Source organism: Manis pentadactyla, chromosome 16 (assembly GCF_030020395.1).
Source record: "Manis pentadactyla isolate mManPen7 chromosome 16, mManPen7.hap1, whole genome shotgun sequence".
NCBI classification, from domain to species: Eukaryota; Metazoa; Chordata; class Mammalia; order Pholidota; family Manidae; genus Manis; species Manis pentadactyla.
The window spans coordinates 43381183-43453271 of NC_080034.1; the positions used below are offsets into that span (position 1 = coordinate 43381183).

Here is a 72089-nt window from a genome sequence, read left to right on the forward strand (position 1 = left end):
ATAAATAAATCTTGGAAGCATTTATACCTTTAGAAAACATGTTTGTTCAGATATTATTACCAGAGCAATTACTATCAAGCAAGAAAGTCATTTAACAAAGCAGACATTTTAGAGATTAAAAGTTGCAGCAGATTCTACAGGACGCAGTCATATGTGGAGGTCAGGAATCTTGAAAGAATCTTCAGAACAGGGTGATCATACTTAGGAGTTGCCACACAGCTCTACACCCAGGACTGTGGTGTTCTTGTTGATAATCCTGGCGAGATGCCACATCAGAACAAGCAGGGAGAGCCTTGCTCCGTGTCTTCTGGATGTTTCTTACACCAGCCACTGCCATGTAGGAAAGCCAGCAGTCCCAGGATGAAACATTAGGATTCCATTGGTTAAGAATAGGAGAAAAGAACAAGCTGAGAAGCTTTAAAACTTACACAGGAAGAAAATTTGAAACAAGTAGAATATGAAGCGTGTGATGTTTTGCTTTGACAATGATACTGATGTTCTGCTCTTGTGCCAAGGTCTCAGTCATTTTTTTTCTCATGTCCCATGAGTGCTCAAAAAGATTATATTTCCACCGTTAAGCTCAGGCTTCTAGATGAACTTAATTTTGTTATTCAAATATGCTATGTCTTATTTAGAAGAACCTTATTTGGTGGTTCAGATATTCTATATCCTTTCAGATTTTTTGTCTTTAAGTATCAGTGATTGAGAGAAATATGTTTAAAAAATCTGCTGCTACGATTGCTGATTTATCAAGTTATTTTTGTAACTCTGACAATGAACTGTTAGGTGTGTTAGAGGTTAGAATTGTTATATTCCAGATAAATTGTTCTTTTTACCAGAATGTAGTGTCCCTCTTTGATAGAATCCAGACCTGAATACCGCCTTCGAATAAGCCCACCCACCATCTCAGAGAGACCCAAGTGTCATCTTAGGCTACAAGTATTCTTGAAAGGCCCACCGTTCCCCTGACTCCTGCCCTCAAAAAGCCCGCCAAAAATCCTGGCCATAAAAAGCCTCTTGACCTGTTAAAGACCTTCTTTTCCTTTGTTCTGCTGGCGGGCCAGAAGGGTCCCTTGTCAGGTTCAGCAGTAAACCTGCCTGGACTGTTGAGTTTGCATCCCCTCTCTTCTTTCATCTCTCCCCTCTATCCCTTTCACTCTTTATCTAACCCAGTAATACCTGTTTTATTAAAGTGTATTTCTCTCATATTGATATAGTTACATAAAATTTCCTTTCGTTATCACTGCCCAGTATATTACTGTTAATCTTTCTGTATCATTGTCTTATTAGTTCTTCTGTAAGCAGCCATTGCTGTTTGTTTTTTCCAGTTTAGGAGCCTGTCTTTGGCAAATATGAGTTACTGTGTTTATATTTATTGTGATGATTGATCGATCAGCACATTTCTTTCACATTATTTTGTGATTTCTATTTATCATCCTTTTTCTATGCTTTTTCTTCTTTTTTCTTATCTTTGTTGGGTTGATTAAGCTTGCTTTATCCCATCATTTCTCCTCTTCTGCTTTGGAATTTACATATTCTCTTTCTGTTTACCCATAAAACTTTACATGCATACTTGAACTAACAAAAACTAAAGTTTATCAGTGTCCCTCCCAAACAAGACCTCAGGATGCTTTAACTTGGAACACTGCTTCATCTGTGTGATATTATTTTTATAGCTTTGTATCACATTTGTGTTGTTTCCAGTTTTTCATTGTTACAATGATGGTGTTAAGAATATTTCTTCATTCCTCCTCCTATTCATTTGCAAGTGTTTCTTCGGGATATACACAGGAGTGAAGCTGTATATTTTCAGCTTTCCCAGGTAATGCCAAACTGGTTTTGAAAGTCGTTGTAGCAGTTCACACTGTGATGTATGAGCTTTTTCACTGCTCTTCAGTTTTGATAACATAGGTCTCGCAAACTTCTGCCAGGTGGTTGATGGTGACAGTCACGCTGTGGTCATCATCTGCACTGGCCTGCCTGCTAAGGGCTCGGCCAGCTTTATACGGGGCGGCTTCAGGCTTCCTCACCTGCTCAGCTCTTCTGCTCATTTCCTCTCAGGTTTTCATCTGTAGTTCTTGATATTATCCGGATGCTGGTCCTTTGTTGATTACACATATTGCCTGTATCTTTCCCCAGTTTGTGACTTATCTTTTTACTCTCTCTGGTGTCTTCATAATCAGACATTCCTAACTACAAGGCTGGAGAATTTGTCAATCCATCCCTTTGTGGGGAGTGCTTTTTTTGTCTTACCAAGGTCATGAGCTATCCTATACTGTCTTCTGAAAGTTTTACAGTTTTTCCTTCAAATTTTTATGTTTAACTTATCTGAAAACAATCTCGTGTACATGATATTTTAGTTGGCGTCCCATTAGTCACTATTTCTGCCGTTCTGTAGATTCATATGCTGCTTTATATTTTCTCACATGTTTACCAGTTACTCATTGCCATTCAGCATCTTGATCAGAAGCAGCAGCACTATTTGGGCTTACACTGGGCCAGGCAGTGTACCCGGGACTTGTACATGTGAGAGAAAAAATACACTGGTCTCCACTGCCATTTGTGGTGCAGAGCTCCCCAAGCCCTTGTGATTTCCTCAGTGGCAAAAACAGTAGAAGCATCTCTTGTTCTAATATTTGTCTTTGACCCTGTGCCTCACACAGGGCTCCTCAACCCTTGTCAATTCCTAAATAATTAGAGCACTAGAGCATTTTTTGTTCTAATGAGGTGTTTCTGGGTGGGTTCCTGGATGGGGGCTGGTCACTGGAAAGACCATAATTAGAAACTTGGAATTTTCAGCCCCTCCTCACCATCACTTCACAACTCCTCTAGATAGGCAGAGCAGCTAGAAATGGAGTTAATAATTGTGCCTACATGAGGAAGCTTCCATATAGATCCTGCCATTGGGGGTTCAGAGAACTTCCAGGTGGACAAACACGTCCACACTGGGAGGGTGATGCACCCCAACTCCACAGGGACAGACGCTCCTGTGCTCAGGATCCCCCCAGACTGGCCCTATGTAGCTCTTCATCTGGTTGTTCATTTGTATCCTTTATCACATCCTTAAATAAATATAAATGTAAATAAGTGTTCTCCTGAATTCTGTGAGCCACTCTAGAAAGTTAATTGAGCCCAAGAAGGGGGTCATAGGAATGTCTGATCCATAGCTGGTGACAACCTAGCACAGGCAATAACATGTGCTTGCAACTGGCATCTGAAGTGGGGGTGGGACACAAGTCTTGTGGGACTGAGCAGTTACCTGTGGGATCTGATGCGAACTCCAGGTAATGTTAGAATTGAGCTAAATTGTAGGACATGGAGCTGATGTTGCAAAGAATTGCTTACTGTGGGGAAAAACTTCCACACATTTAAGTGACCAAAAGTGAAGTATTTTGTATTGTAAAGGAGACAGGAAATGCACAGTAGGGGAGAAATGGGTTTTTCTCTGCATAGGAAGGAAAGATCTGAGTTTTCCCAATACACACGTTTTTGTCTCATTTACTCCTTATAACAACCCTAAGGTAGGTACTTGTTCCCAGTTTTCAGACCATGAGTCTAGAAGCTTAGTGAAATTAGGCAAACCTCCCTGAGGTCACACAGCTAAAATGTGAGCTGGGATTTAAACCAGGGTCTTCCTGTTTCTAGAATTCATGGTTTTCACGGAGCACAAAGGTGTGAGGCCATTGCTTTCCCAGGACACCTGGAAGAAAAGTATATGAAATTGAACAAGGTGATACTTAGCAGGTAGAGGCAGCATTCTTCATGCCCTTAGATAGGCCCTCCAGGGTGGCATTAGGACTTAAGGTCTCACAGTTGGAAGGGATCCTGTACGTTCTTAAAGCCCTGGGCAAGCGGGATGGGATGATTTTCCCAAAGTCAGAGTCATTGCCTGAGTCAAGCCCAGAGCAGAGAGCTTTCATATCCCCAGGGCCTGGTGCCTTAACTTGTTTGCATTCACTATTGCTTCTGAACAGTTCTTAGGGCCACTTGCCCAGTCACAGAATCCCTACACAAAGAGATTTCTGTGAGGAGATGATACTTGTGGCAATGGCTTTATTGTCATAATGAGGATAAATCAGCTCTTGTGTCTTCTTCCTAGAGGGGGTGGAAGGGAGAAAACATACAAAGATAATATTCGCTGGTGGTAGCCCCATAGTCCTTAATTAAAGGTACTCTAACGCAGCAGTTCTGATTAATTTTTTTGTTGTTTTTCTGTGGGTTTGAATACATTTCTTTTTTTAATTCCCTACTCTGATCTCCAGGCAATGAAGCTGCACTTCTGAATGGAAAGTTGGCCATGACTGGAGGCCACCCCTGGCTCCACGTTTTCCTCCATCCATGGTCCTGGGTATGAGCTCTGCTACTTTGGCTGTCTTTGTCCTAGAGTACTGGACTGGACTTACCCCAAATTTTTTGCTTTGACCATAGACTTCTCAATCACACATGAGAAAAAGAATGGATCAGTGAGGATTTCCCTGCTACTAAATAGATCCTGTTTGATGCACATTTAAGTGATTCGAACCAGTTTAATTCTGACTGCAGACCAGTCATCTGAGATGTCAATCACTGAGCCTCCTGCCAGGGTCTCATTCTAAGGGAATTTATCCAACTCCTTTACCCTGGCCAAACACCAACATGCTTACTAAATGCAAAGCCCTTTACCAAGTCCAATACCTGTAGTTGATCTTTGTTCACACTTCCTGGCTCACAGCTCCCCAAATCCTTAGGATTTCCTGAATGGTAAGAGCATCTTTTGTTATAATATTTGGTCTCTTCTCCTCAGTTCCTTCAGAGCCATAAAGGTGAAATGGGTGGCCTGTTTTTTATAACAAGCCCCTTTCCACCACAACTGGATTTATGTTAATGAAGTGACTTTTGGGACGTACCTAAGAATGGGGGCTGTTTGCCAGGGGTTCCAACCTTGAATAGAGAGTTGGAACTTTCAGTCCCACCCTCTGATTTCCAGGGATGGGAGAGGGACTGGAGGTTGAGTCAATCAGCAATGGCCAATGAGATAACCAGTCATTCCTATGTAATGAAGCCTCCATAAAAACCCAAAAGGAGAGGGTTTGAAATGCTTCCAGGTGGGGGAAACAAAGCTTCCACGTGCCACTCTGCCAGTTCCAAACTCCATGAAGACAGAAGCTACTTTGCTTGAGACCTTGCTCTTAACATCTCTTCATCTGGCTGTTGATTCATGTCCTTTAATATCCTTTATGATAAATAGGTGATCTAGTGAGTAAATGGGTTTCCTGAGTTCAGTGAGCTGCTCTAAAAAATTAACTGAACCCAAGGAAGGGGTTATAGTAACTTCTGATTTATAGCCAGTCAGTCAGAATTATCAGAGACAACTTGGACTTGCAACTGGCTTGCAGGATTGAGCCCTTAACCTGTGGAATCTGATGCTACCTCAGGGTAAAGAGTGTCAGAATTAAGTTGAATTGCAGGACACCCAGCTGGTGTCCAGAGAATTGTCTATAGTTTGTAGAAAACCCCCATTCCCACCCCACATGGGAACTGGGTTTCAGAACCAGATTACATGGATTAATTAATTTAAGCTTCATAATAATCCTATAGGATAGGTATTTTGATCTCTTTTTCACATGAGGAGACTAAGCTTCAGAAGCTAATACTAAGTAACTTGCCTCTGGCAGAGCCAGGGTTTGAACTCTCTTAATAACCAAGCCAAAGGGCTATGAACTGTGCCAGGTACTGTTGGCCACAGTCATTGGCCCTGAGGTAGATATTATATGAATATACTACAATTTGTTATCTATTCTGTATTTTAAACTATACGCCACTGAGCTATTTTGAATATGTTTCATTGTACAAATGTGTTAATATTTCTCTAGAGGGAGAATTACTGGGTCAAAGGTCAGGCATGTTACTACTTACTGCCAAATTGTTCTATGGAGAAAATTTCAAAATCCAACTAAAGGACATAAACTAGATCTAAACAGCCATAGTGAATTAAAATGTTTATGAATAGGATGACAGCATCCATTTTCTCCAAACTAATTTCCACCAATCAATGTCAGTGTAATTTCAGTTAAAAGAGCATAGCATCAGCATTAATTTAAAAGAACCAGACAAATTGATTCTGTTTATATGGAAGCATAAATGTCTACCTAAGATAAATTTGAAAAAGAAGCAAAATGGGGAGAGATGCCCTATTAGGCATTAAAGTGTACTACAAAGTCACAGCAATAAAAAACAAGAATGTACTGGTTCAGGAAATGATAAATAGCTCAAGACAACAGAATAGAAATCTCAGAAACAATGCCTGTATTCATGGGATGTTGGTATATTAGAAGAAGTGGCACCACCAATCAAGGGAATAAAGTGTATTATTTAAGTAGATAGAGTTGGAAAAACTGGCTTACTATATAGAAAAATAAAATTAGTTGTCTTCTTTATACCATATACACCAAAGATATCAATATGTGCAGTAAATTTATAAAACTAGTAGAAAATATATAAAAGGATATACCTATATATATGATTTTGTGGTTGTGAAAAATATCTTAAAAATATAAACCACAAAGTGAAGAATTTATTAAATGTATTATCAAGATTCAAGATCTCTATTTAAGGAATAACACATTATCAAAGTTAATAAATGAGTGATATTTTTAAGTCTGAAATGATCAAGAGGCTAATATCTAGACTATGCAACAAATTCCTGGAAGCCTATGAAAGAAAGGAAACTGAAAAGTGGACAAAAAACAGACAAAGGAGATGCACAACCTTATAAGTAGTCAGAAAAAGGCAAAAATAAAACAAAAGTGAGATACCACTTTACAGTCATCAGATTTTCAAAAATAAGCAAGTTTGATAGTATATTATGGGGGGTGAGGGAGCTGGAATCTCTGGGCCCTTCTGGGGAAGTGTAAATGGATATAGCCATTCTAGGGAGTAGTTTGGTCATCCTTAAGGAAATTAAGTGTGCAAATACCAGCCATCCACTCATGGGATATATCTTACACAGACTCATAGGGGAAAAGTATGAGGCTGTTCATCACTATGTTGCTTGTCACAGGCCAATGGAGGTAACCTAGATGTTCTTTCCCAAAAGAAGGTACAATAAAATACGGTAGATGTGTACTATAGAATACTGGATAATACTATGAAATACTATATTACTATTACTGTAAACACTACAGTATACTCTTTAGAAGTGCTAACCTTAAAAATAAAACTGTCAGTTATTTTACAGGAAAAAATATGTTTATTCAGAAATAGAGTAGAAAAATGCAGTTCAGGATATACAAGCTACAGCAAATACATAGGCAAGTCCAGAGAACAAAAGAAAGAACCCTCTTTTATAGGGGAAAAGGGCCTAGTTAAGAGGGCTGTTTTAAACAAAAACTCCATTGGAGTAATCTGGGCATTCTGTGTATGGTGGCCTCTCATTGACTGAGTTGTGGCTGGGCTGTTCACAGGGAAGAGAGAAGCCTTGCTTCCTCCTGCTTGGTAGGAAAGTAGCTAAAACAGTAGTAGGACTTGCAAGGTGTCAGTGTGTTCTTGGCGCAGGGGGAGGTTTGGACGGGAAGTCCGCAATTGATGAAAGTAGTGGGCATGAAAACTCCCCCTGCTGGCTTCCCTTGCCATGTCAGAGAGGTTTCCCTTTATTAAAGAAGCCATAAACTAAATGTATATACAACACATGACTAGAACTAGTCTTGTGCTGTATATATTCAAGGCTCCCTCTGTATCCAAGGACATATGGAAAACTTTAGTAAGTGGCTGGCTGTCTATGGGGCAAGGAGAATGGGAATAAGAATTGGAGATAAAGGAGAAAATATAAATAAAACAAGAAGGCCTAGCATGGGCTGCCAATGATTATATACTAAGAACTGAGGAGTGTGATTGAGTTAACTCTCTGCACTGAAGTTAAAAAAAGGAAGATTTGAAATGAGCAGGAAAATAGAAGACATGAGTAGAGCCAGCAAGCCTACCCACAGACAGAAAAATGGGTCCTACACATGGAGCCAAGCTACCACTGCCATGGTTCCAGTTCCCATCACATCCAGCCTCGTGTACTCACCATTCTTGGGCTTTGGAAAGAGTCCCCTTACAGACACTACCTGGGTCCTTAAAGTGCCCCCTCTGGTTCTTTGTGGCACCTTGTTTATGACTGCTCTTCACATAATCCAGCAGCCTGGCCTCCGTGTGTAGGACCCATTTTTCTGTCTGTGGGTAGGCTTGCTGGCTCTACTCATGTTCTGTGGGATCTCTTTTGCCTCCCCCTCATTGGTGGACAGAAGTCAACATTCATATTACCAGAAATCAACAGCTTACAAAAGCAGTGAGGCCAAGGTAGGTTGTGCTGAGGATCCTGTAGAGGAAATACAGGATGGTTTTACCTAACACTGCAACGTGAATATCCTCATACTCTCCAAAGGAGAGTTTCTAAGGAATTTCCCTCCAGGCAGCAGCTAGAACTCATCCTTGGTTGTTGTCTACTCCTGAGCCTTCCCTTAAAGCTTCTAAAATCTTCCCTTCTTTCTTATGCAGGGCAATTTAATTTTTGTCTCAGAGTCTCCAAATGGGCATATCCACACCTCTAAATTACCTGGACTACTCATTCTAATATTAAAAGAACTAGCAGCTTAGAAATACAGTGTAAGCTGTTCATTCATTTCTTTATATTTCACACGCAGCCAAAAAAGCCTTGCCTGTCTAAACCACTAATTCAGTGCTTAGGAAGTGAAACAAAGGCCCATTGTGATCTGTCTGTTCAGTAAGTCTGAGTGTGGTGGAAACATCACTGGACTGAGGGACCAGGGACCAGACCTGTAGGTTCTACTTCAGCAGATTACAAAGACCTGCTGTGAAGCTTGTTAGACAAGTTCATTTCACTGTGTGCCAATTTCCCCAACCACAGAGTGAGAAAAACAAGTCTTATGTATTTCACAAGTTTGGCATAAGCTTCAAAGGAAGATGAGTACTTTTGACTTCTATAATGCTTGACAAGTGTTACAATGAGCATGTGTTGCATATCATTTTTCTTTATGATATAATCTCTTTTTAACAAAGTCAAATACACTTGTATACAAAACATGGTAGGATATACAAACATTTGATACCAGTGGTTATGTCTGGGATGTGTTAAGAGGAAGTGTTAAGAGGTGGGGTGGAGGGAGGGACTTTTCACCTATACTCTTTGATTAACCATGAGCATAAACTACTTTTATAATAATCATTAGGCAGTACTACTACCCCCGCTAGGATGGACTACCAAACAACTTGAATTTTTCTTAGGTTAGACCAGGGCAGTTCTCCCTGATAGGAGGACAGAAGAAACCCCAAGTCATCTACTTGGCAGCTTCTTTTGTGAAGGACCTCTATTTGCCCAGTTAAATTCAGGGTAATTATTCACATCACAGTGATTCCTATTACAATTTTGTAATGAAATTCACATATGATAAAAGCTCTTTTAAAGTGTCTTTAAAACACCTGATTCCACACTTCAAGAGTAGGGGTCATATGATAAAGAAGGTACTCTTGCATAGCGACTTATGCCAGAGGGGACCTGATAGGGGTTTATGGTGGATGCTTTCAGGGATTGGGGAAGGAGTGGAGGACTCTTGAGTGCTAAATCTGAGAGGAGAGAGCCAGAATCAGGACCTGTGGTGGTGGTGCAGCTATCAGCTTTCTTACAGATTCAGCTCTTGCTTTGTAAAGTTATTTTAATGTGTGGTCTGTTTCTGCATCCGATAATTAATATTCCAGAGGTTAGACTTGACACAAGCCTCATTTTACTGAACAATGGGGTTTGGTTCCAACTTCCATCAAACAAGAGCCAAATAAAAGGGATGGGGCTGTGTCTTGGTCACAGAGATTCCGCTGGCTTTAAGGCTCTCCTTCAGCTGCGTCAAAACGGGTGAGACACAGGACATGTAGAAGTCTGGCCGGCTGGCATACTTTATTAGGACATTCTTTGCAAGAGAAGAAATGACTGAAGGTTGTTTGAAAAGAAGAGGACCTGGATCCACACAGAGCTGGAGTAAAGACCTTAAGCCCTGTAAAGGTGAAAGTAACCCCATTGTATGTCAAAATAAAAACAGTCAACTGTATAAATTAGTGCAAGCCCAACAAAGTCCTGGTTTTCCAAGGTTGATTATTATGAAGCTTAAAATTTTTTTATTTTAGCCTTTTTTCCCCCTCAGAAACCCGCAGGGTCCCAGTTTTGCTGGTGTTCCTGGAACTGCAAAGAAGGCCAAGGCCGGGGCGTCTGTGGGAAGACCAGGACGTCCCGGATAAATAAAGGAAAAATAATCACAAAGCTGTTGGGACTCGAGACCCCGTGTCGTGCGGCCACGGCGGCGCGCGGCTGAACAGGGCGGGGCTGGATCGCGGGACTCTGCTTTCCTGCTGGCGCCCTGCGGAAGCTCCACCTCAGCCTAGCAAAGTAAGGCGGGAATCTATTTTCCAGACAGCGAAGAAAGGAAAGACTTTGCCGGAAAAAGAGGCGGTGAAGGTGAAGATGGGCGCCTGGGTCTCGAAGTTGCGCAGGGTCACCCGCCCCGCCTCGTAGTCCAGGGCAACGCCCACGCGGCGCGGGATGTCGCTCAGCCGCACGTCGGTGCCGGGGGACGTGCTGGCCCAGCACTGCTGGTGCGAGATGATCACGGCCCAGACGCCCTTGTCCGCGCCCAGGCCCTGCTCCTCTTTCCTCCTCACCTCCTCCGCCGCCACCCCCACGGTGCAGCCGCCGCCGGCGCCCAACTGCACCTCCACCTGCCAGCAGTGGCGCCCCGAGGAGAAGCCGGGGGAGCCCAGCACCACCGGGAGGCCCTCGAAGCGCAGCGGGCTGTCGAGCAGGTCCTGCTTTTGCCGAGTGTACGTCACGGACTTCCTGTCCTTGGAGAGGACCAGGCTCCGGCTGGCGGTCTGAGGGTCCAGAACCAACACCCCTGGAGGGAGGAGAGCGCGGACGTCAACAGAACCGGCGGCACCAAAGGGCTCCTATAGCACCGGCGATGCACGGCGGCAGGAAGAGCAGCGGCCTTGTGCGCTGCCTTTGGCCGGGCTTCTCTGAACCTCAGTTTCCCTTCTGCTCCCTGGGGACAGAGGATTACAGCTCTTCAAGTGGTGCTGTGCTGTGAGGTTTTGCTTTTAAAAGTGCAGTCCAGCGGCTTCATGGAGCTTGTTAGAAATGCAGTTTTGGTTCCCATCCCCGACCTACTGAATCAGAATCTCATTTTAACCAGATCCCCCACGTGCTTTTTCTTCTGTATTAAGTTTGAGAAGCAGAATGAGGTGGTACTTGTGGAAATAGTTTCCAAATTAAGCACCAATTTCAAAGAAAATGCTATTAAAAAATAAATTTTGCAATATTTGTTCAAGTCAGTAGAGCCCAGCACAAAGCAGGGCAAAAAACAAGGACTTGGTAAATTGAACACTTACTATGTACTGGGTACTACACTAATATTATAGTATTAATATTAAAATTATATTACTATATTTCCATTATAAATATTAATACTATTAATATAAGTCTTAGTAGTATTAATAATATTAATGCATTTACCTCACAGCTACTTATGGGGTAATTACTATTATATTTTCTATTTTATAGATAAAGAAACTGTGAGACAAAGAGACTTAATGACTTGTCCTGTGCTGTAATAACTAGCAAAAGCTAGAACAGAGTCTACAGAGCTCATTTATTTAATCGCTGTTTGCTGCCTGGGATTGAATGGATGAATGAAAGAATGGTTCCCGAAACCTCAGCTCTTTACCTGAATCTGGTTCCAGATGATGTGCCAAGTTGTCTGAAGGAAGCACAAACAGAAAAACCTTATTTTGTGACTTATTGTGATGTCCAGGTACCCCCAAGGGCAGCGTGTCCTGGGAACAATGTGAGGACAGGGATGGGAGAAGGCTCGGCTTCTGTTGTGGTCTAATGAAAGGGAAGCTGTCCTCACCTCCCTGTACACACCAATGCCTGTGCACAGGGGCGAGGAGGAGATGCTCTAGGCAACGGTGGCTCCAAGCAGAAAGGGGCACTAAGGGAAGGCTTAAGGGAGGGAAGATGTCTTGAGCCAGCTTTGGAAGATGAGGAAAGGTGGAGATGAATGGAAGGCAGAAGGGTAACTAATGGGAATGGGGAAAGCTGCTGCCCCTTCTGCTTTACCTGAGAATGTCCTCAGCATTTTTGGGAGGGGGAGAGTTTTCCTGTGGATATCGCGGATCTTCTTGACAAGGTCAGGAGAAATGGCTTCTGGACTCACAAATGTCTTCATCTCACACCTTCAGACAAGTTGGTAGCCAGTTAGATTCTAATTCTAAAAATAATATTTGAGTCATACAGACTGAGGCTAAAATCAGACTTAAGAATCTTGGTGTCTGGAGATTGGATTAAAGATGGCGACATGAGAGGTGAGAAAGAAACCTCCTAAAACCACATATAATATGAAAATATAATTTAATACAACTAATCCTGACAGAGCAACAGGAAAGAAGGCTGCACCAGACTGCATACACCTGGAGAAAAGAGCAACCTCATGGAACAGGGTAATGTACCAAAGCTGTGACTCAGTGGGGCCCAAGCCCTTCTTCCCCAACCCCAGCTCACTGAAGGGAGGAAGAGAAACAGAGCAGGGAGGGAGTGGAGACCTAGGACTGCTGAACACCTAACTCTGGAGATCTGTTCTGGGAGCATGAACCTACATTGCATGGTACTCTGGTGATTTAGTGTGGTTGGAAAACTAAATAATACCTGGAAAGACAGATTCCATCTGCTTGTGGAAAACAGGGATTCATATCTGGCTGATCTGGGTGGGCAGTCTGAGAGACTCCCTAAAAGCGAGAGCGCTGCTGAAGGGGCAAGAATTGCAGAACTTACTGCTTAGGAGAAAGGACAGGTAGACAAAATTGTCTGGATGCACTCTGCCCAGCAGGTCGGGAGCTTAAATGATCTTCAGGCGCTCCATCCCCCTGGCTTAGCTATGCAGCTCCAAGGCCCCCCACTGTGATACACAGCCTGCTGTGTCTTCCTCCTGGCTAGCCTGTACCTGGCTCAGGCTCGCAAATCAGCAACTCATGCCCTGGCATCAGGCCAGCCAGAGGGAAGGCCCACCTACAGCAGCTACAAACACAAAGCATAGAGGCTTATACCTGTGTGTTCGGCTCACTGGTTCTTGCAGTGGAGACAGGCATAGTAGCCAGGAAGCAGGAAACAGCTCTTTCCTCCTCACCAAGCACCAACACCATTCTCCTGCAACCCCCGACATTACTCCAGGGGCTGAGCAGCTCCAGAGAGTAGAGCATCTGGGCACTAGAGGGCACCACAGACAAATTATGAAACATCAAAGGAACCTAGTTCAAAGCAAAATTATGAATACACCTGAGAAAGACTCAAGTGAAATCGACCTCATGAATCTTCCTGAAAGAAATTTCAAAATAAAAATCATTAACATGCTCTTGGAGGTACAGAAAAACATTCAAGAAGTCAGGGACGAATTTAGGACAGAGATCCAATCATTGAAGAACACGATGGAGGGTATTAAAAGCAGATTAGATATGGTGGAGGAGATGATAAATGAAATTGAAATTAGGGAAGGGGAACACAAGCTGAGGCACAGAGAGAAAAAAGGATCTCTAAGAATGAAAGAATACTGAGAGAACTGTGTGACCAACCCAAATGGAACAACATTCGTATTATAGGGTTACCAGAAGAAGAAGAAGAGAGAAAAAGAGATAGAAAGTGTCTTGGAGGAAGTAATGCTGAAACTTCCTCAGTCTGGGGAAGGAGATACTCTCTCAGGCCATGGAGGTACAAAGATCTCCCAACACAAGGGACCCAAGGAAGACAACACCAAGACATATAATAATTAAAATGGCAAAGATCAATGATAAGGACAGATGATTTAAAGCAGCCAGAGAGAGAAATACAATCACATACAAAGGAAAACCCATCAGGATATCATCAGGCTTCTCAGCAGAAACCTTACAGGTCAGAAGGGAGTGGCATGATATATTTAATGCAATGAAGCAGAAGGGCCTCAAGCCAAGAATACATTATATGACAAGATTATCTTTTAAATTTGAAGGAGGGATTAAACAGTTTCCAGAGATGCAAAAGCTGAGAGAATTTAGACCCCAAAACCATCTCTACAGTGTATTTTGGAGGGACTGCTATACAGAAAAAATCAAAAGGGATAGACAAAGAGTACAGAATATGATACTAAGTTAGTTAAGTTAGACTCTTAGATAGTAACAAAGTTAACCTTGAACCTTTGGTAACCACGAATCTAAAGCCTGCACTGGCAATAAGTACACACCTATCAATAATCACCTTAAATGTAAATGGTCTGAATACACCAATCAAAAGACATAGAGTCAGTGAATGGATAAAAAAACAAGACCCATCTATGTGTTGCTTACAAGAGACTCACTTCAAAGACTAAAAGTGAAGGGATGGAAAAAGATATTTCATTCAACTAATAGGGAGAAAAAAGCAGGTGTTGCACTACTAGTATCAGATAAAATAGACTTCAAAACAAAGAAAGTAACAAGAGATAAAGAAGGACATTACATAATGATAAAGGGGTCAGTCCAACAAGAGGATATAACCATTACAAATATATATGCACCCAATACAGGAACACCGACATATATGAAACAAATACTAACAGAATAAAAAGGGGAAATAGAATGTAATGCATTCATTCTAGGAGACTTCAACACTCCACACACTCCAAAGGATAGGTCAACCAGACAGAAAATAAGTAAGGACACAGGGGCATTGAACAACACATTAGAACAGATGTACCTAACAGACATCTACAGGATACAGGATACACCTTCTTTTCATGTGCACATGGAACATTCTCCAGAATAGACCACATACTAGGCCACAAAAAGAGCCTCAGTAAATTCAAAAAGATTGAAATTCTACCAACCAACTTCTCAGATTACAAGGTATAAAACTAGAAATAAATTGTACAAAGAAAAAAAAAGGCTCACAAACACATAGAGGCTTAACAACATGCTCCTAAATAATAAATGGATCAATGACCAAATTAAAACAAAGATCAAGCAATATATGGAGACAAATGAAAACAACAGCACAATGCCCTAACTTCTGTGAGACGCAGTGAATGCAGTTCTAAGAAGGAAGTATATTGCAATCCAGGCATATTTAAAGAAGGAAGAACAATCCCAAATGAATAGTCTAAAGTCACAATTATTGAAACTGGAAAAAGAACAAATGAGGCCCAAAGTCAGCATTAGGAGAAACATAATAAAGATCAGAGAAGAAATAAATAAAATTGAGAAGAATAAAATAATAGAAAAAATCAACGAAACCAAGAGGTGGTTCTTTGAGAAAATAAACAAAGTAGATTAAACCCCTAGCCAGACTTATTAAGAGAAAAAGAGAATCTACACACACAAACAGAATCAGAAATGAGAAAGGAAAATCATGACAGACTCCCAGAAATACAAAGAATTATTGGAGAATACTATGAAAATCTATATGCTAACAAGCTGGATAACCTAGAAGAAATGGACAACTTTCTAGAAAAATACAACCTTCCAAGACTGACTCAGGAAGAAACAGAAAATCTAAACAGACCAATTACCAGCAATGAAATTGAATCAGTGATTTAAAAAACTACCCAAGAACAAAACTATCCAAGAACAAAACTCCAGACCAAATGGATTCACTGCTGAATTTTATCGGACATTTAGAGAAGACATAATTCCCATTCTTCTTAAAGTTTTCCAAAAAATGGAAGAGGAGGGAATACTTCCCAACTCATTCTATGAAGCCAGCATCACTCTAATACCAAAACCAGGCAAAGACACCACAAAAAAAGAAAACTATGGACCAATATCCCTGATGAACATAGATGCAAAAATACTCAACAAAATATCAGCAAACCAAATGCAAAAATACATCAAGAGGATCATACACCATGATCAAGTGGATTCATTCAAGGGATGCAAGGATGGTACAACATTCAAAAATCTATCAACATCATCCACCACATAAAAAAAGGAAAAAAACACATGATCATTTCCATAGATGCTGAAAAAGCATGCAAAAAAATTCAACATCCATTCGTGATAAAGACTCAACAAATTGGGTATAGAGGGCAAGTACCTCAACATAATAAAGGCCATATATGACAATCCCACTTGCATACTTAACAGTGAGAAGGTGAAAGCTTTTCCTTTAAGATCGGGAACAAGGATGCCCACTCTCCCCGCTTTTATTCAACATAATACTGGAGGTCCTAACCACAGCAATCAGATAGCACAAAGAAATAAAAGACATCCAGATTGGTAAGGAAGAAGCCAAACTGTCACTGTTTGCAGATGACATGATGTTGTACATAAAAAAACCCTAAAGACTCCACTCCAAAACTACTAGAACTAATATCTGAAATCAGCAAAGTTGCAGGATACAAAATTAATACACAGAAATCTGTTGCATTCCTATACACTAACAATGAACTAGCAGAAAGAGAAATCAGGAAAACAATTCCATTCACAACTGCATCAAAAAGAATAAAATACCTAGGAATAAACTTAAACAAGGAAGTGAAAGACCTATACCCTGAAAACTACAAGACACTCCTCAGAGAAATTAAAGAGGATACTAAAAAATGGGAATTCATCCCATGCTCTTGAGTAGAAAGAATTAATATTGTTAAAATGGCCATCGTGCCTTTAGCAATCTACAGATTCAATGCAATCCCTAACAAAGTACCAACAGCATTCTTCAACGAACTGGAACAAATAGTTCTAAAATTCATATGGAACCACAAAAGACCCTGAGTAGCAAAAGCAATCCTGGGAAGGAAGAATAAAGCAGGGAGGATCTCACTTCCCAACTTCAAGCTCTACTACAAAGCCACAGTAATCAAGACAATTTGGTACTGGCACAGGAACAGACCCACAGACCAGTGGAACAGAACAGAGATCCCAAATATTAACCCAAGCATATATGGTCAATTAATATATGATAAAGGAGCCATGCATATACAATGGAGAAATGACAGCCTCTTCAACAGCTGGTGTTGGCAAAACAGGACAGCTACATGTAAGAGAATGAAACTGGATTACCGTCTAACTCCATACACAAAAGTAAAGTCAAAATGGATCAATGCCCTGAATGTAAGTTATGAAACCATAAAACTCTTAGAAGAAAATATAGGCAAACTCTCTTGAATATAAATATGAGCAACTTCTTCATGAACATATCTCCCCAGGCAAGGGAAACAGAAGCAAAAATAAACAAGTGGGACTATATCAAACTAAAAAGCTTCTGTACAGCAAAGGACACCATCAGTAGAACAAAAGGCGTCCTACAGTATGGGAGAATATATTCATAAATGACATAAGGAGTTGACATCCAAAATATACAAGGAGCTCATGCACCTCAACAAAAACAAATAACCCAATTAAAAAATGGGCAGAGGATCTGAACACTTCTCCAAAGATGAAATGTAGATGGCCAGCAGAAAAGATGCTCTACATCACTAATTATCAGAGAAATGCAAATTAAAACCACAATGAGATATCACCTCACACCAGTAAGGATCGCCACCATCCAAAAGACAAACAACAACAAACGTTGGCAAGGATGTGGAGAAAGGGGGGGAACCCTCCTACACTGCTGGTGGAAATGTAAATTAGTTCGACCTTTGTGGAAAGCAGTATGGAGGTTCCTCAAAAACTCAAAATAGAAATACCATTTGACCATTTGACCCAGGAATTCCACTCCTAGGAATTTACCCTAAGAATGAAGCAGCCCAGATTGTAAAAGACATATGCACCTCTATGTTTATCTCAGCACTATTTACAATAGCCAAGAAATGGAAGTAACCTAAGTGTCCATCAGTAGATGAATGGATAAAGAAGATGTGGTACATATACACAATGGAATATTATTCAGCCATAAGAAGAAAACACATCCTACCATTTGCAACAACATGGATGGAGCTAGAGGGTATTAGGCTCAGTGAAATAAGCCAGGTGGAGAAAGACAAGTACCAAATGATTTCACTCACATGTGGAGTATAAGAACAAAGAAAAAACTGAAGGAACAAAACAGCAGCAGACTCACAGAACCCAAGAATGGACTAACAGTTACCAAAGGGAAAGGGACTGGGGAGGATAGGAGGGAAGGGAAGGATAAGGGGAAAAAGGGACATTATGATTAGCATACATAATGTATTGGGGGGTCACGGGGAAGGAAGTATAGCACAGAGAAGACAAGTAGTGATTCTATAGCATCTAACTACACTGATGGACAGTGACTGTAATGGGGTATGTGGTGGGGACTTAATGATGTGGAGAATCTAGTAACCACAATGTTGTTCATGTAAGTGTATATTAATGATACCAATAAAAAATTAAAATTAAAAAAAAAAGAATCTTGGTGTCTGTGGTGAATAATTAGATAGAGTATCATCTCTTTACTTTTGCTAGAAATGTATAGCAAGAGACATTTCAATTAGTCCTAAGAGAAATGGTAACCAGTCCTCAAGAATTAAAGATAAGTCCTTGAAGAAAATGGGCCTATGGAGGCTAAAAGGTCATTACTCCTATAAGCCTCTAGAGGACAGTACAGCACCATTTGAACAATAGCCTTAAACCATTCTTTCCAATGTGTGTGCTGTTCATTACAGGGGAAAAGGTGTGGGGGGTGGGGGGAGGGAGATGAAAAGAAACATAAACTGTGGTGAAAAAGCCCTTGGTTCTGGTTCCAGCTCTGTCCTTGCTTGTCACTCACTGTGTGACCTTGAGCAAGCACTGCACCCTCTAGGTCTCAGCTTCTTCATCAGACTAAAGGCCTCCAAAGCCCTTCTAGATCTAAATCTCGAACGCTCTTTGAAAATTATGTGTAGAGACACTTCCACTTCCTGATTCATGGACATCTGAGTCAGGCCCCCCTACAAATGCATAGCACATGGCATACGACAAGTGTTCCCTAGTTGTTGTGTCTCTTCATCTCAGGGCTGACTGCTAACACTTATAGCAGAAAGCATAGGAAAGGAGCATATATTTTCAATGCCTCCCAGCTCCCAGTTGCTGGCCTTTTAGAGTAGCATTTGAAAATTCTGAAGGACACTGATGAGTTAATTGGGAAAAATGATTGTAATAACAGGGTTCCATGCTTATCATAGTCTATAGAAAATATTTCCCCTTTGAATTACATTTTAAATGGTGTTAAATACTGACTCAAGTATTAATAATCTCAGGGATTAAATAAATGTTCCTGGATCAGCCTAAAAACACAATTATTTATAACTTCACTTCTAGTGGGAAAAAATATGTGCCTGATACCAATGAAGCTTTAGAATACAGACTTCGGTGTGAGTGAATGAGACAGTGTGTCTGCTGGAGTGCTTTTGCTTTTCCGTGTAGGAGAGAGGGGAGAGAGTGCCCCATCCCTATCAGTCTCCAGGTGCAGAATAAAGGAGTGAGAAATAGGAAGCAGTATTAAGTGTCTACTCCCAGTATACAGGAGGAGGGACTGAGGAGAGGGCCCTACCTGCTCTAGTTGACTCTGATGTCCTAGAAAAGAAAAAGAATTTGCAGTTAGTTTCCACAGGTCTTCTCCATCAGAGATTCTATACATTCTTTCTTCCATAATATATTTGCTCAAACTCTCCTCCTCCAGAGAGTTGTATCTGATTAATTACCTATTCATCATACTATTCTTCTACACCATGCTTCCTTACTAATTTGGAACTCTGTAGTCAGTTTATTTGAGCCGATTTCTCTGCCTCAGCCTTATCTTCTTGGGGGTTGGGGGCATGTTCTGCCTCCAAGGACTAAGAAATGGTAGTGAGCAGGGACCAGGCCTTGAGTTATTAGGTAGATTTGAAGTCTAACAGAATAATATAATGATAATCACAAAATGCACCATTTATTGAGCCAGGGACCATGCTAAGGATTTTGCACAGATTGTTTCTTATAATCTTTGCAACAACCCAGTGAGGGAGATGCCATTATTACCCCATATTTAGGGAACTTATGAGACTTGCCAAGGTCACACAGCGGGAAGAGCTAGTACTCAAACCCAAGGCTGTCTGACTCCAAAGCCCTTGACATGAGCACAGCGTGTGGGCACATCAGCCAGCCTTTCTAGGTCTGCACCTTGGTAACCTCCCTGGGCCAAAGGCATCTGATAACCATCAGTCCCTCCCTTTAGAAATAATCCCCACTTTCCTTTCTGCCTCTCTCCAGCATCTTCCAGCCCACAGCACGGGTCCCCTTCCTGTGGAATCCCTCTCCTATCCCACAGGGGTGGCAGAGTGTCTCTCACATGTAGAAGCTCACTTCCAGGCTGCTGACACTTCTCCTCCAGCTCCTTGACCTGGGTTCCAAGTCAGGCGACCTCCTCCGAAACCTTTGAGATATATTCATCTCTCTCCTTCCAGATCTGCCGCTCCAGCTCCCTCAGCCTCACCAGCAGGAGACACTGCTGTTCTTCTAGCTCCTGCTGCAACTTCTCAAAAGCTGCTTCCACCTGCTGCTTCTTGCTTTCAATCTGAGTCTGCAAGGTGTAGAAAGACAGACATGGTTAAGGAGAAGTTCACAGAGCTGGGTCCCAGGAGGCTCATCTATATACTTACTATGGATTAGGAGAGAGAGGGAGCAACTAGTTCCAAACTCATTCTCCCAAATAATACTATGGTAGAAGTAGGTGGGTCTCAGGATAAACTTACCAGTGACGAGGGCTATGCTCTTATCTTACCCAGAGAGTCTAATACTTAATCTTCATTATGCTCTCAGAACCATGTTGAACTTTTCAAATATCTTTCTACGTTTATGATACCATCCTAACCTTACCATTCCTTCCCTAGAATCAGTTGGAGACGATTATAGTGATTTCTTAGAGAGCAACCGAAGAAAAAGGAAGCCATGATTAGATTCAACACAATTTATGGAAAGATGTGTTGTGTCTTTGTGTCTTGGCATTGGTTATAGCCCCTGAGGGCTCCATCTACAGGGCAAACTTAGATGGGAGTTGAGAGATGCAAACTTAGATGGGAGTTGAGAGATGCTGGAGATGTCTTTCCATCTCAAAACTGCCTTGTTGGTCAAGGCACTAGAAATTCTCACATAGTGGATTTCCTCTTTGATAACTTTGTAGCATCAAAAAAAGAGATGGGAAGGAGCCATATATAGCCATCCATTAGCCTACTTTTCTCAGTGGTCAGGACCAGAATGAAGATGTTAATATACACCTTCTGGTCCCTGGCTTCCCATTTGAAGGCAGTACTTTCAGGCAGACAGACTGAGATGGGAAGAGCAATGACCTAAGGCTCAAGAGGCCTGGCTTCTAGCTATTCCTTCATGGACTTGAGTTTTGCTGTGTGGCCTTGGGGGAATATCAACTTCCTGGACCTCAGTTTTCTGCTTTGTAAAAAAATGGCTGATGAGATGAATCTTGGATTAGAAGATGTCAGAACCACTTCTTGCTCTGCTACTCTGGGATTCCACAAACTTGACCTGCAAATACCCTTGTGCAGAGGCAGGGAGGTGAATGAGAACCATTTGTCAGTTCTTTCCAGACACACAATAGGTATCAGACAAGCTTCCCCAGAGTGTGTGAAGAAACCCCCCAAAGGAGAAGGTAGCTAATGACGTGAGCTTTACCAGAAGCATTTGGAGCTTCTGGTCTTCCTGACTCTTTATGTCTTCAATCTCATCTCTCTCCATGCTCAGAGCCCCCATCCAACTCCTGAGACAGTCCTGTGGGGAGAAGAATGGGCATGAAGAGGTGGCTTAATTCATAATTTAACTCAGAGGTATTAATTGTTGACCATGTTCCAGTACACTATTGAGTGTTGGGGGATTCAAGGATGAAAAAGGCCCATCTTTGTTCTCAGAGAGATCACCTTCTGGGGAAGGTGACCGTCACAAGTGATTAAAGTACAAATAGACAAATGCAGTAATTGGGTTATGCACACAGTGAGATGGGGCCACAGAGGGGATGATTCTGCCTGGAGGGACAAGGGGATGTTTCAGAAAGCTGAAAACCCTTTCAGTGGGCCTTGAAAGACAAATTTCCAGTTGGGTTAAGATGGGGGGAGGACAGTACTTAAAGCCCCTGAACTATACACTTAAAAATTGTTAAAATGGTTTTTAAAAAAAAGAATGGGGGGAGAGGAGGGAAGAACTACATTCAAAAGTATCAAAAACAGGAAAGAGTAAAACAGTTCAGGAAACAGCAGGAACATATAGGTCAATGTGGCTGGACGCATGGTCTTCCCTGCCTTGGGAGGGCATCTGAGAGATGAGACTGGACAGGAAGGCAGGATCTTGGCTGCACACAGCCATGAATGTCTCCCCAGAGTGCTTTCCTTGGGCACTAGGGATCCATGGAAGGATTGTGATCAGGGGAGCAACACAATCTGGTTTGTGTTTTAGGAAGATACTCCTCACAGCAGATTAGACAGTGATTGGAAGGGTGAGAATCAAGACAGGGAATGTGTTAGAGACTATGCAAAGTCTGGGAGAAGATGCTGAGGCCTGGATTTGGTAGTGGTTGTGCAGATAACTCAGTGTTAAAGATTTGAGAGATGCTTCTGAGGAAACCACTTCCAGACCTGGTGACTGGACGATGAGAGATCAGGAGCAGGTAGGCAGGAGCAGGTAATAGATGACCAAGACCAGATGGGGTATGTCACAGTTTCCCAGTTTCCTTTCTCAAAAAGAAGAGCAGAACTTGCAGGTTGCCCTTCTTCCCTCTGAACTCCACTGGTTAGGACCTTGACAAATGCCATACCCAGGCCAGATCCCTGGAGACGGATTCACCCTGCCTATGGTCTGCAGGAGACCCCTCTCTGTACCAGGCTCTCTTTCCTTCCAATTCTTTGTGCTCCATCAACAGGGTACCCTCTGAGGGCTGGAGCTAGTTCCCCCTAAGACTGTGAATGACCACACAACCAGGTGGAACTAGGTCCCCTCAGTCTGGGAGTATCCCCAGTGTCCCTACAGCCTCAGAGTCCCCCAGTGTGGAAGCTGTGGTCCTTCATCCAGATCCTCACCTGTTCCCTTCACAAGAACAGGATATTGTCCTGCCCCATACAGGCCCAAGCTAAAGCCATGCTTCTTACCCGGTAGGGTTGAATGGCCTCGTCGAGGAATCCCACAGTGTGTGCCTGGTGGGTCGGACCCTCCCTGCAGAACACACAGAGGAACTCAGCATCGTTCTCGCAGAAGAAGTAAATCTTCTCACCATGTTCCTCACAGTAAGTCTCCCCCAGAGGACCCAGGGGCACAGGAACCATGAGGGTCTCCTTCTGCTCCTTCTCCTTGCACAGTGGACAGAGCAGGACCCTGGCAGAGGGCTGGGCCCCCATCTGGGAGGGCGGGAGGAGGCACAGCTGGCAGAAGGTGTGTCCACAGGTGGCTGTCACTGCATCCTTCAGGGGTCCCTTGAAGGCAGGACAGGTGGCCCCCTCGTGGGAAGAGGTTGAGAGCATCACGGTGCCTTCCCCAGCCCTCCACTCAGGCCTCTGCCTCAGGCCACAAGAACTCCCTGTCCCTGCAATAGAGTCATTTTTGACTGAGTCATGGAGGGAAAGCAATAGAAGGCCAAGTGAGAGGAAGTCAAGAATGTCCCGACAGGCAAGGCCCCACCTTTGTGCTTCCCTGGAGTCCCAGCCACCACCCATCGTGGGTCCAAACTCCAGGGCATCTCAAATTACCCAGCATTTCCCAGCTGCGTCCTGGTTTGCTTGTTCTCTTCTGCTCCTCTCACAGAGAGATGGGGTTTCCTGGAATCCCCACCTTGACCACAGTGGGGTGGAGAGAACTGGAGAGGATACGCTGCTTCCTGTCCGACTGAGCAGGTGGGAGCCATAAACTTCTGGCTTTGAGGTGTGTCCACAGCAGCAAAGTCCAGGCTGGTGGGGGAAGTGCTCACTGCGTGCCTGCCTCTGCCCTCCTTTTCCCAACTCACCTCATCTGCCCAGGCTGGCTTTTCCTAAACTCCTAACTCTCTGCCTCCCAACATCAGTGTCCTCACTGGAGCTTGAGTAGCATTGTACCTCAATTTTATTTTTTAACTGCAGGTTGGAGAAGGCAAGAAACTATAATACAAATGATTCATGTTGATAAGCCTTAGAAAAGTCAGTTTGTCAAAAAGATAAATAGATTCAACCACACTTATCTAGGCTTAGAATTTTCATGTTATTTTATTCAATCTGGTAACAACCCTTTGGAGCTATATGAGCCTTTATTTTACAGAGAAGGAAATGTAAACTGATAGGCAAGGTGACTTCCCATAAGTCACAGAGCCAGAAAGCCACAAGGTTGGGGTCAATCCAGTCACCCAGCTGCCAGCTCTGGGCTCTTCCTGACCTCAGCCAAGATGATGATCAAGCAGCCACAGTTCTTCATCCAGTCACAGGCATCTGTGATTAAAACCAAGGAAAAACTTCCGTTCTGCCACTGAACCATCAGCCCTGAATCCTGTTTCGCTCCCTTTTCACTTCAACTATTTTGTGTATCATCTTTCCCACCCTACTGGCCCCTTCCCAGGAGTAACCCCTGGAGGTGTGCTGTCCAACACAGGGACCTCCAGCTATGAGTGGCTGCTGAGCCCTGAATGTGGCCAGTTCCAGCGGGGATGTGCTGCATGTGTAGCATACACACCAGATTTCAAAAACTTAGCACTAGTTTAAAAAGCTGAAATACCTCATTACAAATTTTTTGTACTAATTAAATGTTGAAATGTTAATATTTGGGGCTAAATAAAATATTGAAGTTAATTTCACTTTAAAATATGGCTAATGGGAAATTTTTAATGGTATATGTGGCTCTTGTATTTCTATTGGACAGCAAGGCTCTGAGACACACAGATCTGAGTGAAAATTATGGCCACCCACCTTCCTACTTGTGTACCTTGGACAAGCTAAATAACCTGGTTGAGCCCAGCTGATATCCTAATAGCACCAATGTTATAGAGCAGACAGGACAAATAAATAAATATATGTGTTTAAATTGCCTACATCAGCATGAGGTATATATAGTCATCATAAATAAATGCTGGCTGTTGTTATTTTTCCTTCTCCTCCCCCACACTGGGTATATCCCAGTCTCTTTGGAAGCCTACGGCCGGCCAGCTGGGGCATCACCAGTGAAGTTGCCTGTGCCATGTTCCTTTAGGCACAACAACCTTATCTGGATCTCCACACTCCCCTGCCCACTGACTTGCCAGCCCTGGGCTGGCTGATATCTCCAATCTCCCTGGAGACAGCTGGTAGCATTACAGGGGAGCTGGAGTGCCATCGCTGCTCCATGACCCAGTCTCTGTCCTGCCTTCCAAAGAACAACCTCTTTCAGCTGTGGGCAGTTAAGTTACCACCACTTTCCTGCTACTGCGAGTGTCTGTGGATGAACAGGCGAGCAAAGGCAAGCCCCAGGCCATTCCTGAGAGTAACTGAGGTGGTCTTCCTCCCGCTCCTCTGCTGCTCTCCGCCTGCCCAGTGGCTTTGGGAGGAGGACAGTAGAAGCCTGGCATGCAAGTGGATGCCTTGCCTCTGCGTGCATGCATGTGTGCGTCCCCTCACGGTTCTCCCAGCCCTTCCTTCTCAGCCCAGTAGACAGCGTGATCTTGAGGAGGCCACAGGCACAGCAGCACCATGGCCTCAGCCACCTCTGTGACCAGCCTGGCAGATGAGGTCAACTGCCCCATCTGCCAAGGCACCCTCAGGGAGCCGGTCACCATCGCCTGTGGCCACAACTTCTGCCGCGGATGCCTCACCCGGTACTGTGAGATCCCAGGCCCAGACTCTGAGGAGCCCCCGACCTGCCCACTCTGCAAGGAGCCTTTCCATCCAGGGAGCTTCCGGCCCAACTGGCAGCTGGCCGGTGTGGTGGAGAACATTGAGCGCCTCAGGCTGGTGTCCACACTGGGCTCGGAAGAGGAGGACGTCTGCCCAGAGCACGGAGAGAAAATCTATTTCTTCTGCGAGGATGATGAGGTGCAGTTGTGTGTGGTGTGCCGGGAGGCCTGGGAGCACCAGGCCCACACCATACGCTTCCTGGAGGCTGCAGCAGGTCCCTATAGGGTAGGAAAGGGGGACCGGGGCTTCCCAGGGTGGTCTGGGATTGGACTGGACTGAAAATCAGAGCAGACTTGTAGATGACTGGGGCCACTCTGAAGCCAGATTCTATCTCCCTACTTCTCTCTTCACTCAGGCAATAGATGCAGGCATAGAAGACCATGTGTTTGTGTTTTGGACATGTTCTATGTTGTTTACTCATGGCCAAACACAACAAAAGCTCAATAAATACCTGTTGAATGACTGAGTGACCAAAATGTGAGTGTGTGTGTCTGAGAATGTCTGGGTTTGAATTTGAGGGAATGATTGCACAATGTGGGATATATATTAATGTTTGACCATTGCCAGTGTGTGTGATGTGTTTGGGGGAGGTCTGACATTTGAATGTGTAAGTGTAACTGAGTACTCGTGTTTGTGAATAAGTTAGTGTTTATATATATGCAGGTTGGGTTAACTTTATCTGTCATTAAATGAGTGTGTGCTGGTTTTAGTTGTTTATGTACTGTGTTTTAGTGTAAGTGGGCATCTGTGTATATGTGTCAATTAGTTAATCAGCATTTTATGGTGAAAGTATAAGTGTATTTTTGAATGTATGTATATGGACATTTATGTGTCTATTCCTGTTCATAACTCTATCTAGGGCAAGAAATTTAAAAAACAATGCATTGATTATTTTTGCATTATCCAAGTTTCTTCTTCCCTCCAGAATCATAGAGAAAATTGATTCCATTCACTAGAGAGGGATATTGGGTGACTCTTTGGGACATGTGAGGAAATTGGAATCATTTCAAAGAAGGGCATATCAAGCTCAGGACAGATTCCAGATGCCACTTTCCAAAAGCAAGAAAAATTAGGATATTTAACCTGAAGACAGGATAACTCAGGTGGGAAAACCAAGTCATAGTCTGTGATAACACATGATAGAGGGGGAAAGCCCTGATCAAAATTCTTGAGAACACCGTGTAAGAATTTGTTCGTTATGCATCAGAAGATTGGAGACTGATGAAAATTAGGCTTGGGGTGGATTAATGATTGTGCATTGAGTATTGACCCCCCTATACATAAATTTATTGTTGTTAACAACTATTTGATCAATAAATATGAGAGATGCCCTCACAAAATATATATATGTATGTATATATATATATATATATATATAAACACACTTCCAATTGTAAAATAAATAAGTAACCGGGATGTAATGTATAGCATAAGGAATATAGTCAAAATATTGTAACAACTTGGTATGGTGATAGCTGGTACCTAGAATTATCATGTATATAAATGTTGAATCACTGTGTTGTACACCTGAAACTAATGTAATGTAATACTGTTGTCAACTACCCTTCAATAAAAAAAAAAAAAAAAAAAATTCTTGAGAACAAAGCAAGAGGCAAACAACCCAAAGAGAGGAAGCTGCCAAGGACCACGAGGGCCCAGGCAGTGTCCAGGAATGACTCCTTCCCTAGGGTCATTCCATCCCTGCAGGCAAAGGGTTGCAAGAGATGCTACCTATTAACAAAGCATTGTTTCCCTCTTAAATATCTATGCTCCTTCTCTCCAGGAACAAATACAGAAGTGTCTTGAGTGTCTGAGAAAAGAGAGAGAGGAGATTCAAGAAATCCAGTCAAGAGAAAATCAAAGGATACAAGTCCTCCTGGTAGGTGATCATCCCTTCCCTGGGCCCTCCCCTTCCCCGGGGCCCAGTGCCTCCCTGGAACCAGGCCACAGAGCAGAGAGGGCTCTGAAGTCATTCCGAGTCTGAATTCTGCCTCCCACACTAGTTGGATCTATGACCTCAAGCAACTCTCTAGGCTATTTATTGTTCTGTGAAGTAGAGATGGTGACTGTCTCATGAACCACATGGGGACTGGATGAGATTGTGTCTGTAATGCAGCTTAGTGCCCTGCACATACTGGGCACTTCGCAGAAGCAGGAGGGAAACTGTCCGCACCACCTGCTCTGTGCCCCACTCTTTTAGACATTCCAGAAGAAGGTGCTGAGGCAATGCTGGGCAGTCTGGCTCCCAGAGGAGGCGTGGCGGTTAAAAGGGCAACCGTGGGGCAGTTCCAAGTCTGCCTAGGGACCCAGGGGGAGGCGGCAGTCTCTAATTTTGCCACCAAAGCTTGGAGAACGTGTTCTGGGCCAGGTGGGAGTGAACTAAGGAAAAAGAAGAAAGAAGTAGTGAGGAAGGGAAGGAGGGGAAGGAGGAGTAACTTCCTGCAGCCCCTCGTCCTGCCCTCTCAGACCCAGGTGGCCACCAAGAGACAAAAAGTGGTTTCTGAGTTTGCACATCTGAGCCAGTTCCTGGAGGAGCAGCAGAGCATCCTCTTGGCCCAGTTGGAGAGGCTGGATGGGGAAATCTTGAAGCAACAGGACGAGTTTGATGTCGTGGTGGCTGGGGAGATCTGCCGGTTTAGCGCCCTGATCGCGGAACTGGAGGAAAAGAGCAAGAGGCAGCCCAGGGAGCTCCTGACGGTGAGCCGGCCCTGCCTGAGATGTCCTGCCTCTTCACCTTGTCTAAGCCTCTCTCCTTCACTCACACGTCCCTGCATCCCGAGTGGGAGATGGGTCACAGGATAAGTTCTGAATTCTAGTTCTTGCTTCCCCAAGAGTTCCCTGCTCACTTTACTCCTGGTCTCTGTCTGTCCATCCCACCATCCATCAAATAGAGAAGATACTTTCCTTATCTACCTCACAAAGGCTTAGTGTGAATCCAGCAGTAAAATGCAAGTGAGAGTAGCACTTTGAAAAGCATCTAGCACACCCGAACAAATGTCAGGTGCTATTATTTCCAGGGCAAACTTCCACCAGTCAGGAAGTTCTTACGGGTCTATTTTACTTCTTCGAAGTGGAGGGGAGATCCTGGGTTCCCAGCAAAGCATCAGAGAGGCAGCATGATCTAGGGGGATGCACTCGGGACTGAGCACCAGGAGGCCTTGGGACAAGACTTGCCTTCACCTCCAACCAGCAGGCAGGGCAGTTCACCCCACCACATGCATCTGTAAAATGAAGGGGCTGGCATATGTGATCCCTGAAACCTTGTAAACCCCAAAACTCTGTGATGCTAGGATCTGGGGTCCTTTTTCTATCCAGTGCTTGGAATATGGTATTTTGTCTTTTCTAGTTATAAGAAGGGTGGGAGGAGGAAAGTGAAAACTGAATCCCTGCTTTCTCTCTCTTTCTCCTAGGATATCAGAAGCACTCTAATAAGGTAAGTAATCCAGTTTTTCTTTTCTTTTTTTCCCACATACATACACATACAGGCACTACATGCCTAGTTATTGCCATACAAATAAACATTTTTCACATTAAGGGTAGAAATTCACACATATATGTTCACCTACTCAAATGCATTCTCATGTATGAATACACACCCCTGCATAGCATTGCCCAAGAGAGGCAGTGGGGCCATCCTAGAGGAAGCATGTCCGCCTGTGGGAATGGGCACCTCCACGCCCAAGTCAAAGAAGGCAGCCAGATGATTCTGGAGGCAACACCAAGGATGGTAACCCTCAGGCCCCACCATTTCTGTGCCCCTAGATGTGAAACCAGAAAGTGCCGGAAACCCGAGGCTGTGTCCCTTGACCTGGGCCAGAGGATTCGGGACTTTCCCCAGCAAGCCATCCCGCTGCAGAGGGAGATGAAGATGTTTCTGGGTAAGAGGAATCCAGGCCACCACAGAGCACAGGTGGCCATAAGCATGGGTCTTGGAGTGGCCTCCACGCCCCACTCCCAGCACTGTGTGACTGTTGCTGAGGCTTGTGCCCTTCCAGCGTCTTGGTTTCCTTATTTGCGCATCTTCATAAAATCTGCTTCTCAGGAAGATGTAAAAATGAAGAGAGATAATAAAGGTGAAGACCACTGGAAAAAATTTAACTGATTTGAAGAATAATTAAACAAATAAATCTGATCAATTGGCATTAAGCAATAGAAAAAAATGATTAACAAAATCTGTCATTCTCAATAATTTAAAAAATCCAGAGACATGTGCAGATGATATTTTTGATGATGGACACTGTTAATTAATAGTCAGCAACAGCCTTTGTCTTTGCCCTGTGTAGCCAACTTCCCTCCCTCCTCTTTCCCTTGCTTCTCCCACTGGTCTGGTTCCCAGCATTGGGCTTACCCTCTGGGGACTATGCCCCTTTTTTCTGGAACCAGGAGTGCTGGCAGGAGAGGATGTGGAGGTTTTGAAATAACAGTCATGTGGCCTTCTGCCAGCACCCCCAGGGACATCATGAATGAAGTCACCTATTTCTAAATGTCCCACCCACAAAAATGTCACCTAGAAGAGCTCTCTCTACTGTCCACTTCTACAAATACTCCCAGGGACCTGGCAGTGAATGAAATGTTACTCTAATCAAAGGCTGATCTTTGACAACCCCCAAAATTATTTCCAGTCAGAACAAGAAATAAATTAGCCCACTTATCCATTCATTAAGTAGATGTTTCTTGAGCATTTACTATGTTCTGGGCTCTGTGTGAGACACGAGGCTACAGAGGTGAGCAGAGCAGACATAGCCTGTGCCCACTCAGGGTGAGGGTAGTGGGTCTTAAAGTGAGACCCTGACCAGCAGCAGCATCCTCTGTAGACTTGTTAGAAATGCAGACCCTCAGCCCCAGCCCAGGCACCTGAATCAGAAAAGGGTTTGAACAAGTCATCAAGGGGACTCTGATGCAAGCTCAGGTTTAGAATCACTAGTCTAGAGGGTTCCAGCTTCCATCCTTCTCTTTGTTCCTTCCCCTCCCTAGGCCTCAGTTTCATCATCATTAAATGTTGTGTGGTTTTGTGACACTAACGAAAACCTTCTCTTGCCTTTTTCCCTCTTTACAGAAAAACTCTGCTTTGAGTTGGACTATGAGCCAGGTAAGCAGCCTATGTCTGGATGGGAAGAATCTAAAATTGGAAAGGACATATAATTTTGCAGGGGTCTACACTGTATATGTACACACATACACACACATCATTGCCTTTGTAAGGCTTGTGGGAGAACCGTGAAGAAAGGATAGGCACACGCACATGCCACACACCTGGCATGGAGCTCATGTTCTGATCTACATGTGATGAGGGGATAGAGAGATTCAATTGGCATGGGACAGGGTCTATCAGGGAGGGCTTCCTGGATGAGGGGAACTTTGATCTGGGTTTAGAATCTCATTCTTAGAACTATTTGGAACCCCCACTTCCTCTCAAGTGCCATTTCAGAGATGATATTTAGAAGGGAGGCAGCCTGTGTTTGGGAAAGGAATGGAGAGGATAGGCCCCTCTCAAAGCTGTCGTTCCCAGTCCATCAGCCAAAGACCCTGGGAAGTCACAGAGTTGTTGGAAGGGACCCTTCAGCCCTTGGACATATCTGAATTTATGAATTTGTCTCAATCAATGGATATGCAGGGGTCTGCAGAAGTTTTTTTAGTGTTACAAAGTGGTCCTCAGATCCTGATGGTTTTAGAATTACAGGGACAAAATTTTAGAATATAGAATTTTGGAATTTAGGGTTTAGAGGCAGAATAAGTAATCTGCAGGTGAGCCAGAGAGCCCACTGGGAGTAAATGTGAATGAGTTGTAGGTGCTCATTCACTTATGAATCAGGGAGTTTGGACCAAGGGGAGAATGTCTCTGCCTTCCAAGATGTGAGGTACCATAGTGGGAGGATGAAGCGTGGGCAGCAGGAGGAAATCAGAGCAGGTGCACAGCTTTGGGAGTCAAGGAGTTTGCAGGGAGCAGAGCTGAGGGCTGCACAGAGCCAGTGAGGGCCTGGATCTGGCAGCTGGGCGTCCTCTGAGGTGGGCATTATGTGTGCAAGAGTCACCTGAGGATCTTGTTAAATGCAGTACCGTTTCATTGTGCGGCTGAGGTCTGAGAGTCTGTATTTCTAACAGGTTCCATGTGGCACCCATGCTGCCGGTCCATGCAGGCACCGTAAGGGTTGGTAACAGCAGAGGGTAGGCCTTTCTTGGAGGGGGTAACATGTCTGTTGATATCTATGTCCTGTTTGGTTTTCCCCACAGCTCACATCTGCCTAGACCCCCAGACTTCCCACCCCAAGCTCCTCTTGTCTGAGGACCACCAGCGGGCTCGGTTCTCCTACAAATGGCAGAACTCGCCAGACACCCCTCAGCGTTTTGACAGAGCCACCTGTGTCCTGGCCCATCGTGGCTTCACGCGAGGGAGACACACGTGGGTGGTGAGCGTGGACTTGGCCCATGGTGGCAGCTGCACCGTGGGCGTGGTGAGCCAGGACGTGCGGCGCAAGGGGGAGCTGCGGCTGCGGCCCGAGGAGGGCGTGTGGGCTGTGCGGCTGGCCTGGGGCTTTGTGTCGGCACTCGGATCCTTCCCCACGCGACTGGCCCTGGAGGAGCAGCCGCGGCAGGTGCAGGTGTCTCTTGACTATGAAGTGGGCTGGGTGACCTTTGTCAATGCTGTCACCCAGGAGCCCATCTACACCTTCACTGCCTCCTTCACCCAGAAGGTCTTTCCCTTCTTTGGGCTCTGGGGCCGAGGGTCCAGTTTCTCCCTGAGCTCTTAAGAGGTTGCAGTTACTCATCCTGAGATACTAGGCTCAAGTAGAAGACCATCTGAACTTGATGTCTGGCTGCATCACCTGGAAGATTTGGAACGTAAATTACTGCTTTAGATGATGTGATAGAGTCAAGACTTCGGCAAGGGACAAGGTGCCATGACTTTTAACTTGCTGATCAAGCCCTTTGCCCAAGGCCCAGGGATGGTCAGGGTCCGGGGACTCTGGTCACTGCCTGCCTTCCTCACCATCATCCCCACTGGACACAGAGGTAGCTGTGGAGAGGAAGGAGTACTGGATTTGGAGCCAGAACACCTGGGCTCTAGACCCAGCCCTGGAACCAACCAATTGTGCTATCTTACGCAAGGCACCTCACCTCTCTTCATCCTGTTTTCTTCCAAAAATGTTAGGGTTCATTTATTCAAACCGTCCAGATACGGAAAGAAAAAAAGAACTTGTCAAGTATCTGAGGGAGCTCATGGGAAGCCACAGAGACGTGAGGAGGGAACTATTGCTCAGTGGGCTGGGAGAGGGCTGACCCGGGTCAGCTAGGGGAGCTCAGAGGAGGGGCATAGCCTAGTCTGGCAAGTGGTGAGTCAGGGGCAGCTTTCTGGAAAGGGCCAGTCTAGGAGACGAGTATAGGATGAGAGAAGGAAGGGAAGAAGCATCTTCAGAAGAAGGGCTGGCAGAGAACTGGCGGGACGATCTGTGACCATGGACACTGAGTCACCTCCATTGTCCTCGTGAGCAGATGAGCTGCCTCCTCACCCAGCACCGCTCAGGGGCCCCCTCCTCCTGGTGGTTCCACTTCTAGCTGAGATGAAAATGCAGGGGTTGGTGGGAAGCATGGCCACAAATCGTAACTCAAGGACCTCATTCAACCCTGGGAAAAATCTCCTTCCTGATCTATTGAGCACCATCTGAGGTTGAGAAAGGAGGTGGTAGGTAGGAATGAGTCTTAAAGAGCTCAGCGGTGGGAACAGAAATAGCACCATCCGTACCCTTGTGCTGGGTAAAAGGATACCAGGTGTAGGCAGGGTGAATTGGATCAACTATGACCTTTAGCCCAAAGAGTTGACACTGCTCCAAGGCTGGACAAGAAGTGACATCTGAGGGACAAGGTGGAAGAAGGGTGAGAATTCGGGAAATGGAGAAGATATTTGGATTTGGGATGGAGAGCTCTGGAGGCAGGAAGCCAGGTGGCACTGGGGAAGCTCTGGCCTCATGTTGGTGTGAAGCAGAGCACTGGTGACTCCAGAAACCCCAGCCTGGTGAAGATTCTGGGACAGGGATGAGCACTCACAGACACATGGCTGCCTAGAAGTTGGAAAATGATTTCAGTTATTCCAAAGTGGAATTTTAAATCCTATGCACAATAAAAGGATTGTCTTAACATATTTCATTTTCTAGTTCTTATTGATGTTGTCTTTTATCCTGTTTAAAACATACCCTTCACTGAAAATCTCTTTAATGTTATCTCTGCTCAGACCTAAATGAAAATGTTTGATCATCTCCCCACAGGGCCCCTGGGAGGAGTGAAGCATCCAGGGTGTGACCTCAATGGGAAAGGGCACAGCATGTGAGCCCAAGGCTTAGACATCACCTGAGAAGTTATATTGTTCATCCTCAGTTGGGTAGGTACAAAGGACATGGAGATCAGGAACCAGGGATTGGAGGGGGACTGAACTGCTTTCTCTGGGAGTGTTCAGTATTTTCTATGAAATGTTGCATATTCAAAAAAAGGTAGACACAAACAAGTCTCTGTATAATGATAAAACATATCCAAAGCCCCCAAACCTGGGACTCCACCAAAAAGTGGATTGTATTTTTCTGTTTACTTTGATTGGTTTTAGTTGAGTCTTTTAACATGTGTGTTAGCCTCTGGAGTAAACATATGAGGAGCCTTGCCTGCTGGAGGACTTTACATGCATTTTGTCACTTAGTCTCAGTAACTCTGTGAGGTAGTTCCTATTATAATCCCATTTTAAAGTTAATAAATCTGAGGCCTAGTGAGTTATTTGCCCAGCCAAGACCATGCAACTAGGATTTTAACCCATGTATGACTCACGAGCTGTTAATCACTATGCTATATTGCCTTGTTCAGAAATAGGTTCCTGGGTGGGTCCTGGTGAACATTTTAATGCTGGTAACACTCCCCACAAGTGACTTGGATTCAGAAAGACAATTTATACTTTCCACATTGAAAAATAAAACTGCCAGTGGGTGAAAATACTCAGGTTGGCCCATCAGCACCTGCACCTCTCCCAGCACAATTTTACTTGAACTTGGCCTGTTTGGGAGTATGGAGTCAGTACAGGGCAAGTGGGTAGATCCTAACAGGACAGCTGCAAGGTAAGGCAGCTCGATGAACCTCCATGATCTGCATGTCACTGAGTCTGGACTTGGGCTTCCCTCCCCTGGGAAGTGCTAAAGCTTATGGCAGCCCCAGGCTCCCAGTTGCCCTCTCCAAGACTCCAAGAGTGGTGCACTCTGGTGACATCCACAAGTTTACACCTGGTTTTTCATGGCTTACACTGTAGCAGCTCTTTCTATTACAAAGTACAGAGACTCGCTCAAATTAGTCCAAATAATAGGAAAATGTATTGTAAGAACAGACATGTAAATAAGGAAAATGGGATTTTAGCCAGGCCTTGTGGGAAGCTTTGGCTGGTGTGGTGGGAACGGTGGCAGGACACAACCAGGTCCCAAAGGAAGAAATGGAGGTTGTTTTAAATCCTAATAATAATAACAAATACATGTAGAGCTCATTTTGGCCATTCTCTGTATTAAGTATTTTATATGTGAATCCCACAACACCCTATAAGGTAGGTACTATCATTAGTAGCCCCATTTTATACATGAGAAATCCGAGACATGTGGAGGTTGAGTAACTGATCCCATACACAGATAGCAAAGGGCACAGCAGTAACACCCATCACACACTAGAGAGTAATGGCACATCTGAGTTCACCTACTTTGCTCCTGAGTCTGTGCCCATGACCATTATGTAATGCTGCCTCTGTGTGACCAAGGACTGGTAGGAAGGGGAATTGAGATCCATGGAAGTTTAGAGACTGGATTATCCTGTGGCCATGCAGCAACACAGGTCATGGACACCTGCCCTGGTAAGCGGCCACATGCCAGCTCTGTTTCCCTCTGCTGCTGCTCTTCCCACCAACTAATGATGCAATCATCATAGATCCAGTTTGGATTTACAAAATGTTCATTTCATTATCATTGCCCTTTTTTGACAAGGTCTTTCTTGGCAGGCCACCTTATAGTCTTGACTGGCCAGCCATCTGCTGGTCTGATGCCCACCCCAGCCCAGTCATCTGTAGTCATGTCAGAAGAGAACACAGGGCCTGGCAGCGCCTGCAGGATAACTGACTCTCCAATGGAGAGAAACCCTTGGGGCTCTTCAGTTTCCTCCGACTCCCGGTAGGATACTTCTGGACAGATTCTCCATGTGACGTTAACCCCAACTAGGATGCAGGAAGTATTGGCCATCACCTCCAAGGGTGTTCTTTATTAGCTAATGTCCTGTTCTCAGTTTTGGGGTCTCGTGTTTCTCTGAGATCTGCAGCTTCCTGCCTAGTAACTATAACTTCGTTTTCTGAACACCTACACTAGGCTCTTCTTCCCCCAGTGCCTCAACTCCCCATCTCCAATCCATCCTGCACCAAGAGTGGAAGCTGGTTTTCCTTAAACACCACTTGTTCCCTTTACTCCTGACTCAAAAAAATTTGGTGGCTGCCCCTGTCTTGTGTCACTCTGCTTACCTATTCCTGAATATTCCAGATTAACTAAGTCAGTTGCCTTGTACACTTACAGCTGTGCTGTGGCTTTTTTCTACCTCCATGCTTCCATTCGTGTAGCTATCCCTAGCTGGATGCTCTCACCTTTCTCTCCTGCTACCCTTCCCCATGAAGCCAACCCAGCCTCACTCTTGTCTCTGCTCTGATTCCCCACCTCACTTAATTTACTCCATTGCACATTCTCTTGTTATTCCATATGTGTTTGTCCTGGTACAATAGCTATGGCACAAGCTTCTGGATGGAGAAGTAGAATAAGAAGATGGAATTAACTCATTTGAATGTTTACAACCTCTTAGGCACTGCAGCAGACACCTAGCATATATAATAACCTGTAATTCAATGATCCCCAAGCCACATGTACAATTATCCTCATTTTAGAGGGGGTAGTACTGAAGTCCAGAGAGGCTAAGTAACTTGCACAAGTATTTGATATTGGGGCTGGGACTTGAATTCAAGTCTAAGTTTTCATTCTGCACCATGATGCAGTCCCTCCTTGTGGCCTCTTTAGGCCCCTCAGTGCTTAGTATGGCACTGACCATTTTAGCAAGGGCTCAATAAATACTGGTTAAAGGCTCCCTTTGGTAAATATGGAGGATCAGGAAGGGCCCTTATACTTTCTATTAATTCATTCATGCATCCACGTAATAAACTTCAGTGGACACCAACTATGACCAGGCACTGTCCTAGACACTGGGGACACAGAGGGTATGATCCTTACTCACCCAAAGAAGTGAGACATGTGCACAAATAAACATATTGATTATCTACTGTTCTGTGAAAATTACCACAAATTTAGTGTCTTAAAGTAACACACATTTAGTATATCACAGTTGTGTGGTCAGGAGTTTGGGCACAGCTTGACTGAGTCCTCTGCTTTGAGTCTCACAAGGCGGCAATTGAAGTGTCTGCTGGACTCATTCTCATCTGGAGGATCAACTGGGGAAAAATCCACTTCCAAGTTTTCTTAGGCTGTTGGCAGAATTCATTTTCTTGCAGCTGTTGAGGGCCCCTGCTTCTTGTTGGCTGAAGGCTGGAGGCTGCTCTCAGCTCTTAGAGGCTTCCCACTGGTCCTTGCCATAGGGTTACTTACTTTATCAGTTCAGAAAGGAGAGTCTCAGAGTGAGTTTGCCAGCAAGGAGGAGTCCTAAGCAATGTTACCAAAGTGACACCATCCCCTTTGCCATATTCCATTGATTAGAAGCAAGTTGCATGTCCTGTTCTAACTCAAGGAGAGGAGATCACACACGGGCATGAACACTGAGAGGGCAGGATCACAGGGCACCACCCTAGAGTCTGTCTGCCTCAAGAATAATAATGAATAAGTGCCAGGAGAGTGGTACTGACAACAGGGGCTACAGGAGCTCAGAAGGAATATTCTTTCCAACAGATCTGCTGGCCCACATGCAGAGGTGGCCTCACCATTGGTGAGCTGATGCTATCCAGGTACCTTGGTACTCCTATTTTTTATAGGTGAGAGATGGATGCTACTGCCAGTTCACAGGCCAAATGGAGGTCTTGGATCATGACCTCTGCCAAGGGAGCCACAAGCCCAAGCCTGGCTCAGGAAGAGGCTGTGAATTACTGTCCAAGTGTCAGGGAGCCAGACATCAGGTCACAGCTGTTGGGATGAGGAAAGGGGGTCATGTTCAGAGGATGGCCGTCCTGAAGACATATGGGGTGGACCTAATGAGAGGCTGTACAGGCTGGAGGAAGGAGAGTGAGAAGGCTGAGGTGAGTCTGAGATGAGGTGATCCAGGGATGAGCAGGGCCAACCTGCTGAGGATGGCTGGAGAAGTGACTGGCTGATTCTTTTCTCTAACTTGGGATAAATAGCCTCTAATTTCTGTGGAGCACTCCTAGAAACAAAGAAATCCTTTAGTATATTCTATTGACTCTCCACTGCCATGTAGCACAAAGAAACACAAGCTAATGAAGCAGCAGATCTCCTTGACCTTGAGAAAGCCCACGTGCATGCATGTCTTATTTGTGTGGGTCTGTACATGTAAGCACTCTGGGAGGACAATGGGATGCCTCATACCTGCTCAGTAAGTCACTGGCATCCTAGGAGAGAGAGAAAGAGAGTAAGAATCACCCAGTTATTTTTCAGGTTCCTGTCACCTCCAAATTTCCTCCCCAGCCTACTATTTGATGCCCCTCTGTAGTGTCACCTTGAGATATGAGGGGATAGCACCACTCCTGTGCACCCCACTGAGCTGCAGCCACATTGTGCAGCCTTGGACAGGCCACCACCTCATGTCACAGAGAAGCCTCTCCCTCTTACACCTCCCAACAGGATGCTCCAGGTAGGCTGCCTTCTATTTGGGGAGAACTCCAGTCAGAGGTGCCTCAGGGTACGCACCTTCAGCATGTTGGTGTCCAATTCCTTGGCCATTCCCTCCAGATCACTGACCAGTTTGTTGAGCTTCATTATTGCCCTGGAGATGTCAAAGCTTCTGGACAGCTGTGCTGGTGTGTCCTTCAGCCGGTCCAACCACTCCTGAGGGAGGACATCCAGCTGTCTCCTGGTTTGGTGCTGGCTCTCCAGCTCAGCAGCCAGCTTATGGGTCCCACAGTCTTCCTGAAACTACAGAAGAGGGACTCTCTAAGATTCATTGTCAGATGGCTCCTTCCTGGCCCTTCAGTCTCCGAATATTCTGAGCAAGAATATTGATTCTTCCACCCTCTCCCATCATGGCGTTGCCTCTGCATGTCCCAGGCATTGCAGAGGCAGCTATATCGTCATAGATTCAGGGACACCTCCCCTCCCCACCTTGCATTCTTGTGAGTGTCCACAGATGCCATTTCACATGTGATGGGCACAAAGACACCCACCTGCTCAGTTATATCCTCCCACTGCCTGGTTTTAACCCACTTCAGGTCATAGGGTGAGGAGAGACCTCACCCCTCAGTAAACAAAAGGGACAGAAAGGGAGACCATCAGGGACAGAGATGGTGACCCATGGTTTGCGTAGTCATTTTCAATTGATGAGCCACTTGTCTTTGACCCTCCCCATGAACCAGGTGGAGAAGGACTGACTTTTATTTAATGTAAACCACAGGACAATACAAAGGATTGACTTGCCCCAGGTCATTCGGCCAGCAAACCCCAAAGCCAAGCCCAGCACCTAGGTTTCCAGCCCCCAGGGTTCCCACCCACTTCACACTGCTCCAGAGACAGACAGACGCCCGAGCAGGGAGTAAGGCCCTAAGGACCCCACCTGAACAGCCTGCAATTTCTCCTTCTCCTGAGCCCTGAGCCACAGAAGTTCGATGTCCTTTCTGAGCTTCCTGCTCCTGCGGTTGAGTCGTTCCTAGAGGGACAGACACACTTGCTGGTCAAGCTGGAGGAGAGGTTGGTGCTCAGTGGAACACATGATGGGGAACCTTATCTGAGGATGAGACTAAGGTAAAATCCTGTCTAAAAACAGACAGCCCTTCAAGTGTCATGCTTGGGGTGAGGAATATGAGAGCTTATTTCATGGATAATGATTGAGTGGTGGGGGAAGCAATGGGTAATTTTTTAAAAGTTTTAACTATGTAAAATAAACATAGTATCTTTTCTATATGAACCTTTTCTACTTGGCTTCAGAGTGTTTTTCTCCCAACATCTAGCTGTATGCTCTGAAAGGTCACTGGCAATTCTTACTACACTTCACATCAAGCAAAGCCAGTCTAGGGAGATTGACTTAGAGGAGATTCAAGGACTGGTGTCCTACAGCCTCTTCTGCCATTCTGGCTGCAATGGACAAGAGCCCTCTATTAGATGCAGACCCACGGCCCAGGGAGGCATGTGACCTCTTTCTAAATCTTAAATCAGTATCCCTGAAGCTAAGGATATAATGAATGATTTCAGTTTCTACAAGATTTGCTTTAAGGTTTTTGATAAACAGTAAGGAAAGTAAAAATCAACAAAGGTGGTATGTATACCAACAGAGGAAGAAAAGCCTGGGGGGTGGGAGTGGTGTCAACAAAAGACCCTGGGAACATTCTTATTGTAAACTCTTGCTAGGTAAGTTATGAAATGTATAAGCCCTACCCCATAATACAAAGCCATGGTAATAAGACAGTATGGTACTTGTGCAAGAACAAACAGAAAATGAGAGGAGAGAGAGCTCAGGGACAGAGCCATGTTTACAAAGGAATTTAAAAGGAAAAAGTAGGACATAAATCAGTGAGAAGGGACAGAATCTTTAGAAGACTGTTGAGAAAGTGGCTTTGCGTACTATAGAAAAGTAAAGCGGGATCCTTACCTAGCACCACATGTGAGGGAGATGGATAAACACCTAAGTGTGAGAGATAAAACTGTAAAGTTAACAGGAAATAATGTTAGAAGACAAATTGTGATCTGTGGGTAGGAAAAGATGTCTTAAACCCCTAAAAGCACAAACCATGTGGAAATTATTTAATTTGATCACATCAACATTAACTATCTCTGTGCAATGACACCACTATGGACACAACTACCAGAGAAATGACAGATTAGGAAATGATTTCTGCAATGTCTAAAATCAAGGAGAAACTTAAAATGTAGAATATAAGAGGAAAGCCCATGAATCAGTAGGAAGACAGGAACCAAAGGCAAAAATTTGCAAAAAACATGAATGAATAATTTACAAAAGAGGGCCTACAAAAAGGTAACATGCATATGAACCGATGTCCAAACTCATCAATTAGAGAAATGGAAATTAACACAACAAAATAGAGTTGAACTCCCATCAGACTAAGAAAAACTAGACAAGTGGGTGACACCTGGGAGTGAGTGGACGAATGGGGATGTAAGGACCACACTGCAGTGGTGATGTGTGCACTGATGCAGCCCCTCTGGTGAGGGTCCAGGCCACCTAAGTATGCTCTCCTCTATGATCCAGTGTTCCTGTTTCAGCGTAAACATCCTAGAGAATCCCTCACTTAGCTTCAAACAGCACATGCTCGCTTAACAGCATCGTGTGTGGTACCACAGAGTTGGAGTCATGTAAAGTCTGTTCCTGGGCAAATAGATGAGTCAAATGCAGCAGGTGCTAGCTACGGAACACTCCACAGCTGTCAGAAATGGTGGACTGTATGACACACAAAACATGGACTGATCTTTAAAAAATGGTATAGTAGAAAAACAAGAAATAGAATGAGGCCTAGAATACAATTTTGTCAATTCAACACACAAGCACGCATGCTTTACAGAGCCATCTGTAAATAAAAATACACTTTAAATGTTGCCCATGCAAGGGGAGGAGTGGTGATTAAAGGGTAAACAAGTAAAACGAGGGATTTGTGGACAAACGATAAAGCTATGCTGTTAACTCTGAACAGTGTGCTTCATGAACTAAATTCCTTCCCACCTCAGGTCAAAAAAATTTCTCTAAGAGATTTTGCTGTTGGCTCTTTATCGGGAATATTTTTGCTTTTTATCATTTTTGCTCGTTCCCTCTCATAAACACTTAAAACATATTGCTTCTGGAAACCAGAGACCCACATGCCTGAAGATGCACAGGTAGAAGCTGGGGTTGGAGAAGATGACTTTGCAAGTTCTTTCTGGCCCTGAGATTCTGTGGATAAAATCAGGGTCAAGGAACTGTGGGCGAGAGTTAACAAGGTCATTCATGTAAACGAAAAGCTTCAAGTAAACAGAGGGGATAATGATGTCACTAGGAAGTTATTAAAAACTTGTCCGGTCACTGGGTGTTACCTGCAGGCATTTCCCAGCAGAAACGGAATAAAACACTCAAAGGAGGAGAGGAAGGTCGTAAATGACATCGTGGATTTCACTCATGGATCTCTATGGTGAAGGTGGGGGCTGGGTTAGGGTGAGGAACTGTTTGGGTGAGAACAGAACTTCTAGTCTCAAAGCTCAAGCAAGCGGACTTCGCCTTGCTACCCCCAACAATCTCTCTTTTCTCCATCCTCACAGCTGAACTTCCTGCTGTCTTCACGTCCTGACGGCCCTTCCCTCCTCAGCCATCTGCTTCGTTTCTCATCACTCTTATAAACTTCTCTCTCCGAGGTCACCACTAATCTGCACTCCTGAAACCCAGAGGCGCTAGCTTCTGGGACCCCTCTTCCTTGATGTGACTCTCCCCTCATGGCACAGCCCACTCTCCCCTCCTCACCCCTCCATTCTTCCTTGACTTCACACCTCCACAAACTGATCCTTTGCTTCTTCCTTTTTCCTGTAAAAGGAAGCCTTCTGGAGATTGTGTCCTTAACCTTTCTCTGTCTTCAAACTGTGTACTTAATTTTCCATTCTGGAGCCTTCAGATCTTATCACAATTTCCAAACCAGCTTTTTTTCCAGTCAATCCCATATTTCCAGCTAAGAGCTAAGTATCTCCTACTGCCCCACTAGCAGCTCAAAATCAAAATGGAAAATCAAACTTATCATCCCCTTACCACTCTTTTCCTTGGGTGTCCTAGGCTTCATGAAACACATGAATTCTCTAGTTTCAAAACTCAACTTGGTGCTCCCTACAGCTCACCAGTCCTGCTCAATTTCTCTCATGAGTTCATCTGCCCAGACTATACCACTCCTTCTCTCTTTTCAGACCTTTCACATCCCTACCTCTACCCACAGTGCTGATATTCTTTGCAGAACACTCAAGCCATCTCGCAAACTGCAAAACTCCCAATGCGCCAAGACACCTTCGTTCCCGATGGTCCCAAAGGAGGAACAGCCCTGCTTTCACCGCTCCACACCCGTCTCAGCTCAGTGTCATCCTACGCATTCTACTGTCTCCTCTGAACATGGTCTCCCCGTAGGATCTGGAACTCTGCCCCCTTTTCTCCTCCTGTCTTGCTAGTGGCTCATCCTGACTCTTCTTTGTAGGATCCTCCTCAGCCTCACACCTAAACGATGGCTTTTCTCAGGACTTTGCCCTGGAATTTCTCTCTGGAGGATAGGGCACTGGATTTAAATAGTACCTTTATCCTAATGGATCCCTGCTCTAGGTTCTGTGAATACTACCCCAGACTATCTTTGGAGATCCAGATTTCATATCCAACTGTGTATCAAAGGTCCTACGTTGATGTGTTTCAACTTGGACTCAACTTGTCCTAAACGAAACAATGTCTTGTTCAGACCTGTTCTCCCCAGTTCTTATCTTTCCATTGTCCATCCAGTTTCTCAAATCAGAAACTGATGATGTCATCTTTGACTCCTTTCATTCCCTCACTCACTTCTATCAGCATGTCCTGTCAATTCCAATTTTAATTATACATTCTTAAGTATAATAAGACTCATCCACACCTGGGCCTCTGCAGGGCTCCCCTTCCACCCTTTCTTCACATTGGTTGGCTCTCTTTTCTAGGTCTCAGCTTCAGTGTCATCTCCTCCACAGGACCCCCACTGGCCACACTAACCTGGGTCACCCACAGTTCTTTTTCTCAGACCCCCTTTAGTCTGTTTGATTTCTTGTCTGTCTCTCTCACTAAACTGCAGACTCTGTGGCGGAAGGGATGGCATCTGTTTGGTTCATCAACACTGTTGTAGCACGTACTATAGTTCCTAACATACTGCAGGGATTTCAGTCTTTCTTACATGAACACATATTGTTATTTATTTATTTTAGGTTAAAGGTAGACTTGAGGACAAGGATTATGAATCATCTTTGTATTCTACAATGTCTAGCAAGACATCCTACTCAAAGCATAGACCTGAATGAGTGAGTGAATAGAGTGAATAGAATTGATTTTCCCATCTACTGTCTGGCTCACACCCCTGACTCCCGCCCTCCCACTTTGTCTCCTGTGGGCACTGCCCCTGGAAGGAATGATGTTAGACCCAGAGAACTCTGTCTCTTTGCTCTTAAGACTTTCTGAGTTACTCCCCTACCTTCCCATGGTCACCTTCAATCTGGACTCCCCATTTTCTCATCCTGTATCATAACATGTTCTTGAAAGTCAAGTATCTGAAAGAAGACTTTGGAAATTCATTACTGGTTAGAAAAACAACATGATGAAAATATGTCAATTTTCCATCAAATCAAATACTAACTGGATTGGGAACAGGTGAATAAAAATAATGCTAAAGCTAATTGGCAAGATAAACCTATATGAATATACACAAACATTCTGAAAAATAAGACTATTATGAGGGTTCTAAGGTCTACCTGACATTAAGACATATTGTAAAGACACAGTGTTTAAAATGGTTTGTCACACAGGCAGGAATAGAAAGAATAGAAGAGCATAGAGTAAAAAAAACAGGCAAGCTTATATGCATACCTGGCTTATTATGGAGTTGGCATTCAAATCAATGGGGGAACTGTGGATTAGTCAGTAAATAGTGATAGGAAAAATTGACCATAACTTGAAAGTTGCCTTACTCTTTCATTAAAATACATCTGGATATTCTAACTCCTCCAAAATATATATGAAAAGATATTCATTGCAACATTCCACGTGATCTCAAAACAAAACAACCACCTGGAAATAGACCAATGTCTGCCAATTTATGGTACATTCATAGAACTGAATACCAAGCAGTGTTGAAAAGAATTCATAAGATCTGTATGTACAGTTAGGAAAATGTCCAAGATAGATTTTTAGTTGATAAAAATGGGCTACAGAAAAAATAGAGAGATAATCCTTGTGTGTGTGTGTGTGTGTGTGTGTGTGTGTGTGTGTGTGTGTGTGTGTGTGTAAAAGAATATATTCATACACACCCAAAATTTTCTGGAAGGATGATAGACAGAAATCTAACAATGGTTACCTCTGGGGTCTGAGAATGGAGGAAAACAGGAAGAAAGATTTTAATTTTGACTTTATACCTTACAGTATGTCTGAATGTGTTACCAAGAGCATTTAACTGTTATGATAAAAATTAATATTATAAAAATTATATTATTATGTAGATAATATATTAATATAAAAATAATATAAAAGACAAGGATAAAATAACCATTATAGAAAGGAGGGAAGGGAAGTAAGACAAAGGAAGAGGGAGGAAAAAGAGAGAATTGTGTATTACCTTCCATATTTCAACATATTTTCAGGATAATTATTAGCATATGTAACATCTGATTATATTTCTAGCCAAATTCCTAGTGCTGTGAACCAGGGGAACTTTGGTACGGAAAGCTTGTTTTGCATTATCTAGTCTAACTCCTTCATTGCACAGATGAGCAAAGTGAGGGTGCTCAGGCTTCCTGGGAATCTGCCATGACAGTGACAGTATCCCCTCTTAGACTCTTATTAATGCGTAGACACTTGAACATCAATAACAAAATAAACGCAGAAAAGCAAAGACAAGGATCCAAAATAAGATGAAACAGAAGAAACAAAGAAAAGCGACAGCTACTGAGCCTCTGTGACATGCCAAGCATGGTGGACAGGGGGTGGGAGGGAGTAACTCCAGGAAGTGGTGACTTGGCCTTACCTTATAGTGGCTGATGGCATTTTCAATGGCCAGCTCACAGTGAGACTTGTGTTCAGGGGACACCAGGCATTCCATACAGAGAAGAAGTCTGCTCTCCTCACAGAACCAGCACACCTTCTTCTGGTGGCTGTGGCAGACATAGCCTGCCCCCAGCACCCCCTCGGAACAGGGCTTCCGGCAGAGGGGACAGCAGAGGACTCCAGAGGCATGGGACTTCTCCACATGCTGCGCCAGGCACACTTGACAGAAGAGGTGTCCGCAGTCGGTGCTCACTGCCTCCTTCAGATGCTCCTGGCAGATGGGGCAGACGCCCTCTTCCCGGCTGTCCTCCCGCAAAGGGACCATGGCTTTACCACACACTGCCAGCCTCCTGTCTATAGGGCCTCCTTCTCCACTGGGACTTTGAGGGCCTGCCACATAGACAGTCCAGATAAGATGGCCCAGCCGGAAGGAGGCAGACATGGAGCAGCCTGGAGGACGTGACTCGACCCTCCAATTTTAGGCAACTGGCTGTTCTCCATCACATGAGCGGGGCATGGGCCACACAAAAGCCACAATTCCCCATGAGCTGCAGAAATATCTCGTCAGCTTTGATATGCACCCTCTGGTTTCATTGTAATTACTAACTTGAAATTACTCTATTTTTCTTTAGTCTGGAGGAAGCAGGTGATTCAAAAACCAACTTTATTTTCCTCTCTAGAACTTTCTGTGAATATTTTTACAGCTCAAAATTAAAAGGCCAGAGTGTCAGGCCAGAAACTAGAGCATCACAAACTTAAAAACGTAAAGTCTTCTTTGATGTCCCCTCAGTTGAGAGAATTTGGAGGGAGTTTGGAGTGTCCTCTCCCACACTGGGATCCTAGAAGGTTCATGGTGACCCTTGAGGAATTGGCTCCTGCTATTAACTACCACCACCAACTACTTGCATCAGCATCTCTGTGACCTACAAATCACAGTCAGCATACTTCCTAGGGTTAAACAATTCCACAGTAAAAGAGAAAGAGAAAGAGAACAGGACATAGGGCAGACCAGAGACCTGTGGAATGTTCCAAGGCAGCTTTCCCCTCCTTTCAAATCATTGCCAAAGACAACCCAAAGAAGGAAGTAGTCCCCACCACTACTTCCCTTAAGCACAGTGCAGCCACTCTCAGTCCCTCATCCCCAAGCCTCTTCCCTAGTCCTCCTCCCTGAAAGTTCTCTTAATATCCTACCTCAGTTTCTTCTGCTACAACTCTCTCAGGCTCCAGATCTGGAGAGATGGTCAGCAGGTGAACGGTTCTTTTTAAACTGTACTAGTTATAAATGCTCACGTCTCAGTAACATCAGGGGAGAGATGAAGAGGTCCATCCTCTCCTAGAAACACTGAATTTCTTGGAAAATGAAACTCCTGTGGCTGAGTGACTGACCTAGGGCAGCTGAAAGATGAGGTGGACTTTGGTTGGTGCAAGGTGTGGCCTGTTTGTGCAAGAGAAGGAAGAAAGTGTTGGCACTTTCTATGTAAATATGACACAAACTGAGAGTCAACTCACAGAATGAAGCCCTCCCAGAACCACAGCTTATGGTACCTTGGGATTCAGGTGTCACAGAGCCGTGGCATCTGTTCATGACACTGGAATGTCAACTGTCAACCCCACTGTCTTCCAGTTTTCCTCCAGTCAGGCTTGTCTCAGCACCGACACTGGCAGAGCCCACAGGGGCCCTGCTAATAAGGGCTGCCAGGCAAGACTTTAAAAGGTCGGAGATTCTTGTTAAAGCCTCACTCTGCATCTCCTTCCTCAGCCCACTTGGCTGCTGTGTGGGGTTGCTACCAACGTGTCACATTCCCCAAAGTCACGGTTCTGTGGCTTTCCTCTCAAAGGAGACAGCTCCTCAAATCTCAGGGTCACAGGTCAGGTAGGCGTCTTCCTGACCCCATACACCACCCCACCCCACCCCACCCCACCCCCAAGCATGATGTCCAGAGCTAGATAAAGGGACCTTTTATCCACATTCCCTGGCTGCCACCTTTCTTAATTCACTGAGGATATTTGTGCATGAGGCCCACAGGCTTTTCCCATGTCCTGCCATGATCCTAGGTGATTTCCAGGACTGTGTAGATGACATCTAACACTGAGGCCCTTAGGCTCCTTGATTTGCTCACAGCCAATGACCTTTATTTTTGCCACCTACCCAAATGCCCATTCTCTGGATCTTGTCTGAAGTCACAAACCAAGCATGGGCTCATCTTACAGCTCTCTCTGTTGCTAGTCACACACTACCATGTCTGTTCTTCAGTCTCTAATCCTTGACCTCTCCACATTCCACATTTCTGTTATAGCTCATGAGACAATTTGAGGAACAAAAATGTAGAGAGATTAAGTAACCTGTCCAAGGCCACAGGAGGATAAACAGAGCCAGGGTCCAGATCTGGATGTCTGTCACCCTAGCCCATATGCTTCAACACCACGAAGTGTTGTCTTTTAGAAAGAGTTTGGTAAAGTCTTGAAAATGGATGGGTGAATGGACAAATGGGCAGACAACTGGATTCTAGATAGACAGAAGAAGAGTACTGACTAGAGTTATTTACATATTTTTCTTGATTTCCCTGCTGGTTAATTGAGAAACTTGAAGGCGGGGATCCACTGTATTTAAGTTAACACTAGTTTAAGGATGATTCAACTGTAAACATCATACAAGGAAAGACAGATAAATTCAACAACATTTATAAAGATCTGTATGAAAAAAGAAACTACAAAAGCAATGCCAAGAGATGGATGACCAAATGAAAATGCGAAAAGAAAACACATTTACAACTATCATCAAAATCAAAGGGCTAATTTCCCTAATACGTAGAAAGCTCTTACAAAAAAAAAAAAAAGGAATGAACTACCAAGTAGAAAAGTGAGTAGAGGAAATGAACAGAACCATCATAGAAAAAAAATACAAAATGTCTCTAACACTTATGAAAAGATGCTCAATCTCACTCACAAGAAGGAAGTGCAAATCAAAACGATGCTGAAAGTAGGTGTCTGAATGGTTAGAGAACAAGGGTGGGTGGGAGACTTTCCCTTATGTTCCACTGTACCTTTTTAATTTGGAACCAAATAAGTATATCATCTATTTAAACATTTACTTAAAAGATGTTTAAGAAGATAAAGAATCAGTGGCTAGAATGAAAAGGATTCTGGACTAGTCAAAAGATCTGGATTATGTTTCTATTTCTAGAGATTTGGAACTGCATGTTCTGAGACAGCCACAATCTTCTCAGGAAAGTGGATCAAAAGCTGGGATGTGCTTCCTAAACAACTAACTGACACACACAAGTGTTAGGGGTTATTATTATTCCCCTGCCTCACAGCCTATTTAGTATAGCTCCTTGCATGTAGCAAGTGTTTTATAATTTTTTTCAATGGGTGAGCTTACCTCATTTTGCCCATTTTTTATTGGAGCCAAGAGTCAGGTGATCTGCATCTTTTCCTTCTCCTTCATCACTTCTTTCCTGTCTCTTATTTGACATCAGCAGAGAAGGTCTCCTACCTCTTCTTTGCAGGTGCTGTAAACTCTTTACATCAGTTTCAGCCCAGCTCATGACCCAGTTTCCTGCATGAAACCTTCCTAACTACACATTCTTCATTGTTCCAGGGCTTCCATTTACATTTGGGCAGGTTGTTCACTGCGTAAGAGCAACCAGCTGAGTGGATGAGTAGGGGCTGAAACCCAGCCCGCAGCCAGCTTACTAAGTCGTGGACCTTGGCGCGGAGCAGCACTGACCCCCAGAAAGTGAAGGGGCCCATTCTGATTTGCACAGATGTCAGAGGGGCTTAAAGTCTATATGCATCTCTCCCTTAACTGAACCACTGCCTAGTGCATTACCATTTAATTTTTGCCAACTCCCTGACTTTAGCTCATGCTTAGCTCCATCAGAGATAGTACTCTGTCTTCCTATCTGTGCATACCTTCCAGTGCCTAGAACAGTGTTGGACATCTTAAGCCACTCTTTCAAAAGTCTCCAACTAAATCCTAAACTCGCATCCTAGTGATGTTTTCTCAGCCCAAATCCAAACTGACAACTTTGAAAAGTCAAACCAGAGGCAGTGCCTTCCTTGAAATTCTCTTTGCTGGCTCCTGGGTTTCCCTTTCAGCCCTGACTACCCATAAAAGGAGCTCTACTCACTCCTAGCACAATGAGGTGAAGCTACCAGGACTTGAAAAGCAGACAGGCCAGATCAGCTTTCTCTACCACTTCATGGTTAAACTTATGCAGGCCCTGTAGTGTCCCTAAGTCCAGATGCCATCCAGATCTTTATCCATGACCTTGATCTCCTTACTGTTTAAATTCCAGTGCATGCTTGAATGTCTCATCACCACTTCAAGTCCACTGTACTGCTATTCTTAGCTACGTTATCTGCCACCCAGCCAGAACAAGAATGCAGAGAGGGTCCTTCAGCTGTGTTTGGCAGTTGTCTCTCAGTGGGCAGTAGATGGCGCTGTCTCCCCAGCCAGGACGCAGTCTTTCCACCTCTAAGGGACCATGCTGCCCTGACCCCAGGGCCCTGGGACATTCCATTAAAAATTGATTGCTTAAAAACTGACATTGTAATTCCTCAGGGTAAGAAATATCTGGCTGTGGCTGAACTGTGTAGATTTATGAAAGGTAGGGAGGAAGAGGAAGCACAAAACTGTAAGAGGATGAGGGGTATGATCTAGGAGAGAAACAGCTTTCAGGGCAACAGAAGGCAGGGGGACCAAGGAAGAAAGGTTGCCAGTGAAAAATGACAATGGCCTGTGGCAGAAATAGCCATAGAATTTTTAAGAACAGAATGTCTAATACTGAACCATAAGTAATCTGCTCTGCAAATATGAGAAATGTGGTTTGGGGGAGCAGGGGCTCAAGATTTGAGACTCAGGAGACATGGAGAACTCAGCAGAGACCTCTAGTGAAAATAATGAGTTCAGATAGAAGCTTCTGGATTCTACCCAAGAGCGTGGAGGAAACAGCCCGAAATGCAGTAAGGCCATTAGTGGTTCACCAGGTTGGTAAAGAACCCTTACTTTGAGTGCTCAGAAGAGCTGTTCCTGAGAAGCACAGCCAGATGGACCTGTACCTGTATGATGGACGCTGTGGTTGCAGAGGAGGTAGAAAAGGCAGAATCCACCCTACATGGGAATGTTCTTGAGTGGTTGACTTGTCAGTACTTGGGCACACCTGTTACAACAAAATAATGGGCTACACAATTAGCCACTTCTTTGTAGGAAGAGAATTTATGAACTTCCAATTCCAAACTTACCGAGGCACGGAGAAGGATGAGAATGAACCAGCAAGTGCAGAGAGTGACTTTTGGGGAGGCAGAGAGTGAGGACAGGCCTGAAGTGGGACCCTCCAGAAAAAAGACTTTAGAGACAATCTCACTACAATAGTGGGGTATACAGGGTCACCTCTGACAGAAAGCTCTTCCCTGGCACTGACCCTTTTGAAGGCCCTGGAACGGACCCTTGTAATGTGTTCACATGGTCCACTCTTTTGTAAAATTTGCAAAAGTAATATATTTAAACTATAGTGAAGATTGCTGTCTTTTTTCACTCCAACTTCCCTTTGTCACATTTTCCTTTGTAACAGGTGGCACTTTGAGGAGGTATCTCACTAAGGAGAAACTGACTTGGGCATACACTGTTTGGGTCTAGGGTTCATATGATTTTGCTAGTCATCTTGGTATACAAATGGCTTCCAGGAATGCTTCTATTGCCCACAGAGATGACTCACCTGGCATCTGAGACAAAGTGCATTAAGAGGATGTGTCATGATATGCACCTGCCCTGTTACAGGACGCACCAGAATTCTGGGCACAGTAGAGCCGGTTAATTTCTTCCAACCCTCCGATGTAGTAAATTGTAAGGATTTAGTCTCATCAATGTCTAGTCAAAATGGAAGTTTTCTTCTTCAGGAATATATTTAACAATGCAATGTATACAATTATATCAACATCATAAAATTATCTTTTACCTATTTCTATTTGAAATCAACAGAAGTCAGACATCCAAACATGAACTGGAAGAAAAAAAATTTTTCAGATCAAACCAAAATCAGTAATTGAGTGGAAGAAATAAATTTTAATAGAGGAATAGACAGATTTTCTGATAAATTGGCTGATGAAAAATGAACAAACCTATAAACATACTGAAACTTTCTAAAATTCCTTGTTGATTTGGTATGAAATACTGGCATCTACAAAGATAATCTAGGTCTCAACTTTCACAACAAAGAATTAACACATCAGTGACCTTCCGCAGTTTAGAGTTAAGGTTCATCACTGCCCAAGAAAACTTGACATGCCCTGAAATCTTACAGCTCACAGAAGAAATTCTTGACAAAACTTGCCTCAGAGTTAAAAACATTGAAAATTGCCACGTTATTACCTATGACTGTGAAACTGAAAATAATTTTTCTAAATTTTGTTTCAAAAATTTGTGCTAACCATGCTAGAGGAAATACCAAGTTACTCATTCTCACTGGAGAAAATATATTACACAATTGTCAAATAAAGAGGGAGTCAAAAGGTATAAAGCTGAAGATACAGGAATAACGTGTGGCTAGGCAGTTAATTAAAATTTTTTTCTGGATCTTTTGACGTTTGTAGTCAGCTTTTGGAAATTTGTAATTTGTTGTCATTGCAAGTAAATATTCACTTGGTTCCTAATATCATATTTCTAATTTTGTATCCTTTTTCTTGAAGGGGGTCCAACAATGTGTTTGCTTCAAGCCCCACAAACCCGGACCCTTCCTCATCCACCTCCTACCCCACCCCGGGAGTTCGGGGGCAGCGAGTGTGATCAGGCAGGCGCCACAGGTGGGACCGCTTTCCACTGCAAGCTCTAAAGGAGAGTTGAACAAGAGCACAGGTTATCTAGGAGCGGTGGCTGGCTAGGCTCAACGGATGGAGTGGCAGGTGAGCAGCAGAGTTCCCGGCCACCCAGCCGCTCCCAGCGTTCACTCCACTCAGAAGGCCCTCCTGGACTGTCGTAATCGTGCTGGGGCTGTTTTCGATTCCAATTTTTGCATCGGCTCCAGAGTTCCTGAGGCAAGGCTTGCATCGTTGGTGTGCAGAAAACCTTCACCAGCACCGTGTGAGCCCTCGGGTGTTCCAGCTCCACATTCCCAACCTTTCCTTGTGACTTTCATGAACGAATATGTGCTTTGAAGAAAAAAATTCACCTCAGATGAAAGCGGAGCAATATAATTAGGACTACCTCCAATCGGTTGCTTTTTAAAATGTTGTCAGTTATCCCGGCGTGAGGGCGCGCGCCCGGCTCTTTGCTCAGCACGCTCGCCGGGTGGTTCTCGCCCCAACCACCCTAACGTTCCCAACTGCCACGAGCCGCCCCCTCGCCTTTCCGCACAGCCCCTGCGGGGGGAGGCGCTCTGTCCTGCCTCTCCGTGTCCGAGGCCGGGCACCGCAGCTAAGCCCGCAGCCTGGCAGGACTGATCTCCTTCCACCGCCAGCCTGTCCTCTGAGTCTCTGTGCCTCTTGCCTCGGGCCCTTCCTGGCCCTTCGGAGCACCAGCGCCAGGGCCCCACCCCGGTCCTGAGCGCCTCAGATCTCTTGCAGAGTAGCCATCTCCATGTCGAGGGTGGATAAACCAAAGCCCAGAGCGCTGAAAAGCCAACTCCAACGTCCGCCGAGAAAGCAAGTACTACTGTAAGTGACTCTGGAAAGAGTCACACTTGATTTCCTATGGTAGAGGCCACCTCAGAAAACCGGGCCCTGAACTTGTTCCCTGCGGAACCCTCAGTCTTCCAGTCACCCCTATACCAACCCACTAAGCAAAAGCTCTAGCCTACGGACATTAGCTGACTTAAAGGTTTTAAGGCATCATTTATTATCACTTCTGAGTGTTTTCTGTTGGGCTTCTCCTTCTGCCGCTAAAGCTGGCTGTCGCTACAATCTCCTTGTCACATCCTGATCTGCAAACTGAGACCTATCAGGGGCCCGTATGCCACAGGGCAACTCCTTACGCTGGTGTCGCACTAAAGCTAGAATTCTCACAGCTGCAGCATGTTGCCTGCATTTTAGAGGCCCCAACCTGAATGTGTGCACAAACAGTCTTTTTGTTTCTGAGACTGATGAGGAGGACTGTTCTGACTGCTGCTCTTCTGGAATATTAGGTGTGTAAGATGCAAGATTCTCCTCTGGCCCTAACTGGGGGTGAGGTGGGCAGTGTCTGTGCACAGGAAAAGTCCACATACACTTTACTATTAAAGGAAAAGTGGAAAAAACAAACATTTTGTGAAAGCTAAGGTCCAGAGAAGAGCAAACCACTAGAAAAAAACGGGCTGGATCAGAAAGGTTTCTGCTGCCATTAGTGAACTGAGTAATCCAGACTTCCTCCAAATGAAGACAACTAAAAAAGCTGGATAAAATATTTTAAAAGTACCTGAAAAATTCAGAGAGCTGGTGAGGAATTGCTGGGCCAAAATTTGGAAAAGGAAAGGAATCTGGAGAGGCAAGCTTGGAACTTGAGGTTGCTTCACTCTGGGGACATTTGCTGATTCTGCAGGTTGCTAAGATTCCAACCTATATTTTTTGGCAGCCTATAAAGGTGTAAGAAACTAGAAATGGAGTCTCAGGCCCCAAATCTCAGGTGTTGAACTTCTGTAAGGTGACTCTAGACAGCTAGTGTCAAACATGAAAATCATTTGGGCAAAAAATAAAGTCAACTATGCACAAAAGCAGTCAAAGGAAACAAAAAGAGTACAGATTTAAACACCTAACATATAAAGAATGGAGGAGGAGGATTAAGAAGGGAGAGAAATAATCATCAGACTGTGTTTATAATAGCTTAATAAGCAAGTTAAGCTAGACAATTAGATAGTAAAGAAGCTACTCTTGAGCCTTTGGTACTGCGAATCTAAAGCCTGCAATGGCAATAAGTACATATCTTTCAATAATCACCCTAAATGTAAATGCACTGAATGCACCAATCAAAAGACACAGAGTAATAGAATGGATAAAAAAGCAAGACACATATATATGCTGCTTACAAGACACTCACCTCAAACCCAAGGACACACACTGACTGAAAGTCAAGGGATGGAAAAAGATATTTCATGCAAACAACAGGGAGAAAAAAGCAGGTGTTGCAGTACTTATATCAGACAAAATAGACTTCAAAATAAAGTAACAAGAGATAAAGAAGGACATTACATAATGATAAAGGGGTCAGTCCAACAAGAGCATATAACCATTATAAATATATATGCACCCAATACAGGAGCACCAACATATGTCAGAATTAAAGGAGGAAATAGAATGCAATGCATTCATTTTAGGAGACTTCAACATACCACTCACTTCAAAGCACAGATCCACCAGACAGAAAATAAGTAAGGACACACAGAGGCACTGAACAACACACTAGAACAGATGGACCTAATAGACATCTACAGAACTCTACACCCAAAAGCAGCAGAATACACATTCTTCTCAAGTACACATGTAACATTCTCCAGAATAGACCACATACTAGGCCACAAAAAGAGCCTCAGTAAATTCAAAAAGATTGAAATTCCACCAACCAACTTTTCAGATCACAAAGGTATAAAACTAGAAATAAATTGTACAAAAAAACCCAAAAAGGCTCACAACAACATGCTCCTAAATAATCAATGGATCAATGACCAAATTAAAATAGAGATCAACCAATATATGGAGACAAATGACAACAGCAGCACAAAGCCCCAACTTCTCTGGGATGCAGTGAAGGCAGTTCTAAGAGGAAAGTATATAGCAATCCAGGCATATTTAAAGAAGGAAGAACAATCCCAAATGAATAGTCTACAGTCACAATGATTGAAATTGGGAAAAGAAGAACAAATGAGGGCTAAAGTCAGCAGAAGGAGGGACATAATAAAAATCTGAAAATAAATAAATAAAATTGAGAAAAATAAAACAATAGAAAAAAAACCATTGAAACCAAGAGCTGGTTCTTTGAGAAAACAAACAAAATAGATAAGCCCCTAACCAGACTTATTAAGAGAAAAAGAGAATCTACACACATGGACAGAATCAGAAATGAGAAAGGAAAAATCACAGTGGACCCCGCAGAAATACAAAGAATCATTAGAGAATACTATAAGAATCTACATGCTTACAAGCTGGAAAACCTAGAAGAAATGGATAACTTCCTAGAAAAATACAACCTACCAAGACTGCCCAAGGAAGAAACAGAAAATCTAAACAGACCAATAACCACAACAAAATTGAATCAGTAATCAAAAAACTACCCAAGAACAAAACCCCCAGGCCAGATGGATTTACCACTGAATTTTATCAGACATATAGAGAAGACATAATACCCATTCTCCTTAAAGTTTTCCAAAAAATAGAAGAGGAGAGAATACTTTCAAACTCATTCTATGAAGCCAGCATCACTCTAATATCAAAACCAGGCAAAGACCCCACCAAAAAAGAAAATTACAGACCAGTATCCCTGACAAACACAGATGCAAAAATACTCAACAAAATATTAGCAAACCGAATTCAAAAATACATCAAGAAGATCATATACCATGATCAAGTGGGATTTATCCCAGGGATGCAAGGATGGTACAACATTCGAAAATCCATCAACATCATCCACCACATCAACAAAAAGAAGGACAAAAACCACATGATCATCTCCATAGATGCTGAAAAAGCATACAACAAAATTCAACATCCATTCATGATAAAAACTCTCAGCAAAATGGGTATAGAGGGCAAGTACCTCAACATAATAAAGGCTATATATGACAAACCCACAGCCAACATCATACTTAACAGCAAGAAGCTGAAAGCCTTTCCTCTAAGATAGGGAACAAGACAGGGACGCCCACTCTCTCCATTGTTATTCAACATAGTACTGGAGGTCCTAGCCATGGCAATCAAACAAAACAAAGAAATACAAAGCATCCAGATTGGTAAAGAAGAAGTAAAACTGTCACTATTTGCAGACAACATGATACTGTACATAAAAAAATCCTAAAGACTCCACTCCAAAACTATTAGAACAAATATCTGAATTCAGCAAAGTTGCAGGATAGAAAATTAATACACAGAAATCTGTTGCTTTCCTATACACTAATGGTGAACTAGCAGAAAGAGAAATTAGGAAAAAAATTCCATCCACAATTGCATCAAAAAGAATAACATACCTAGGAATAAACCTAACCAAGGAAGTGAAAAACCTATACCCTGAAAACTACAAGACACTCTTAAGAGAAATTGAAGAGGACACTAACAAATGGAAACTCATCCCATACTCTTGCCTAGGAAGATTAATATTGTCAAAATGGCCATCCTGCCTAAAGCAAACTACAGATTCAATGCAATCCCTATCAAAGTACCAACAGCATTCTTCAATGAACTGGAACAAATAGTTTTAAAATTCATATGGAATCACAAAAGACCCCAAAGAGCCAAAGCAATCCTGAGAAAGAAGAATAAAGCAGGGGGATCTTGCTTCCCAAATTCAAACTCTACTACAAAGCCACAGTAATCAAGACAATTTGGTACTGGCACAAGAACAGACCCACAGACAGTGGAACTGCATAGAGAGTCCAGATATTAACCCAAACATATATGGTCAATTAATATATGATAAAAGAGCCATGGACATACAATGGGGAAATGACAGCCTCTTCAACAGCTGGTGTTGGCAAAACTGGACAGCTACATGTAAGAGAATGAAACTGGATCATTTTCTAACCCCATACACAAAAGTAAATTCAAAATGGGTCAAAGACCTGAATGTAAGTCATGAAACCATAAAACTCTTAGAAAAAAACTTAGGCAAAAATCTCTTGGACATAAACATAAACAACTTCTTCATGAACATATATCTCCCCAGGCCAGGGAAACAAAAGCAAAAATGCATGAGTGGAACTATATCAAGCTGAAAAGCTTCTGTACAGCAAAGGACACCACCAATAGAACAAAAAGGCATCCTACAGTATGGGAGAGTATATTCATAAATGACAGATCCAATAAAGGCTTGACATCCAAAATATATAAAGAGCTCACACACCTCAACAAACAAAAAGCAAATACGCCAATTAAAAAATGGGCAGAGGAGCTGAACAGACAGTTCTCCAAAGAAGAAATTCAGATGGCCAACAGACACATGAAAAGATGCTCCACATCGCTAGTCATCCAAGAAATGCAAATTAAGACCACAATGAGATATCACTTCACACCAGTAAGGATTGCCACCATCAAAAAGACAACAACAAATGTTGGTTAGGTTGTGGAGAAAGGGGAACCCTCCTACACTGCTGGTGGGAATGTAAACTGTTGAACCATTGTGGAAAGCAGTATGGAGGTTCCTCAAAAAGCTCAAAATAGCAATACCATTTGACCCAGGAATTGCATTTCTAGGAATTTACCCTAAGAATACAGCAGCCTAGTTTGAAAAAGACACATGCACCCCTATGTTTATCACAGCACTATTTACAATAGCCAAGAAATGGAAGCAACCTAAGTTCCATCAGTAGATGAATAGATAAAGAAGATGTGGGACATATACACAATGGAATATTATTCAGCCATAAGAAGAAAACAAATCCTGCAATTTGCAACAACATGGTTGGAGCTAGAGGGTATTATGCTCAGTGAAATAATCCAGGCAGAGAAAGACAAGTATCAAATGATTTTACTCATCTATGGAGTATAAGAACAAAGAAAACTGAAGGAACAAAACAGCAGCAGACACACAGAACCCAAGAATAGACTAACAGTTACCAAAGGGAAAGGGACTGCAGAGGATGGGTGGGATGGGAGGGATAAGTGGGGGGAAAAAGGAAAGAGCGCTTTATAATTAGCATGTATAATGTGGGGGGGGGTCATTGCGAGGACTGTACAACACAGAGAAGACAAGTAGTGACTCTATAGCATCTTACTATGCTGATGGGTAGAGATTGTAATGGGGTATGTGGGGGGGACTTGGTGATAGGGGGAGTCTAGTAAACATAATGTTCCTCTTGTAATTGTAGATTAATGATACCAAAATAAAAAAAAAAGGAAAAAAAATCCTTTTGGGGAAGAAGCTGTCATCATCCTAGGCCTTGAATTATTTCTGCAAATACTTTTTCAAACATACCTAGCATACCAACAAAAGTAACCAGGCACCAGAGACACAAGAGACCACTGGTAAGAAAAGCAGAAAGAACAGACAACAGAATCAGACCCACGTGGATTTCAGATACTGGAATTATTTTGCACACAGACTGTACAACAACTCTGTATAAGCAATGTTTAAGGAAATAAAAGCCAAGCTTGAAAGATCTGGTAGAGAATTAGGAATTACACCAAGCGGCACAGCAAATTTGGAAAAAAAAAAACTTTTAGATTGAGACAGGGATGGGCACTAAAGTTATAGAAACTCCAGTGTGGTGACTTTGTTGATACATGTCAGCCAAGGAGGAAAGATATCACAGTGATTTGGAAAAAATAATTTCTATTTCCAGTTCAGCTTTTTGCTATGACAAAATGATATAACCAAAAAAATAAATAAAATATATAGTTTTAACTATGTAATCTAATTTTTTTTAAAGGTTAAACATTCACTTGGTTCAAAATTAACATATAAAAAGATGCACATCAAGATTTGCAACCACCCAGCCTCTGTTCACCTCACCAGCCACTACTACCATTCCTACCCCTTAGGTAAACCTATTAGTTTCCTGTGTATTCTTTCAATATCTATGTTAAGTAGAAGTTTTTTTTTATTAAGCAAAATTTTGCATGCTAAACACTATTCTATTTTCACTTAATAACATAGCCTAAAGATTTTTGTCACATCAGAACATAAAGCCTTTATAAAATGACTATTTAACATGGCAACAAAAATTATTTCGCATCAGGTACTGGGGTAAATGCTGAGAACATCAAGATGGGAAAAACATGGTCATAGGTAATAACCTTTATTCTCACAATCTTGAGGTGGAATTTTTTCTAGAATTTGGCTTTGGGAAGGGATTACATTGCTCGCCCTGTGTGCCACACCCCATTGGTCTCCCATCCTTCTGTAATGTGGACCCATGTTAGGTGGTTTTGTGCACTTCATGCCCTTTGAGATGCTGGATGTTAACCTGGGAGTTTCTGGCAGCCTGGGCCCAGCAGCTCTCCTATGCCAACTTGGCCAGAGCACACTGCTGTCTTGCTAGAGAGTGTGTGGAGTATCAGCCTTATGCCCTGCAGACTTAGCAGAAGCTCTGAGTGGGCCTTGTAGCAGGACCATGAGTCTGACTCAGAGGTCAGCATTAAGGTGCTCTCAGGTCTCTGTGGAGCTAACCAATGGGGTAGGGGACAGTGTGAAGCAAAAGGGAGGTCAGACAAATGGGAATGCATCCTTCTTCGGAAAAAAAGCTGCCCCTTTAAAAAAGTTCCCTTAAATTATTCAACCATCTAAAAAAAAGCTTTAAACTGTAATTTTTAAAAAGCACACTCTGGGTTTAAAAAAATGACTAAGGACATTTTACCTGAATTAAAATAGCTGAAAGATTGGAATAAATATCCTATAAACTAAAATTGTTTCTTTTCTGGGGAGAACTTCAGAGCCTTCGGACATTCAACTAGTTACCTGACACAGAGTCAAGGGCCTCTGATCGAAGTTACAATCTTTATTTACAGGAAAGTCATAGCCAAAGTCAAGAAAGAGTCCCTGTAACTATGCTCCACTCCCATCTTCAAATCTATTTTATGTAGAAGCTGTCACCCAGGCTTGTCTGTCAGTCCCATCCACACTCTTCTCTCCTCCCTATCTTCTGGCTTAACTGGAAAGATCTGGGATGAATGAAAAGAGAGATTATTCCAACAGATGGAGAAGGAAGATGATTTGTAGAATTACCAGATTAAAATACAGGATGCTCAGTGAAACTTGAATTTCATATAATTTTATAATGTATATAGGTCCTAAATATCACATTATTCATTGTTTATCTGACATTCTGATTTACCTGGGTGTCCTGTACTTACTGTATACTTAATAGGACAACCCTACTTGGCAAATGTGGGTCACAGAGTATCAGTTTGACTGGAAAACACAGTTGTGTTGACCAGGAACTAAAGTTTAGATGATAAGAAAACCTTGGAAGCCTGTAAATATCATCAGCAATTTAGACTTTGTCCTGTAGGAAACGGGGACTGACTGAAGATTTTTTGAAGTAATGCTTCTTGTGGCATGGGTTTTTTCTAACTGTAAAAGTAGGTTAACTGAAGATATTTGGAAAGTACAGAAAAGCATAAAGGAAAATAAGTAGGCATAATTCCACCAAGTGGTAATAACATTTTGCTGTTAACTGCCTTCAAGTGTTGCCCAAATATCATCACCTTAAAGCCCATTTTGATCACCCTGCTGAAAACCAGAAACTCACTCCCCAGGCCCCCTTCCTGCTCTGTTTTTTCTTCAGAGTATTTATTGCTAATGTATAATTCACTTGGTTAGCGAATTTGTCTGGCTGGCCTCAGTGGGTGGGACTTCTCTCTGCCTTGTTCATGTGCTAGCACCAGTGCCTAGAACTGTGCCTGACACATAGAAATACTAAACAGCTGTTGTCAGGAGCAATAAGTTATCCTTTTTGTCCCTTTTCTCTAAATATATGCTTTTATATCCATAGGGCAAATTTTTAGACATGGAATTGCTGGGTCAGAAGGTCTTATGTGCATTTTTTAAGAATTTTAGTGTATATTGCCAATGTGCTGACCAAAGAGTTTGACCTGGCTGACACCCCACCTAGAGAATGTGGAGTGCCTGCACTGAAGGGTTTGGGTGGTGGAAAATGGCCAAGATCCTGCTGTGTCTGGGGGTAGTAGGGAGGGTGAGGGAGACCCTTGAAGGAGCTGCAAACTCAGAACGGGGTGGGGAGTGAGCTGTACGATGGACTCTACATGGAGGTTAATCTGTGCGTTGTTTTGCTAGGGCTGCCCCAAGGAAATACCAGACTGGGTGGTTGTCTTGCCAATGGGTTTCAGCCCAGGGCAAGTTCACTACGGATTCAATGTGACCAAAGAAAATGACAGTAAGATGTTTCTTTGCGGTGAAAGGGTTATACCCAACTTTATTTCCACAGTGGCAGGTCAATCACTAAAATCTCATTCACTCAGAGCTAGTCTGCATGCAGCAAGCCAGTCTCTGCCTCTGGGCCTCTCTGACTGCACAGCCGTCCTCTGGGCCTCTGTGCACAGTCGTCAGGCACAGCCATACTCTGAGCCTCTGTCCTCGATGCTGCCACCACTCCAGCCTCTGCTGTGCTCTCCTGCAGCCTTACAGCTGGGCTACTGTATCACACCCAGACCACTGGGTGGAGCCCTTATATAGAGTCAAGTGCAATGTATTGCCCACACGTGTGTAGTGAGCTAGCCAACCAGGGCCAGGTGAGAATCCTGGCCACAGGACCTTTCATTTTATCCACAGTGGTTTACACAACAACTTTATTTTTTCACAGTTCTAGAGGCTGGAAGTCCAAGTGCAAGGTGGTTTTAAGGACTCTCTCCTTGGCTTTGTTCCCCTTTGGCATCGTTCAGCTTCCTGCTGGGTCCTCACACAGTCTTTTCTCTGGAATCTCCATGCTTCTTCACCTTATAAGGACACTGGTCAGATTAGATTAGGGCCCACCCTAACGGCCTTATTTTAATTTAGTCACCTCTTTAAAGGCCTTGGGTTAATCCGGGGAAAGGAAATCCCAGGGCAAAATACCCCTAAAGACCGAAATCAGTCAAAGTGAGAAATAAAGTTTAAAATCTGTTTATTGCTTACAAAACTGCAGTCTGGCCCATCTCTTTCTCCTGCTCAAGCAGCAGCAAAACCATCCCTCCCCCTCACCTCTCAGGTACAGATAAGCCCTCCTTGCCCAGGTAATTACTCATTGATATGGAGATGAACTTCTCTCCACCCCTGAGGAGTGATGCAAACGCATGAAAGCCATACTTCTTTCCACCTCTGAATGCCTATTGATATGCAGATGTACTAAAGCCAGGTGAGATATTCTGGAAATGTTACAATTTTACCCACACCTTGTCTCTAAATACAGTTATATTTTGGGGTGCTAGGGTTAGGGCTCCAACAGAATACCTTCTGGGGGACACAGTTCAGCTCAGTAGCAATCTGCATAGAAGTGTCAAGCAAGCTCTCCTGTATTCCTGAGTCTCCCCGGGACAAACCCCAGGACCTCATCCCTACCTCCTACAATGGGATTTCAAAGCTGCTTGCCATCTGACTATCCTCCTGCAAGGTGCTCCAGTCTGTGGGTGTCTTCGTTAAAATGTGGCTCTCAGGGTGAGGAATTAAAAAGAACTCTGTGCTGGGCTCTGGGTTTAGTACTTCTGTGGTACAAAATGTTAAGGAATTTGATGTCTTCTGACAGGGGCATGTTTAGATCCTCAGCTGGAACCATATCTGTGTTTCTTGCCAATTTTCTTTTATGTCATTTATTGCACAATCAGCATAATTACTGAGGGTAGACAAGGTGTATTAGGAATCTCCAGAGAATCAACCAGTGGAATGTGTATATGTCTTGCCAATGATTTTCACCCCTGGGCAAGTTCACTATGGATTCAGTGAGACTGAAAAATGACAATGGAACGTTCTTGGGGTGAAAGGGTTCATACCCAACTTTATTCCCATGGTGGCAGGTCAATCACTAGAATCCTGTCCACTCAGCATTAGTCTGCATGCAGCAATCCAGTCTCTGCCTCTGGGCCTCTCTACCCCACAGCCATCTCAGTCTCTGTCCTCTGGGCTGCCACTGATGCCAGGGTCCTTTTTTGTGGAGTCGAAGAATGAACTTAGCAAACAGTCAAGGTAGAAAAGCCAGGGAGAGGCTTTTATTGAGAGATACAGTGAGAGAACAGAGCTCGTGGCTCATGCCAGGAAGGAACAAGAGAGCCCATAGTGGTGCATTGTTTAGGGGTTTTATAGGCAGTTGAGGATTTGGGGGAATGTGAAAAGAGGTTTAAGGGTGTGGACTTGTTAAGTGGTCCCTGAATATTTAGAATTAACTTAACATAAGGAATTACCTGCTTTGATTTCTCCCTGGAATACCTGTGTCTTGGTCTGGGAGCATATCAAACAAGGCCACCTGCCCAGCCCCCAAGGTGGGCTGAGGTATTGTTTGCTAAACAGTAAGTTAAGAATTTCTAACATCTTAACTTCTTGGGTATTAAAATGCAATCTTATCTTTAAGGTGGAATCCTTTCTGCCTTTTACTATGTTGTTTACAGCTGGGTCTGCATGCTGAATTAGTTGCCCTGTTTGCAAATCACTTCATCAGATCTGAAGGAGGAAAGACAGCACATTGGCCTGGGCCTTTAGCATGCTAAAGTGAATCTTACACATGATTATAAATGATTAGCATAATAAAAACATGTGCTACTCTTCTTTATCTGGGGAATTTTAACTGATCTCATTGAAAAATGACTCTAGAGCTTAACGTTTAATACAGAGTTTTGGTAGCAGGTTTCCTTGCACATAGTTACATTGCTTTGACTGTAAGCATCCAGCCTTGCTTTTTCCAGAGGCCCTCATCCTTTTCTGTCTAAGCCTGTGGTCCTGTCTCATTGCCCCCTCTACAGATAGATACCCTAGCTGCTGCTAGGGAAAGGGGGCGATGATGGCTCTGGCTGCTTCATGCTGAGAGGGGGCACAGTAAGGAGTGCAGTTAGGTCTGCATCACTGGTCAGTTGAGAGGGCCTCAGAAGGTTGGCGCTTCTATTCTTGGGTTCCAGTTCTATTACTATTTGCAGTTTCATGGCTTCTATGCAATATGCAAAAAATCATGTTATTAGGTTAAGTAGCAACATCTGGAGTTGGATTTTCCATTCTGGAAGGACAAACTTGACAAGACTAAGAATGCATGGCTGAATATGAGGACTAGAATCAGTAAAATTTTAATTGAAATGATGGGAGAAAACTAAAACATTTGGAGAATCATAGCTAGATATTCTGGGGAAACTAGAATTCTGGATCTAGTCTATGTCCCCATGACTAGTATTAGGATTTGGTATAGATAAGGCTGCATTATTGAAACAATATTGTTCTCTAAAATCACCCTCATTTTTATTAGAATTAACCATATTAAGAAAATAATTAACACTTGGTTTGATTATTTACATAAGTGCAGCAAGAACAGCAATTGATTACATAGAATATTTTAAATGTGCTTTGCTGTAACTTTTTATAAGGAATTTCAGGTTGGACTTTTAAAGGCCTCTTGAGGCCAGAAAGCCAAGCCAGACTTGCCATCAGGTTTTGCTTGCAGTACCTGTAGAATTGAATGAATTTTTTTCTTCTTGAGGTTCCCAAGACATTCCTGAGGTTGCTGCACCTGCCAGGAAGTGACCTTCCTTACTCACCTGGTAAGGACGCTGGGAACCCTTGTAAGCAAAGTACCAGGCCAGTTCTTCCAAGGGGCTTTGTTGGCTCTATAAAGTCAACCTTAGTTCCTTAAAGCTGTTTGTTCATATTTGAGTTTATGCACGTGTCTCTCAGGTATGACATTCCAGGCAAAGCCTTGGTAATATAAGCAGTGTTTTTAATTGGTCCTCTTACAAGGAAAGAAGGTTCTTATTGAACTTATGCAAATAAACATACTGCCATGAAATATGAAAATAGTCACTGAGAGTTTTTAAATTCTGGAGGGATTAGGTGGAGAGACAGAAAATGTTTCATTTCTGCCTATAAAGATATTGCCATTTACTAAACTGTTGTCAGTTTAAGAGAAAAAGTTTAAAACACTTTATCAGCAACATTTGAAACAAAAAGCCACAAAATTATTTTCCTTAGTTTACTTTATCTTATGTAACTAATACATGCTCTGCTGCAATCTAGTTTTTTTTACTAGTTTAGGAGTAATAAAACAGTGACTTCATATGACGAAAGACGTACAAATGACAATGGTTAAAGATCTGATGAGAGCTTACTATAAGACAGTTGATATACGAAAATTTGGAGATTTCTGTAACATAAAGCATTCAGTAACAAAGTTTAGCATCATTCCCTTTGACAGTGATTTCCAGGTAAATATATGTCAGATAAAAAGCCAAATTAGCCAAATATTTTCCCCAATGCAGAGTAAAAATTCCTTTGACGTGTTCCAGGGGCCGTCTGGAAAATATCAAAGTGAACTAGAGGTAAAAAGCACCTTTTTGAACTTGATTTTGGGAAGCTGTCAGAAGAAAGTTTCTTTGGCACTTGCTTAAGTAAGATTCTAGGTTGCCATGAAGCAATACTTATCCATTTAACCGGAATGACAACAAAATATCTCAAAGGCAAATACAGAAGGTTACACAGTTGTTAGCAAAATTTACTTTTAGTCCTTTTAATATTAAGATCTCATTTTCTTAAATACTCAGACAACTCACTGAGACTTTAAGCATGAGAAACGGTTTTGATAAAACAATTTAGAAAACCCTTGGCAATCTTTCAACATTAGCGGTAGGCTAATAAACCTTTGTTTATTGTTTTTTGTTTTTTTCTTCCATTCTTTTATTTTATTTTTGACATTTAACATTTTTTAAAATTTTGTTATCATTAGTCTACAATTACATGAGGAACATTATGTTTACTAGACACCTCCTTCACCAAGTTCCCCCCACATAACCCATCACAATCACTGTCCATCATCATAGTAAGATGCTGTAGAATCACTACTTGTCTTCTCTGTGTTGCACAGCCCTCCCTGTGCACCCCCCCCCCCACATTATACATGCTAATCATAATGCCCCCTTTCTTTTTCCCCCCCACTTATTCCTCCCTTCCCACCCATCCTCCCCAGTCCCTTTCCCCTTGGTAACTGTTAGTACATTCTTGGGTTCTGTGATTCTGCTGTTGTTTTGTTCCCTCAGTTTTTTCTTTGTTCTTATACTCCACAGATGAGTGAAATCATTTGGTATTTGTCTTTCTCCACCTGGCTTATTTCACTGAGCATATACCCTCTAGCTCCATCCATGTTGTTCCAAATGGAAGGGTTTGTTTTCTTCTTATGGCTGAATAATATTCCATTGTGTATATGTCCCACATCTTCTTTATCCATTCATCTACTGATGGATACTTAGGTTGTTTCCATTTCTTGGCTATTGTAAATAGTGCTGCGATAAACATAGGGGTGCATCTGTCTTTTTCAAACTGGGCTGCTGCATTCTTAGGGTAAATTCCTAGGAGTGGAATTCCTGGGTCAAACAGTATTTCTATTTTGAGCTTTTTGAGGAACCTTCATACTGCTTTCCACAATGGTTGAACTAGTTTACATTCCCACCAGCAGTGTAGGAGGGTTCCCCTTTCTCCACAACCTCACCAAGATTTCTTGTTGTTTGTCTTTTGGATGGTGGAGATCCTTACTGGTGTGAGGTGCCATCTCATTGTGGTTTTTATTTGCATTTCTCTGATGACTAGCGATGCGGAGCATTTTTTCATGTGCCTGCTGACCATCTGAATTTTTTCTTTGGAGAACTGTCTGTTCAGCTCCTCTGCCCATTTTTTAACTGGATTATTTTAAACCTTTGTTTTTTTAACAAACAAAAAATTCTAGTTTTGCTGTGTACTTGATATGCAGATGTATTTGCTTTAGTTTCATATAGCATAACTATATCAATTTTCCCACAAACTTTCTACAACTTTTTTACATTTAGTGTTCTCCCTCTTTAAATATACAGCTGTACTTTAGAACAGTTACCTACTTTTACCCTCAAAAAAATGAATTTCTATTCCTTATACCTTCTCTTATTAAAACACATCTTTTCTAGCAAGCAGAGATGTTTTCTTTTTTACTCTAAGTAGATTTATTAATATGTAAAACCATTAGGAACCTTAATTTTCAGTGAACACTGACAAGTGGGCTATTGTAAACCATTACCCTAGCATTCTTTAGATTAACAAATTTATGAACAAACTTTACAATTTCTGTAACCATGTGCTTTACAGCACAGTCTCTCACTACTTAACTTGTATACTTAATTTAGCAAAACTTTAAGGTTTTAGATTACCACAAAGATTCTCAGGCTGTTTGTAGGTATATACACTATATCACACTATTATTAAGATGTTCACTTGCTACCCTTGATAAGGAAAATATTCAACACAACTGTTAATGTCAGCAAAACGCTTTTTTCCTCTGGTTGGCAAAGCACTCCCAGCTCTCTCCTCTCCTCCTCTGGGCTCCACTTTTTCCCAGCACATGCCAAAATGCCACATATCAAAATAATATAAATTGCTCCCCTTGCTTGTGCTCAGGGCTCAGACCTTGGGAGATTACTCCCCTCTGAGCCCGCCGGTGTAAAATAAAACCTCAACACTCCAAGACCTCCAAGTGCCACTTAGTTATTCCATCAGTGATCCAGTCCAGGTTTTCCAGTATTATCTGTAACACACTTAGTTTGCTCATTCCCAACAACCATGCTAGATTACTCACAAAACTTTTACCGAACATTAGACAAAGTCAAGCCTCTTTTTAAGCATCATTTTCTGAGAGATTTAACAGATAATATCAACTTAAAGGACTTTAGGTAAACAGGCAGCTGACAACCATAAGGACATGTCTGTTTCGGTTCAACTTAAATAAGCATTAATGCTTAATATTTTCTATTAGAATTTTTTGGAAGTTTTAGAATGCCCAATTTTCACAAGCACTTGTCTTTAAATCAATTCTTGTTAATACCATCTGGAGGTAGAAAAATATTTTTCATTTATACACTTAGATACACAAGCATACAGATTGACACATAATGACTACAGTTAGCAACACTTTTCATAAGAGAACATATACACAGACAAACTGATACAAATATTTGAGATACTAATATCCAATTGTCTTCTTTTTTTTTTTTTTTTTTTAGCTTACTTGATTAAAAGTATCTCAATTTTCAAGACTACACACTAAGGGTGAGTAGTTTACCTAACTGGATTAAGGTTTAGATGACCCTAGACTAACAGGGTGGATGAAGGCTCTGTACTGATAGGGACTGTGTGTGTCTAGGTGGCTGGAAATGAAATACAAGTACAGTTCTAGCATTAGTCATTTAAAGCCAGGCTGTATTGCAGAAGATAAATTTCTTTCATTTCAAGAACTCTAGTTTAAAACCTCCCAATTTTTGAAGATAATGATGAACCCAATAAGTAGAATAGATTTTCACCAAAAAAATTTAGAAAACTAGTTCTGTACTGTAGTAGTTCATGGGACTTTTGATATTTTCCTTCCTTGTGGCAAAATATATTTAGCTGCATAACCTTACTATATTGCATACTTCTTTCAGGCGCCAAGCCTCCCTAATATGAGAGTTTGTATTGAGGCCAGGCTAGTGTGCAGAAGATAAGACACTTTTTTAAGTTCTGGGAATCAAATTTCTCCTAGTTTTTCAGAATGCATGCCGGAGGCATGTCTGGCTTTAACACTGAAGAGAAAGCTCCCATCCAGAAGAGAGAGAAAGACTGGTGTGCAACACCTGATCAGCCTTTCCGTGGGGCGTCCCCTCACCTTGGACCCTAGGTGACAATGGTCAATCACCTCTTCTGCCAGGCCTACAGGATTTTAACCACTCTTTACTATCATGGCCTGCACCTTGCCTTGATTCCCCTCTTGCCATCTCACTCAGGAAGAGTCGCCCTGGAGCTCTGGGTTTAGTGGGACCTTACCAGTGTGCTCCTACTTTATGCCTTTTGGGAGTTTTCCTAGTTTTCTCTGCACAAGGTTTAGTCATTCCTTGAGAGTCCTCTGCCTGCCAGATAAGTGCAGGGAAGTCTTGGTCAGAGTCACAAGCCTGTTTTGCTTCCCTGGGGCCACAGCACAGGAAATGCCTAGCCCCAGGATGACAGCCTCTAAGGAAGGGAGATCAATAGAATAGAGCCATTCACATGTTGGTCTCAGGTTTTAGCTTGGCTACTTCACAGACTTCATTTACATTACACAGGAAAAGTGGCGCAGGCCTAAGAGTACTGCTTTGAATGGGGAGCAGGGGAACTTTTTGACAAGGCCAGAGATAAAATTCAGAGGCTGCAATGGACATTTATGGAGGGTTCTGTACTCTTAAACACCAGTTTCTCCCATTGCCTGGGAATTATCCTGCTAGTCACCCACTGTATGAAATCTTATCTGTGAGACAAGAGGTCGGGGTTCATCTGTGACTCTCCCATAGGCAGGAGCCTAGCCAAAGGTTCACTCAATGCCTTCAGATCGATCAGCTGGAGCTGAGATCCAAGGACGACTGTCTACTAGTACAATCTGCCCTCAGAATCCACAGATTAGGATAGGAAAGTAGGAAATTGGCTCAGCTACTCCCCGACATTCCCGTATGCTGGGAGGTGGGGGATCAAGGAGTGGTAGACACCCAGAAACCTTTCACCCAAGACTTAAGACTGGTAGCCAATGCTAATTATCTTTTAAGTGGCTAACGGGTGCCCACACACATTTTTATGAGATAAAAAGTGTTAGGCTGGAGGAAGGAAAAACAAGGATATGCAAACAGAACAGAGAGATACCATAAAAGGAGAACAGACCAGACTCCAAGGTCCGTGCCTTATGTGGAAAGGGGACAGCTCTTCCTGAGTTCCATCCTTCTGATGTGCCAACTAAGATCTGGATGTCAGCCTCCTCCCTCTTGGAAGGAAAAAAGTTTCTAGTTGTCTATTATGTCACCTTTAGCCAATCATACCTCTCCACGCCCCCTAGGATAGCTTGCCCACTCCTCCCCCTCCTAACCCCTTATAAGCCCCCACCTCCCTGACCGGGTGTGACTTCAGCCTGTGATAGCCAGACCACGGAACATCATCCGGGAGTTGCACTCAAATAAACTATCTGGCCCTTTGTTGCCTCTCTTCGCCTGCTTATTTCGGTTGGAATTTATTGGAATTTATCTTACATTTGGTGCCAAAACCCGGGAAGGAGCGTGAGCACGGGGCTCCAACTGGCCACTGGTGGCCCTGCCCCCTCCTTCCCCGACCCAGGACGTCAGCCTGTTCTCCGCTGCATGGACTATTTTCTGGTGAGTCCCTCAGTTTCCCCTGGTCTGTTTCCCTTCCTAACTCCATTTCACCTGGTCTATTAGAAATCGTAGCTATGTCCAGGTGGGGCATCTGGCCCCTGGGCATTCGGCCCACCCTCTGTGGGCATCTGGCCCACTCCTGGCCCTGTGGTATGGGAGACGTCCCTACCCCAGGCCCCAGGACATCTGCGGGCATCCGGCCTGCCCCTGGCCCTGCAGTGGGGGAGACATACCTCACCCAGGCTCCCAGGAAGTCTCCCCTGACTTGGTGTGCTTGGGATGCTGGGTGCTCCTCTCAGTGGGATTAGTTGGGAAGTGGTGCAGACATGGGGAACCAGGCCTCAAAAGCAGAGGCTCAGACCCCACTGCAGTGTCTCATTTCTAATTTGGCTGCTCTATATTTGTCCCAGGAAGTTCACAAATAGAAGCTAGTCTTTCTTTGCTCTGAGGCCAGGCCTCAGTATCCCTTGGACAATCAATCACACTGGCCCCCTGAGGGAACTTTCAATTTTAGCCTCCTAACCAACTTGATTAATTATTGCCACTGGAGCGGAGAGTAGAGTGAAATTCCATATGTGCAGGCTTTTTGGACCTTGCACTCCCACCCAGACCTTTATATTAAGTGTTCAATGACTCAGATTCTCCTTGCCCGATCTCCAGTTAAAGATTGTCAGCCTCTTACTCTGCTCAGTACTTCTTCCTTTTCAGATCCGCCAGAAGACCTCAGTCGCCCACCTCCCTCAGCTCATGATCCCCTCCCCCTCTCTCCACCACCATCTTGAAGTCCTTTGTCTTCCCACATGTTGCCGCCATCTTAAAGTCCTACATTCTCAACCATGCCTTTGTCCTGCTCTCCTCTTCCGGTGGCTGCACCACCCCCTCTCCCCCTCCTTCTGCCTTCACCACCCTCTTCCCCCACCGGAACACGCTCCTCCCACCCTCTGGTTCCAGAAGCCACAGATAGGAAGCTGAGGAGAGGGAAAGCAATTGGATATCAGTGACTCAAGTCTTTGTATCAGTTTGTCTGTGTATATGTTTTTGTGTAAGAAGTGTTGCTGACTGTGGTCGTTGTGTCTCAGTTTGTATGTTTGTGTGTCTAGGTGTGTAGATGAAAAATATTTTCCTACCTCCGGATGGTATTGATAAAAATTGATTTAAAAACAAGCACTTGTGAAAATTGGGCATTCTAAAGCTTCCAGAAAATCCGATAAAAAATGTTAAGCATTAATGCTAATTTGGGTTTGGCTGAGGTGGGCATGTCCTTGTGGTTATCAGCTGCCTAAGTTTACCTAAGGTCATTTAAGTTGATGTTATTTGCTAAATCTTTTAAGAATAAAATGCTTAAAGGCTTGGCTTGGT

At 43.4% G+C, this 72089-nt stretch overlaps 3 protein-coding genes across 3 annotated transcripts; 1 reads left to right on the top strand and 2 right to left on the bottom strand.

Moving 5' to 3' along the window:
* Positions 1 to 10177: 10177 nt before the first annotated feature.
* Positions 10178 to 23488, bottom strand: TRIM15 (tripartite motif containing 15). Its single transcript, XM_036908656.2, is given in 7 exon segments — positions 10178 to 10919; positions 11748 to 11780; positions 12143 to 12258; positions 19517 to 19539; positions 20294 to 20524; positions 21631 to 21726; positions 23094 to 23488. Coding segments are annotated over 7 exon segments (1386 nt in total). The 5' UTR covers positions 23463 to 23488; the 3' UTR covers positions 10178 to 10401.
* A 1924-nt stretch (positions 23489 to 25412) lies between these two features.
* On the top strand, positions 25413 to 33945 carry TRIM10 (tripartite motif containing 10). The gene is made up of 7 exons (XM_036908655.2): positions 25413 to 26054; positions 27613 to 27708; positions 28296 to 28526; positions 29240 to 29262; positions 29592 to 29707; positions 30886 to 30918; positions 32061 to 33945. Exons 1-7 carry the CDS (start codon positions 25626 to 25628, stop codon positions 32576 to 32578), a joined length of 1446 nt encoding a protein of 481 aa, XP_036764550.1. The 5' UTR covers positions 25413 to 25625; the 3' UTR covers positions 32579 to 33945.
* Positions 33946 to 37140: 3195 nt separating this feature from the next.
* On the bottom strand, positions 37141 to 49303 carry TRIM40 (tripartite motif containing 40). The gene is given in 7 exon segments (XM_036908657.2): positions 37141 to 38007; positions 38009 to 38240; positions 38423 to 38445; positions 38744 to 38968; positions 39603 to 39695; positions 45751 to 47205; positions 49153 to 49303. Coding segments are annotated over 6 exon segments (1080 nt in total). The 5' UTR covers positions 46213 to 47205; positions 49153 to 49303; the 3' UTR covers positions 37141 to 37962.
* Between the last annotated feature and the right edge of the window lie 22786 nt (positions 49304 to 72089).

Excerpts from the sequence above, each read along its gene's own strand:
- TRIM10 (XM_036908655.2), top strand. The coding sequence starts at position 25,626 with ATGGCCTCAGCCACCTCTGTGACCAGCCTGGCAGATGAGGTCAACTGC. Across the intron at positions 27,709-28,295 it reads AAAGGATACAAGTCCTCCTG|ACCCAGGTGGCCACCAAGAG; the intron begins GTAGGTGATCAT and ends CTGCCCTCTCAG. Across the intron at positions 29,708-30,885 it reads GGAGATGAAGATGTTTCTGG|AAAAACTCTGCTTTGAGTTG; the intron begins GTAAGAGGAATC and ends CCCTCTTTACAG.